The following is a 70,344-nucleotide window of genomic DNA, read 5'->3' on the forward strand; positions in this document are numbered from 1 at the left end:
CTTTGAAACTAACACATCAGTTCAGCTCAATGGTAGTACTTGCAATTCTCTGTGAGGTCTCAAAGTGTTTCTCAGTGATTTTTGATGAAATTTCATTTTTCCTGTGCTTCATCCTTGAAAACAGTTTTTCACAAATATACACACAACCAAAAATGATCATATGAATAAGGCATGACTGTGAAGCAAGGAATATTTTTCTCTGTTAAGATAGGGCTTATGAACATCCAGAAATGAGATATGAAAATTTTTAATTGAATGTCTGATTGCAACTGTATACATTCCATGTGAAAAATTGTAGGTAATGTATTTATGTCATCTGAAAACAGTCAAAAATATACACACAAAAAAATAGTATTTTTGTAATCTTGAAATTTGTTCTCAAATTTATTTGTCACAATGGAAAGCACAGATGTATATTTTTTTGTTGTTTGAGGAGATGGTTCTTAGCCAGTCTTTTAAAATACATAAAATTATTTGCCATAACTTGAGTTAGCACTGTACTGTTCCCTCTCCTTGTCCTGGTTTTAGCCCACTTATGATTAATAGCTCACCGATATTTGAGCGACGGCTGCACACTGACAACTGCAAACATAGCACAGAGCAGGGGACAGGCTGCATTGCAAATGAGAAACAACTTTCTCTCTTCTAAGTTTAAAGGACAACAAAGGACTTGTTTTGCTATATACTGCTGAAAGCAAGGATAATGGGGGTATTTCAGTGAAGCTGAGAAAGTAAAATATAAAGGGTTTAACCTGTCTGCAGGCAGCAGCTGACATCCTTAATGGCGTACACAGCAATGTGTTACAAACTGACAGCACAACATTATACTGATGGACATTTGTACCCTGGTGTGAACTACCAAGCGTAGCACCACTGCTTCCAACAACATAAAAATTGCAATTCAAAAAAAGCTATAGCAGAGCTATGTTGCTCTCTGTCCCTCTTTTATATCCAAACCTTTTTATCTCTGGCAAATCTTTAAAGGAAGGCTGCTCTGAAAGTAATGCCTGCTATTTTACTATGTTGATACATAATCAACATGTTCCATGTCAGAGGAAGTTGGTGGTAAAGCAGGCGTTGAATCTTCCCACCAATATTGCATTACATTTTGTTGCCATGTGGAAGATGGCAGCAGAGAGGCAATCTGACAAAATGGCACCTGACATGGAAATTCGTATGAAACAAAAGATGCAGCAAACTGCAGACAAGCAGTAGCTAGGCTTCACGTCCTTCCAGGCAATTTCGGAGTCTTCCTGCAATTAGTTTTTTTGGGATATTTTACTGCCCAGGCTGTTCTCTGCTATCGTAGACACTCATTTTACTAGCCTTTTGGCAACAACCTGAAAGCTATTGTCAAAATTTTCATTTTTACCTTTCCCGCTTTAACCCATCAAATTCTGAAATATTTCTTTCATCTTTCACCCCATCTTGCTTTCAAAATTGTCTCTACTGTATATCTTCTTGAAAACAGGTCTGTCATGACTTTGAGGTTCTTTTCCTTTCCTTTGAGGAACTATAAACATATCTTAAAAGGCTTAAAAAGGGAAAACTCAGACTTTTTGTCTATCTTGTGATTTGCTTTCCATTCTTACATACCTAGTGTTGTTATGCCATTAACATAACTTATAACACCCACTACCTTTTTTTATTTTTAAGTCACCTGTGCCGCTTTTCCATAAAGCCCTCCACATATACCTCATTTTCAACTTTTGTCTATTGAACCTTAATGGAGGCCCTTAGACAGTATTTCAGCACTCTTTGAAAAGCTAATAAGGGACACAGCCTATTGCACTGGGTTTATATTACTTACAGAAGAGTCCAGCAAACATGATTTACACACAGGTGCTAAGCTATTATCTACTGCCATACACCTGAAAAATAAGTCTGTTTAACTAGATCCTTGTGACTGAAACTCCTCTCAGCTTTAGACTGCTTTGCAGGGACCTCCTATCCTTCCTTTGTTCTTCCCAAGCTCTATTTTGCAAGGACACCTTCTTGCTTTTCCTTCAATTTCATTACCTAATGAAAAGCAGATGACAAGCAAAGGTTAGTTTAACTCAATGTACAGTGTGGTAATATAAAATCTACACAAATAAGAGAAGCCAGGAGCTGGATGACTAGAGAGAGCAGTGACTTGGGTATTAGTGCTCACCACAGAATGTGCATATAGTACTGCAAAAATTCATTAAATGCCTCCATATTTTTGCTGCTTACAGTACTAAGTCCCACTGGGCCAGAAACAGCTTATATACTTCTCTCTATGCACCTCAGCAGATCAAGTCCAGGTTATGACAGCCTATTACAGGACCACCAGGTCAGCAAGCAGAGACGCCCGCACTCCACAGGCACACTACTCACGCTCAATGCACTGTTTCCGAGCCTACTGGTACAACTTCGTCTATAAACCACCTACCAGCGCACGAGAGGACAAGCCACGACACCCATACATTTGGGAACACTACAGCAAGGCTTAGGGGAATCACCCGAAGCCCAGCGGCTACTACTCTCTACAGACCCAGGCACCCCCATCACGCAGGAAAAACTGAGCACATCGCCTGCTAAATACTCTTTCAGCCCAGTGCAGCTCAACTGCCTTTTCTAAGCTCCTCCACATCCCCGTCGGCGACGGTCTCTCCGCCCCAAGGGACGACGCGCACTTTAATCCGCCCCTACCACGGGCGGACGCTTTGCGGCAGCCCGGCCGCCTCTCTAGAAACTTCTCGGCCCCTCCCTCTCCCCCTCCCCTTCCTCCTCCTCACTGACCCCGGATCGCGCTGCAGTGGAGGTAGGAGAGAAAGTGTGCGCGGTGCTTGATCTCTCGCTGTTTGGAGCCAGAGGTGCAGCGAGGCATCAGCCCAGCGCCGCGGCCGGTGCCGACTCCACTGGGCAGCCCTTTCCTAGCGCAGCAGTGGCAGCGACAGACGGAATGACGGCGGAGGAGATGAAAGCGGACGGGGCTCCCTTGGAGGGGGTGGACATCACCCCTAAGCAGGATGAAGGCGTTTTGAAGGTACCGAGTGGCTGCGGCGGCCGCAGTCTACTACTTGGGGGCGGTGGGGTATCAGCTTTGTGCAGGGCCCTCCGGAGCGGCCTGCGAGCGGGCGCTTCTTTCGGCTTCCTTCCAACACGCTCGGGTAGGGCTGTTACCGGGCCGCTCGGCGCGGAATGCTCGCGCAGCCCTCATGGTTACACATAAGCCGCAGCGCTGAAAGCGGCTGTCTGGGCCTACGCAGGCGCTGCCTGTGTACGGGGCTACCCGTGGGAGCTGGGGACGAGGAGCCCGCGCTTTCCGTGAGGAGGTCCCAAGGGAGAGGTGGAGGGAAAAAGAAGGGGCGTCAGTCCCTGCCCCGCGTAGGTATGGGAAAGCCGGGATGAGTTCTCGGCTCGCTAGGTTGGGGGGGCAAGGGGGGAGGAGAGGGACAGATCCGTCCCACCCCCAGCACGTGGTCGGACGCTGGAATTAAAGATGGTGCCTTGGCAGAGTGTATGCATCTCTTCTATCTGTGTGGATAGATGGTTGTGATTAGTACTGATTTATGCAGGCTGAAGTGACTACTTCTCACAGCCTGAAAATGGGGGCACTCCATCTTAATATCAGCATCTCTTGGAGCTTGAGATGGTGCGTTTTACGCTTGGGCCTAATATAGATGTGCTTGGTGTCAAGAGCTGGTAGTAGTAGTTGCAGGAGTGCAGGTTACATCTATTGAAAAGATCCAACTGAACATACATAAACCAATTCTCTACTACTATCATTGCACTGATTACAGGAAAGATCCTTTCATTAGCTTTGTATCAGAATAGCAGAATAGTAACCAGAGGATTTTACAGCTGGCAGCAGAGCCACCTTTATGTTCTTCCTGCATTTGAAATGCTACTTATCTCTAGATAGACTAGTTGTAACATTTCTAGATAACCGAAGCAAACTTACAGATCTGTTGTTGACTGGAGATGGTAAGGCACACACCTTAAGTGAATAGAACTGAAGTTCAATAAGCAAATGTAGTTTTGATCATCTTAGTGTTGCTTGCTGTTTTTCTCAGGTTGTCAAGAGGGAAGGCACTGGTACTGAGTCTCCGATGATAGGTGATAAAGTGACTGTCCATTATACAGGATGGCTTCTTGATGGCACAAAATTTGACTCCAGTCTGGACAGGAGAGACAAGTTTTCGTTTGACCTGGGGAAAGGTAATACCTTATGTTTGCTTTTGATCAATCTTAGTAATACTGAGATGGAGCTTCCTTGCACACGTGGCTCTTCCACTTATTAAAACTGCGATTTAAACTAGTTTTCAGAGCTTAAGGTTTGTTCACATAGATTAAATCAGAAATGCTTTGAGATCTTTCTGAGTGGGCATGCTGTATATCTGCCTCCGAATTCTCAGGACCTCAGATACAACACTCCAGGGGAAGTAGGCTCACCTCAGTGGGAATTTACTGTGAGGTACAGCGATTAAAAAGCATTTAAATAGCATGTATTGGTTTTGTATTTTGTTGCCTCAAATTCAAGAAGAGTTAAGTGTGGCTGGGTACTGGGACAAGGGTGCATAACTACTGGGACAGAGTGCACAGGGGCAGCCATCAGCTGCAACTGAAGGAAAGAGGAAATGTGCACTCTCTTTCTCTAAGCTCCCTTTAACTGTTGGAGTCTCTTCATTATCAAAAACTTTTTTTTTTTTTTTTTTTGTACAAAAATCCAAACATTCTACTTGCAGCGAATTTTAATATTCAATTGGTGTTTTTCACTAGGAGTTCTCCATCTACTGGCTTTTTATTTGGGAGATAAATTGTACGAAGTCCTGAAATTTGGAATGATAGGAATTTTACCGAATGGTAGAAGTCAAATAATAAAAGGCAACCTGATTGAACTGAAAGGAACCATGAGTAGGAGCACTTGAGTGAGAGGTTTTTGTTACTTTGGCTTTAGAAGGGATACTTGTTCTGCTTTCCTTCCCCTTTTGGTTATAAACAGGCACAACTTTCAGTTACCACTTCTGTTGGTCTTTGCATCTGATAAAGTACAGAGAGAAAAGGCTATTGTGAATTGTTTTCAAAATACAAGCAGACAATCTCTTATCCTAAGATCTTCCTTTTTGAAGAATATTCCCACTTGCTCACACCTGATGTTGTGCCAGGTGCTTCAGGGATGATCCGTGTCCAGATTACCTATGTTTTCTATGGGTGAAAAAGTGAGGGGAGAAGAAGAATCACTATAGAATGAAAAAAAATCAGCTGATTTTGGGTGTCCAAGTAACTTCATAACTTGATTACAGTTAAAACTGATGCATGTAAACCTGAATGAGTTTAAGTCAGTATTTCTGAGCTTTTTATACTGACAGAGCTGATTATGTCTTTCATGTATACCTAGGAATCATTATAAAAATTTGCTTTTTACAGGTGAGGTGATCAAAGCATGGGACATTGCTGTTGCAACTATGAAGGTTGGTGAAATCTGTCAGATTACGTGTAAACCAGAATATGCCTATGGCTTGGCTGGCAGCCCACCAAAGATACCTCCCAATGCTACGCTGATTTTTGAGGTAAGTGAGATACAGTCACTAAAACTATGACTGAAGAGCAAACGAAGAACATGATATTTCACAGTGGAAATTATGTGATATAATTTATTTTTGGTCAGGGATGTTAGATGAATATCTATGAAGCTTCTACTTTCTTTAGTCTACCTCCTACATTTTCTTTCTAGTTTAAAATAAGCTTTTAAATTTGTCTTATAAACAAACAAAAGCAAACAAAAAAACAACCAATGCCAGCATGGTTCCTTTGCAAATGGCTGTCACCACACCAGAATTTTGTACTCTTGTATTGTAAGAGTCTTGAATTGTAAGTTCTCTTTCAAATAAAACTCTTTCTTTTTGTATATGTTCTCATGTTAGGACTCTCAAAAACTGTTCTTCGAAGATTTAGTAGGTCTTACTCATCATCACATCAGCATCCAAATGTCTCTATATATTTTCTTTATTCCTCGTGATCCTTCCGTAAAATATGTTGGGGAGTGAGTGTGTAAAAAGAAGTGGAGAAACCTGTATTGTCATCAGTAGAACATTTTGGGACATCTGTCTTAGGTAAACTAAATTAGACCAGGATTATATTTGGTGATAGACATCCATCAAAATGTCAAGTAGAAATAATCTTTGTGCAAATGCATACTCAATTCCTTTTGTATTCCGTGTAGGTTTAGTTCAGTTCATGAATCTCTGGAGTGATGGCTTTGAACTTTTTTAAAATAAGACACTTCATTGTAAACCATAGGCGTGAAAACTTCTGATTTGCCTGCACAGCAGCGAGTGAAGAGGAAATTTCTTGGGCTGAATATGTAGTATGTTTAATATAAGTAACAAAACTTTTACTTTTTTAGTATTTTTAAATAAAATATTTTTTTAAAGAGCAAAAAAAATATGCGACTAGTGGTATATTTGATCCTGTCTTTGTGAAACTGATGCACTGTTTCGATGGAAGTGGTTGCATTCTTGAGCTCTCAAGGTGTTCATCAGAGATTTTTGGTGAAATTTCACTCTTCCGATGCTTCATCCTTGACAATAATTGTTCACAAATGTACACGCTACAAAAAAAAGAAATGAATAAGACACGATTGTGAAATGAGGGATATTTTTCTCCGTTAAGACAGGTCCCACAAAAGTCTCATAAACAGATGCGATCAGATACTTGAGTTGGATATCTGATTGTAATTCTATACATTGAAAATGCACAGGTAATGTATTTAGAAGAACTGAAAACAGAACTGCACATACAACAAAATAGGGTGTTTTCTTAATACTTAAACCTATTCTCAAGTTTCTTTTTCAAAACGAAAAGCAAGGCTGCATATTTTTCACTGTTCGCAGCACAGTGTTTAGCTGGTGTGTCAAAATGCATGAAATTATGTGACATTACTTGAACTTGCTGTAATTTAAAGTTTAATTTCAAACACTGTTATGTTTGAATCATAGCAGATGATTTGAAGCTTCATGTTTAATTCATTGAATGGAGTGGTCACATCCACCAGAAATGCTAAATCTGTGAGCCATTTTTAATCTTCATGTTCTGGCACAAATTTTCATTTTGATTCCAGAAAGGACTTGATTTCATTTCTCAAATCATATATTTTTAGTGTTCAACCTTTACTTATTTACCAGGTTCAGAAATGTAAATGATGTCCCCCTGATCAGCATCCATACATTTAAGGAACTCCTGGAATTGGTGATGATCTGATAAACTTGAACTTCATGAAATTGAAAACTTTGAATTGCATTATATATTGGCAATTGCGTTGTCTTCCATTAATTTCCTCTTTTTTAGCAACTTGTCTTCAGTGCACTGATGGCTATACCAGATATGATGAAAAAGTTTAAATAAAACCACTTCATTGTAATTTTGACTGTCTCATACAAGAGATGTATTTGTGTCTTTTAAAGGCACCAGAGAAGCCATTTCTTCAGTGATGTTGTATTCATTTTCAGTACCTCTAATAAAAATGGCAAGTACAGCTGTATTTAGAGTGTCATACTTTAATCTGTTGCCAAAGCAGAAAATTTGAAATCAGCAGCTTTACTTTCCAAATTTGTTTTGATAGATTTTCCTATTTCTTCAGTTTGCCTGTTTATAATCTGGTGAAACAAATTGATTTTAGAAATTTCTTTTTTATTTTTTTTTTAGTCAGGACAAAATATGTTTGATATGCTTTCCATATGTTGCTTAATAAATTGTCATTATTATTATTTTTTTTCAGTCAAGTTTGCTACCACATATCAAGTTTTTATAATGAAGTCTATTTGAGTTCTAACTTTATTTAAAATATTTTGTTGAGATGGCAGGCTTTTCTTCAGTTCCACTATTTTGTGTTTACAAAGCATTCAGTGAAACGCTGTGGGTTTGGCAGCATGTTTTTGCTTAGGGTGTCTTCTCAAATTCTAATCTTTGAAACTGACACTATTTTCTTAGAAGTTAACCACGGTGCTCATAATTTGTCCTCATCTGCCTGTTTCTGTTTGAGCATTCTTCCTTCATCCACAGTTTTCTTTTTGGGGGGTTCCGCTCTATTTTGAGAGGATTGGGTAGATTGAAGTACTATTGGCAATCGCTGTGCTTTGTTCACTAGGCAGCACATGAGCATGTCATGTCCATTAGACATAGGTTTCAGTTCAACAGAATGTGAGTGGCAGACTTAACACTGCACTGTGCCCTCCTCTGGTCCTTGTTTCAGCTGAGACAACCTTAGTGGCATACTGATTGATGTTTTGTTGTTGCTGAGTGATGGTTGCATGCCTGGGACTGGGTTGGGCCGTAGTGGGGAAGAACCACTACTATAATGGTGTGGGGCAAGGGTTGGGCCATATGTGGCCCTCGGGTTGGACCAGATTATGGTTTTGTTGTGTTTTTGCAGATACTTTATTTACACTTCTTTCTCAGCGATTGAAACTAAGATGACTAAATTATTTTTCTGTCTACATTTTTCTGAAATGCTCCCACAATACAGAAAGATAAGCATAAGTAGAGGGGGGAATGTAAGAACAGTATCTCGTTCCTGAATTTGTTTTGTTGCTGGACAAAGATTTAGAATATTTTGGGCTCTTTTATAAGCCCTTTAAAGTTTATTTGAATTTGACAATAGATTAAATTAAGGATGTGATCAGAACTTAAGGGAAGGATTAGATCTTTTGTATTTAACTTTCCTGCTCCTTCTCTCCTTGCATTACTTATAACTCAGTCTTACCTTAGGATATTCTTTTATGTTTTTGTGGGGAAAGGATGCTGCTTAATAAACCAGTAGAAGCTTTTTTTGTGTGTTCTGTAGTAGTCCTTAAGTATTGTGGCTCATGTAAGCTTTACTCAGAAGTCAGTCTTCACAGTCCTTTCAATTAAAGGGTCTTATTTGTAGTATTGGAAGACCAAAGTTGCTGGAAGGAAAAAAAGCCTAAATAATCATTAGAAACTGCTCAGTAGGTTTCCATTTAGTATGTGCTAAATATGGCATCTTTGTAGTCTTGGCTGTCTAATATCTTACAGGGTATGAAGACAGTGACTGTCTTAATAGCTATAGTTTCAAAGAATTCAAGTACAAATTCTGTAAGTTGCTGGCTTAAAGTGATAGAAGGAAATGCAATATTTTTCTTCCCTTCATAGATAGAGCTGTTTGAGTTTAAGGGGGAAGACCTCACTGAGGATGAAGATGGTGGCATCATCCGAAGAATCCGTAAGAAAGGCGAAGGCTACTCGAAGCCCAATGAGGGTGCTCTGGTAGAAAGTATGTATATTATACAAATAGTAAATGGGTTTACTGTGATGGAAAGTGTATTTTTCCCTACCTGCGATTTGTTTGTTCTGGAAGAGAATAATATCTGTCTTCTTTCCATTAGCAAGTAACATAACAACTAAAAGTAAGCTTTCTTTCTCTTTATTCTAGAAAAGGTTAGATTTTCCAGCAGCAGTTGTGTTCTTCAGAAATACCAGATCTGGTACAGTGCTTATCACAAAAGTTAAAGGAGTCTAATAAAGTATATCCATTTGTTGAAGTGGGGAAAAAAAAAGCCACACAATGCAACAGCTTGAAAGCAAAAGCATTTATTAACTAAAGAAGCAGAAGTGGAATTTGTTGCCAATAGCTGATATGCATATGTAACCCTTAAAAGGAGAAAAGACTGGTTGGGAGGGGAAGCTTTGTTCCTTGTATTGTCTGTGCTGCCTACCCCTTATCACACATAGACACCTGATTTGTATCTGGATTCTCTCTTTTTTTTTTTTTTTTTTTTTTTTTTTCTTTTAACCAGTCCAGTTTGAAGGCCGATACAAAGATCGTGCTTTTGATAGGCGTGAGCTGCGGTTTGAGATTGGCGAAGGTGATAACTATGATCTTCCTCATGGTCTGGAAAAAGCAATCCAGAAAATGGAGAAATCTGAGGAATCCATTTTCTATCTCAAACCCAAGTAAGCTGTTTGTCATCTTCTGATACTTGAGAGGGCTTATTGTAAGCATCTGGTAAGAATGATATGTTTATTTGTGCTGTTTTTCAACTCTTTTTTAAGTGCTACTGTAAACACATAATCAGACCTGAAACTTTGATTTATGGAAGATAAGAAGTTAAGATTACTTAGCCACTGATATTAGCATTGAAAAAGAAGTTGGTGTAAGTCTCTATAGTGTTGATCCTCGTGAATATTACAGCAAATACCGTTGCTGTTTTTAACATACATTCATGTGGATGCTTCATAATGAAAGTACGCTTAAATACACAGCAGTGGTTTATAAAGACACCTGGATTAAGTAACAGAACAGTAAAAGTTCCAGTAAGCCTTCTGAGTAGCCTTTTGATAAGATATATACTGTTCAGATGAAATGTGGTTAAGAGTATCTGAAATCCTTTGCCACTAGGAAGTGTTTGCTTGAATTTTATAGCAGTTTGGAAGAAGACATTCAGGTTTTCTGTGGGAAATAAGGTGGTGTTTTGTCTAAATCTTGGATCTAACATTTCAGAATTCTGAGACCAAGAACCACCAACTCAAAGATAGGAATGGACTTTAAATGCCTTTAAAGGCAAGCAGAATTTTCCCCTTACAGTGTGAACAAATATAAAAGAAGTGGAGTTTGCACTTTTATCCACTTTATGCACTTTATTTTATATTTATTGCTTTTATCCAATTTGAATGTGTTTGTTTTAAAGTTATTTTAAGCTGGAACTGAATTTGGTAGAACAAAGGAAAAGTAGACCTATGTTCAGTGCTTTTCTGCTAGTATGCAGTTTCTTACTGGAGTCTCAGGGCAGAACCTTTGTACTGACATTTAGTGTTAATTAGTGGATTGGCAGTATCTTGTGCACAGCTGTTCACTTACTGCTGTCTCTTTCTGGAAATAGTTAGAATACAGACATTATAAAGGAAGTAGCCTGTCTTGGCTGACAATAAAAAGCAATATATATGCCGTTTCAAAGGTTTTTTTGTTGTTTTTTGGTGTTTTTACTTTCTTACGCTTCATAGAAAAAGCAGCAACCAAACAAGTAAAACTTCAGAAATAAAAACACAAAACTAAACCAAAAAAAAAAAAAAAAAAGGTAATGTGGAAATCAGCAAAATTAATCCTAGGTTTTTCTCTTTTGTCTTGTGCATGCAGATTCTGGAAAATTATCTGCAGTTCTCCAAGAGTTTGTCTTGCAGTAATATAGGCAGATTTGTGTGGTTTTTACCTCCAGCTTCCTGTGTAGAGGTTTGTCCTGAATATCCGGTTTTGTAACTTTCTTCCCCCCCGCTTTCCCCCTCACCTTCCCTATCTTACAGCTACGGTTTTGGAAGTACTGGGAAGGAGAAATTTCAGATCCCTCCGGATGCAGAACTACAATATGAAGTGAAACTCAAAGGCTTTGAGAAGGTGGGAATGAGGGCATACAAATTGGGAGGTATGGGAATTGTTGATGCAGCTTAAACAAGGACAAACTGAATCCTTAAAATTTTGACCTGAAAAGGAAGATGTTACTGTAGGTGATGATTACATTCTGGGAGCTTTTGATTGAAATTGTCCTTACTGGTCTCCTGTCTGTTGCTGTCAAGTTGCTGTCTTGTTCTAGCTCAGTTTCCAGAAGCTGTGCGAAACTGTTCCTTCCAAGTCTGTCTCTTGTGTGCTGTTACTGAGAAACAGCACAGTCGTATGATTTCCCTGTCACTGTCTTGAACTATTCCTGTTTGGATAGGCTAAGGAGTCTTGGGAAATGAATACAGAAGAGAAATTGGAACAAAGCTGCATGGTGAAGGAGAGAGGCACTCAGTACTTCAAGGTAAATGATAATACCCAAGAAATAATAACATTTCTTATCCATGTTATGAACTGATGATAATGATCTAAGCTTTGATCATTTCAGAGTGGTGTTCATGGTTTTATCCGTGTCATTTTGTGGAAAGGACTACGGAGAAAGGTGTCTGAAAAGGAAAAAGAAAAAAAAAAAAAAAAAGTCTTACAGTTGCAATGTCCAAATAGATTTTCTAATCCACTACCATAGTCGTACACTATGATGATAGTGTATTTTTGGTAATGGAAGTTTTCTGATTACTCTGATTAATTTTTTTTCTTTTTTCAGATCTATCATTCTAGGTAAGATGAATGGGCAGGGGGAAGTTTCAGTAAAAATTACTATGGTGAGCTGTGTGAAAATGTAATTGCCTTGTTTACAGGAAGGGAAATACAAACGAGCAGCATTACAGTACAAGAAGATTGTATCGTGGCTGGAGCATGAATCAGGACTCTCTGATGAGGAAGATACAAAAGCCAAGAGCTTGAGGCTTGCTGCTCACCTTAATCTAGCTATGTGCCATCTCAAGTTGAAGGAGTACTCTCAGGCTTTGGAGAACTGCAACAAGGTAGCAGGGTTTATTCACTCTTAAGCTGCTCTAGCAATCTGACTGTTTATCTCTTGCTTTAGTGACTTGAGGAATACACGGCTGTGTGGTGTTCAGACTTTCTGATCAGCTGATAGTTGGGCATGAGGAAATAAAACGAACATAAGGTGCTGGATATGGCTTCTTGTATCTTTCTTTACCTATTTTTGCTGTATTTAATTTAGCTTTTTACTAAGCCCTGTCAACCATGAAAATAAGAGTGGTCATTTTCTAGCAGTTGCTGACACTCTGACTTGCATATTAGTTTTAAAAAAGCAAATTAAACAGAAAAAACCCAAACACTACATTGTTCTCAAATGCTGTTTTGGGTTTTTTCTTTCTTTCTTACTCTATTTTAAATGCAGGCACTTGAACTGGATAGCAGCAATGAAAAAGGCCTCTTCCGGCGTGGAGAAGCCCACTTGGCTGTCAATGACTTTGAATTGGCCCGAGGAGATTTTCAGAAGGTGATACAACTCTATCCAAGTAACAAAGCTGCTAAAGTGCAACTAGTAACTTGTCAGCAAAAAATACGGGAGCAGCATGAGAAAGAGAAGAAGATGTATGCCAATATGTTCCAAAGGCTTGCAGACAAAGACTTAAAGGTAAGTAGCACTACGTCAGAAGATCATATGGTCTAATGTCACGTGTTAGACAAGGGATAGAATTTTGAGTATTTGGCTTACTTCTCATACAGTCAGACAGCATTCAGGTAGCTAATTGCTTTTGGGGGAGAAATAATGGGGATAGGCAACACTCAACATGATGAAACCATTTTGTTTGAACAAGACAGCTCTCAGTACTAAGGATGTTGCATAAAATCCTTCTAGTTATTTAAACTGATACTGCAACAGAGCAGTATTAATAAGAAAGTAGTGATGAGGTGTAAACACAACATTCAAGAATTTTAAAAGTGCCTTTTGTCCTTGAACTGATTATTCTGAGAACAGTTGATTCTGGTAGCTGAGTGACTCTGATGTGTGTCCTGGGCCTATTGTCCTTAAATGAAATGAGCGTACCTGGCAATTAAAACAACTAAGGCATCTCAGGCTGTGTCAGCTGACAGCTTCTTACATCACAAATTATTTTCCTTTCCCTGCCCCTTCCCTCTGCTCCCCCCCCCCCCATCATTCTTTCAAAATAAGGTGCATAGGAAATCAGAAATCAAATTTTCTCCCAGAGATAATCGTAGATGAATTTTATGCTTCAGCCCTGCTAACGTCATATAGTAAGGATGGGTGGGAAAGGGGAGATAATTCGTAATTCTGTGGTTAGATGGGCAAGCTGCTCTGAAGAGTTTGTTTGCTTTTCTTTTTAAAGTGTAGCAGTAGTTTTGTGCATTTAGTTCTCCTTCTCGTGAAGAAGTATAAACAAATACACAAAAGTTCCCTGCTGATTCTGCAAGGAAAGCAGCATTATCAATGAGTAGGGTGGTTTTGTACCTGGCTAAAGCAGTCCTTGCATACTGGATCATGGGAGAAAATATTCTGTCCTTCTAGACACTGTCATATAGACTTATCCAGAGTCTTAATTGTTATTTTGTTTTTAATGAAGAGTCTTAGCAATAATTAAGGTGCAACAACCAAACTAGAATTTTTTGCATCTTGACATGTAAAATTTCAGGGTTTAATTGGGAGCTGCACTAGATGATCTCCAGAGGTCCCCTCTGACCTGTGATTCTGTGAACTGCTCATTATTTGGCTGTGCTGTGCAGGTTCCTTCAGGCAGCACAGCTGCTGGGAGTCTGGTGTATCTAGGTGCAGCACATTGCAAGATGTGCTGCTAATGGAAGAGTGGATTGCTGAAACAAGCTGTAGCCATGAAAAGTGCAAAAGGACCATGTTAACACTACTGAAATGTATGCCTCTGCCCCTAAGAAAGACGTTGGAGTCCTGTTCTTTGCAGAAGGTAGATTCATGCACTGCAAACTACTAGAGACACTGAGAAGATAGAACACTGATTTTTGCCATCTACTTTTGCAATATACTTTAATACTTTGGTTATTGTTTTTTTGGGTTTTTGGGTTTTTTTTCAGTATATTGTTAGATGATGTTGAGAATTAGTAGTTCTAGTGATGAGCTTAAAATGGCATTTCTGGTATTGTTTCAAATTTTGGCAATTCCTTATAATAAATGAAGACATTTGTTTTATATGTCTCTGTTTAGCCAGCTACTACTCTTCAGACCAGCCACACTGAAGATGCAGAAATGAAAGATGAGCAGAATGGAGTTGAAGATAAATAAGTTGACACAGAAGCTTAAAGAAACCAGATTCCATTAGTTTTGTAAATGAAAGAATTTCCAGTGAATTAGACCTTTATTTTTCTACCTGGTTGGACAGTGGCTTCAGAGGAGCAGAGGCTGAGCCGCCATGCCACAGTCAAGAACAGCTCTGTATGTCTGTGAAATAAGCTGAGTGGCAGCACAAATCTGATTTAATCTAGGGACTTTATTTATTCATACAGCTTCTGTTACTGTTTGGGTTCTGTCTGGATTTACTCTGCTTGGTTTATCTGCATTTTGCCTTTAGTGTTTGTGTCTCTCTTGTTCCAGCTCACTTAAATATAGGAAACAATCTGGGATTAATTTCCTTGATTTCATTTTTTTTTTTTTTTTTAAGCAGTTGGCCTTTTTCAACAGTCCTCATGTGAGATTTGAGAACAAATCAGTGCTCAATGTTCTACTGCCTTGGCATTGTCCCCTTTCCCTTCTTCCATTAAGTGTTGTAACCTTTATATGCTTCCTTTTTGCGTATTGCTGAAAGTGAAGACTGTGAAGTCACAGCTTAAGTAATAAAGCTCCAATTAAGCTCAAGGAAATTGAACTTTTTGTATTTTTTATTGGCATTTGCAAAGAATTATGAGTCTGTCTTGTCATTCAGTGTTTTCTTATCCACATAGTGTTACTGTAACCACAATATCTACTTTTTTTCTGGTAATGTTGATTCATTGCCATTTAAAAGAGTGTACGCAATTGATCGATCTATTTGCAAATGAAGAAAATGTTGCTTAAAACTGTACACGAGTCTGTAACCTGTTAGTTATTATCTGTTAGTATTTCTCTTTCCCCTTTGTGTTGTGAAACTGGAGCAGAAGAGTACTGATTGATACCTGAAAGTAACTGGCTTTGAAGATAAAATAAGTGCTAATAGTAAAACACCTTGAAAGTGCTTATAATTCCTAATGAAATGCTAATGTCTGAATGATTTCAGTCTTTATTATCCTTACCTCACAAGAAAACTACTTAATATTCTCCTACTTTTTTTCTGTGGTGTTTCTTGTGTTGGCTTGGAGAATGCTGTGTGTAGAGGGGAAGTGTTATGCTTGTATTTCTCTCTATAGGTATGAGGTAGAATATTCACACATATCCATGCTCTTCATGCTGTTCTGTAGTGTTAAACTCAGCATCTCAACTGTCCTTTCCTGAAACTTTCTAGCAGCAGGGACAAATTTATTGCTTTTCAAAAGGAACATAGTTTTATCTGTTTCAGAGGAGAGAGATATTGGGCCATGGAGATGTATGTCTAAACTGTCACCAAAGTGGTAAGTCCTGCATGACATGCTTTCCTTACCCCAGGCCCAAGATGGTAAGTCCAGCCAGTTGCTGGGTTGGAGGTAGCTTATGGATCTGTGAACTGCGCTGCTTTCTGCGAGATTAGCAGTGCCCTAAGGGCCTTCAGGTTGGGAAGGGGTAGAGGAAAAGGCAATATAGTCTCTGTTAGGTTATTACAGGAAAGAAAATGCTGTAACTTTGAAGGACCAGTTTCATTTGCTTAAATATCAACAGTTAGTGCAGGTGCTTTTCATAAGTTTTGGTTAAGTATTATCAGTCCTATATATTGGAAAGCTGTTTTACATTGTACTTGAGCACAAATAACTCTAAATGGAACATTTAATATGGCTCAAGTGAGGAAAATTCTACTGGTGAAACACTAATAGTTGTCCATCCTTTTAGCTTGGTCTGGGCTGCATTGAGCAAACAGGAATTGCCATGGGTTGCATACTAATTGTATGAATTCAGTGTATTTAACAACCAATTTTGGAATGCATTTTTATTAAAACATAAAAAAAGACAACAAAAGCATAAGGCTGCTGGGATATTTGCCCTTGTTTTTGTTAAACTAATGCACTAATCAGGCTGGTTCATTGGGCCTAGTGAGTTTTCCAAGTGTTCATCGGAGATTTTTGATGAAATGCTACTCTTCCTGTATTTCATCCTTGACAATAAATGTATGTACTGCCACAAATGATGAATAAGGTATAATTGTGAAGCAAAGGATTTCTTTGGTAAGTGAGGGCTTATGACAGTTTAGTAAAGAGACTAAATTTTTTTTTTTTTTAGTTGAATGCCTGATTACAACTCTATACATTCCTTGTGAAAATTTACAAGTACTGTGTTTGTCGGCTGAAAATGGAGTTGCAAATGTACGAAAAAGTGATTTATTTTTTTTTTTTTCTTTTTTCAAGTCATGAAACCTATTTTCAGATTCCTTTATTAAAACAACACTTTTGCTGTTCACAGGACTGTGCTTAGCATATAAAAATGCATGAGATTATTTGCCATAATTTGAATTTGCCATAATTTGATTTCCATCACTGTCGTTGTCTGAAATACAGCAAGGGTACGGTGATTTTCACCTTGAAGATGCATGATTTAATGGATCAGATAGAAAATTACGTACTGTATACTTGCTTTGATTGGAAGCAGAGGTGTGCATTCCCTTTTAATTCATTTGAATATGAAATAAAGCTATCAGTTAATACACATAGACCTGATCATTTCCCAAGTGAATGGAGGGATTGGGAGAATACATAAGTGGTGGACTGAGAATTAAGATCGACCTAGTGAGGGATGTGGAACACAAGTCTTAGGAGGAGCACCTGAGGGAACTGAGATTGCTTAGTCTGGAGAAGAGTTTCTGGGGAGACCTGTACAACAGCCTGAAAAAAAGGAGGTTGTGATGAGGTGGAGGTTGGCCTCTTCTCCCACATAGCTAGTGATAGGACTAAAGGGAACAGCTCGAAAATGCGCTGGGGAAGGTTCAGGTTGGGTATTAGGAAAAATTTATTCTCTAGAAGATCGGTCAGGAACTGGATTGGGCTGTTTTGGGAGGTTGTGGAGTCACCACCTCTGGAGATGTTAGAGTATTTAGAGAGATGCTTCAGTGCAGTAATATTGGTAGGTGGACGGTTGGACTAAGTGATCTTGAAGTTCTTTTCCAACCTCAGTGATTGTATGATTCGATATTTAGCTCATTTAAATGAACTGTCAAATCCACCAAAATACTAAATATATGGAGATTAAAAATGGCTCACAATCCAGAACAAATTCTCCTTTTGATTCCAGGAAGTGTTTTTTAGCATTTTACCTTGAATCACCTTAAATGATGACCCCATAATCAGTATCCATACTTTTGAGGAACTGCTAGAACTGGTGATGATTCAGGCTCTTGAGCTTTATGATATTCGTGGCTTTTATGATTTGCATGACAACCATTTTTAAAGCTTTTACACACACATTTTCTTGATGCCTGATGCAGTGACATGTTATCAAAGGTGAGTTAGAGGTAATTGCATCATTATCTATGAATCTTGCAAGTCCCTCCTTTTTACCAACAACAGCTGGGGCACCATCAGTAGCTGTATCAGGTATGTTGACAAAGGTTAAAGAAAACTTCTTTAACTTTTTTCTACTGCTTCATAAAAGATTGTATTGACTGGTAAATTACACTTATCTGTCTCTCTGAATGTATAAGACTTTCATCCCACGCTGTTTTCTTACAGTATCTTTAAGGTATGGTTTACTATCGTAAGTAAAAATGTAAATGAGTGATGTAATTCAGCCTACAACGTAAGGGAGCGAAAACCACTCCAGGCAGTCAATGGCATACTTTCCCACTGAGCTGGAGCAAGAATCTCAAACCTGGTCTACATAACAGTAGGGCTTTTCTCAAGTTTTTACGTTTTCTCACTGCGAAGGAGAGCTCGGTCGCGGAGCACGGAACTCCGCCTCGCGAGGTCGCAGCGTCGAGAAGAGCTCAGCCCCGCCCCGCCCCTTCTCAATGCTGACGTCATCACCCCTCGCTCGAACCCGCGGAGCCGCCATCGCCTTCCCGTCGTCCCAGGCTGGAGGCCGGCGGCGGAGCGAGTGGCGGTATGCGGTCTGTCAGCTACGTGCAGCGCGTGGCACTCGAGTTCTGTGGCAGCCTCTTTCCGCACGCCATCTGCCTGGGGGACGCCGACAACGACACGGTGCGACCGTGACGCGGTAGCGGCGGGATCTGTTCCAGGCTTTGAGCCGGCGGGTGGCGCAGGGCTGCGTGGCGGGCACACTTGGCGAGCCTAGCGTGACTACGCAGGGGGCTGCAGTGCGGGGCGGGCGGAGAAAGTCGCTCGTAAACGGGATGTTAGCGTCACTGGATTACAGCCAATCAATGTTTGCGTTACCATTGGACGTCGTAGGCACTACTTGCTGTGAAGCTCTTAGGGAAAGAAACTTTTGGTCCCAGGGAGAGACGTTGCTACCGTTGCACGACTGGAAGTGCAAAGCTGTGGAGTTTGTTGCCGTGCATTGGAGTACTAATGGAATAAAGTCGAGGATAACTGTCTCTTGATGTGTGTGTTGGATGGATGTGCATCAGCACTATTAGCGTCAGCTCCACAAATGGTTGTTCTTGGAATGTCTGATTTTGCTGTAATTAGGAAGAGATTAGCTTGAACACATATACGAAGACTGTCTCAATAGACAAATCTTCTTAAGCTATCCTGGAAAGTGTCATAGCTAGCCATGTGAACTGATGTTACACAGGGTAATGTGCTAGGGGAGTTATGTAAAAAAGTGAAGTAGAGACGTAATGCAGAGGATGGCATATGTGGGCTCATTAGCAGGAGATGGTGACTATTCAGCAGTCATCTTTCAAGAAAGCCAGTTTGTTTAGCCAGTTTGTTAGTGAGGCTGAAGATCCAGAGTAAATGTGTTGTGTTCTTGCAGATTTTTTCTAGACAATTACTTTCTCCACATCTTCCTCAGATGAATGAAGAAAGCCCAAGTCAGCTGTTTAGTCTGATTGTGTAAAATGAGGACTCTTTTTTTTTTTTTTTTCTTAGACCTTTTCTACTGTTTCAAGCTTTTAACTCTTGATTTGCTGATTCTTACCCATTTCAGATATGAGATCTGTAATTCACACTATGCTGGGAGTACTACGTTACTGCAATTGTGAGCTTCTTACTAACCTAATTCTCTTGTACAGCTGAACGAGTTAGTGGTAGGAGACACCAATGGGAAACTCTATGTGTACAAAAATGATGACAGCAAACCCTGGACAGTACGATCCTGCCAAGGAATGGTCAGTTCTTTACAAAGCTTTTAACTGATTGGGCCTTTTAATGTATGTACATATTATTGTCCTTGATCACTCTTAGGAACATGAAAGCTAGAGAGGAGTGGCAGTCAGAATGGCTTCTGATGCTTTTCATCTAGTGATGTAAGACCCGCTTGCTTACAGCAAGCCCTTTGGACTAGAAATTATGAGTGAAGAACTAAACAAACACAGTAATTCTGTTGGGGCTTCTCCCACCTTGAACCTATTCCTGTGCACTTTGAATTTTGGTCCAGAGCTCTGGACAGTTGTGTTGCTTATGTGTTTCTGTCCTGGGCAGTTCTTTTTGTCGTTAAAAAGGCTGTTCGAGTTCAAGAGACTACAGTCTCTTGAGGAGGAGAAGAGAGGGTATGGCAGGGGTTTATCTAAAAGTGCTTCTTTGGGTTGCCTTCTCTCATAGATGGACTCTTAAGGTCTTCTTTTCTCTTGCAGCTTACATGTGTTGGTGTGGGAGATGTATGCAATAAAGGAAAGGTGAGAGCATTCAAACTCCCCCCATCTTTGTCTGTAGGACAAATGGGAAGTGCTTAGGAGATTTAGCTCATGTCTGTCAAAGAGTGTGGACGAGAACAGATGGTAAGTGTTTTCTCTCCAGGATCTGACCTCATGCACAGAATTTTAATGCTTCTATTTTAAAATTGTTTTTGGGTTTATATGTAACCTGAATCTCATCTGTCTGTGAACACCATACAAGTCTTAGTGAGCAAAGTGATCTTATCTTTAGGAAGCTTTACTGATAAGCACATCCTTCTGTGTGAATGCCATGAGGCTCCAGGGGTTTAAGGATTACTCCCTTTCCTTGTTGGCTGTTATCCAGCTGTCCTGAGCCCTATTGCAGGTCATGGCTCTTCTGCTGCTTGACTATATGTGTTTCAGGTCACCTAAACAAGACAGACATAGAATAGTTTCAACTTCCAAGCAAATTCTAGTGGGTGTAGTGTGACTTCTTCTGGGGGCTTGCTATTTTTAAGAATTAAACAAATGACTAGGAGGTCAAAAATTCCACTTTAGGCATCCTGCCTAAAATATTGTGCTCCATAGGAGAGCAGAGCTGAAGTGAGGTTAGAGTAAGCCATGTATTGGAAATTGCATGCAGACATCAGCTTGATATCCTGTTCTGAAAATGATGAGCCTTTTGGACCGTTTGGACCCTTCAGGACCTGAGTGGTTTGTGAGTTTGTGATTTTTGTTATTGGTATTCCACATCATAATGTCATGTAAAGCAGTAGCAGTTAAAGAATTACTGTCCTGGTTCTGGGGACTGCCTTTTTTGGGCATTTTGGTTCTTGGAGAGGAGCAGCATTCCCCAGAGGAGTTCAGGCCCAGAGGAAGACAGGAGGAGCTCGTGGCTCACTTTCCTGGTCCAGGTGGCTGACAAGCATGTGGTCCCCGGCTGCTTTTGCCTGCCGTGATATCACAGAATCGCAGAGTGGCCTGGGTTGGAAAGGACTTCAAGGGTCATGAATCTCCAACCCCCCCTGCCACAGGTACAGCCACCAATCTCCCCATTTAACACTAGACCAGGCTGCCCAGGGCCCCATCCAACCTGGCTTTGAACATCTCCAGGGACAGGGTATCCAGAACCTTTCTGGGCAGCCTGTTCCAGCACCTCACCACTCATAATAAAGAACTTTCCCCTGACATCCAACCTACATTTTCCCTCTTTCAACTTAAAAACCATTTCCCCTTGTCCTGTTATTATCTACCGTTTCAAAGAGTTGACTCCCCTCCTGTTTAGGCTCCCTTTAGGTACTGGAATTCTGCAATGAGATCACCTCCCAGCCTTCTTTTCTCCATACTGAACAAGCCCAGCTCCCTCAGCCTTTGCAGGGGAGGTGCTCCAGTCCTCTGAACATCTTTGTGGCCCTCCTCTGGACTCTCTCCAACAGTTCTGTCTTTCTTGTACTGGGAGCTCCAGACCTGGACACAGTACTCCAGATGAGGCCTCACAAGGGCAGAGTAGAGAGGGACAATCACCTCTCTATCCCTGCTGGCCACCCCTCTCCTGATGGAGCCCAGGATGCCATTTGCTTTCTGAGCTGCAAGAGCACACTGCTGGATCATGTTCAGTTTTTCATCCACCAGGACCCCCCAGGTCCTTCTCTACAGGGCTACTCTCAAAGTTTGCTCCTTTTGGTCTGTATAAATGCCTGGGATTTCTCCGGCCCGAGTGCAGAACTTTGCAGTTTGTTGTGTTGAACCTCATTAGATTCACCCAGGCCCACCTTCTGAGTTTGTTGAGGTCCCTCTGAATGGCATCCCTTCCTTCCACCATGTCAACTGCACCACTCAGCTTGGTGTCATCAGAAAGCTTGCTGCACTCAATTCCACCATCTATGTCACTGATAATTATGTTAAAGAGCACTGGTCCCAAGACAGACCCCTGAGGGACACCACTCATTACTGGCTTCTAGTTTTGGACACTGTTTCTCTCATTTTCTCTCATTTTGTTTGATTTTGTTGGATGTAGTAAATTAATATTCCTCCTCAGATTGTTGCTGTTGCTCTGTTTTGGTTTTTTTTTTTAGACCCATCTACTATTTCCCTCCCCCCACTTTTCTCTCTCTCCTGAGGTGCTGGCCCGCATGTGCCATGCCTCATTAGTCACAGGGCTGGGCCAGACTAGCTGTAAACAGTTAATACTTTTTTTTCCTACCTCTCTCTTTTTGTTTTGTTTTGTTTTTGTTTTTGGGACTGTGACCCCTGTCACAGACACAGATCTGGAGATACCTCTGTGACAACTGGCCAGAAATAGCCTCTTTTTCCCTTGTAGCAGTCATTGATCTTCCCTTGCCCTGCTACAATTTCTAAAAGAAAAAAGTAATACGAAGACTGTTCTCTTTTTCTCTTAGAATCTTGTAGTGGCAGTGAGTGCAGAAGGTTGGTTTCATCTTTTTGATCTGACTTCCCCTTCAAAACACCCAGATGCTTCAGGCCACCATGAACTAGCAGAAGAGCAGAAGCTAGTGTTCAAGCAACATATTCCTGCCAACACCAAAGTCATGCTAATCAGTGACATAGGTGAGTGGGACAACAAGGATGGGAGTTCAGGGTGAGGGGATTTGGGGGCAAGAAGTGGTGATGGGGAGACAGAAAGTGTATGAGCATGTAGAAGAAAATGACTACCTAGCTGAAACAGTTGCTTTAACAAGACTGTCCAGTCCTTGAGGAGAAGAGCAAGAATTTACAAAAAAATTCCAAAGTGTGAGTTCTTGTAATAGGGTTGGGATCCTCAAGGATGATGCTTAATGGATGTTGGGGTTTTTGCAGTTATGAAGGCCTAAGAGAGCCCTTCTGTCTCCTGGTTTCCCTGCAGATGGAGATGGGAAGTGTGAGCTGGTGGTAGGTTACACTGATAGAGTGGTGCGTGCCTTCCGCTGGGAGGACTTGTCGGAGAATTCAGACCATCTCTGTGGGCAGCTGATCCTGCTGAAGAAATGGTTGCTGGAAGGTCAGGTAAGGATATGGGAAGAGGCACGAGTTCTCAGTTCTATCTACAAAGTAATTGTCATCTTGATGGCTTGAAAGGAGATTTGCCTAGCAGTTGCCCTGTGCACGCAGGGACGCTGGTGTGATGTTCATTAGCTTCTCTGACTTGACTAGAGAATGTTTTCCACTAAGGGTGTTCCTAAGTGGCTTTTGCTAGGTGAAGATCCGTTTTACTTGTATATTTTGCCTGTAGCTGGCTTTGTTCAGTTTATGCTCAGCTTCTATGAAAAAATCTGCTGTAGTCAGATTTAGGTGCAAGTTGCACAGTGGAAACTTCTAGGTTATGTAAGGTTTTCAGTTCAACTCTATCTTTGTTTATCCTGTGTCAGTACAGGTGGATAGCCTTTCTGTGAACCCAGGCCCTGATGGCTTACCAGAGATGATGGTGTCCCAGCCAGGCTGCGGTTATGCCATTCTGCTGTGCACCTGGGACTCCGAGCAGCAACCCATGATTGAGGGAAGAGACAGCTCTTCCCCTAGCAGGTGAACAGTGATTGCGTGGAGTAGATGAGGAGATTCTACTGTAGATGCCTGTCACAAGAGGGCACCACGACCACTGCCTTTCTGAGGGATAATGCTGTCATCCTAGTGAAGCCAGTATCTGCAATGAACTACCTGCTGGGAGTTCATGACTTAAGCTTGTTGACACCCAAGTGCCCATGAATTCAGGTCTCTATGCTAGAGAAGAATATTGTTTTTGTTGTGTCCTGCTCTTCTTCTCGAGTTGGCCAAGGAGTGAGTGACCTAGATCTCTATAAGGAGAAGGAGTCAGGGGAGCTGTCTAAATGTGGGACGGGTGGCATCTGTAAGGCTGAGCCAAGGCCAATTAATCTGAAGCCCAGGAAAGACACTACTGGTTTCCTCCAGATAGGGCAGGATTTCCTAATAAGAACCTGGCAGCCAGTGCTGTAAATTACAAGCAGAGAAATCAAGATGGGCAGTGAGGTTATTTTCCCTGTCCCTAGAGGCACCACTGTGAGAAAATCAGGCATTCCTATGCTGTTCTTTGGGACAGTAAGGCAGACCCAGAAAATGTGCAGGATGGAAGCTGGGCAAGTCTTGGTGTCTTAGAGACCTTAATGAAATGTAAGTATCTTCCTGGACAGAACTCAGGCCCAGACATGATCTCTGACTCACTTGGACAACCATAGACAGAAAGTTTTCCTGAATGAATAGCATTCAGGCACATGTGACAGAAAATAACTTTAAAAAAAAATAAACAAACACCAATCTCCTTGTTCAGAATAGATGTTTTATTGACCTACTTGAGTTCTTTCCACTTTTCTGATGCTACAAATCACTAGGTCTTGTTTTTTAATCATTACCAAATTTCTATCATTCCTGAGATGGTGTGCTTTCTTTTCATTGCTTTTTGTCAGCAAATAATCCTTTTACTGGTGATTGAGATGTCCCCTGCTTAGAGCAATCTGTCATTTTTTGCTTTGGGAATAGCATATTGTTCTTGAGTATTTCATTAAGGGCCTGCGCACAGACTCTGTCCATCTGTAGACTTGGAGAGTTCTGGAGTATTCTGCTCTTCAGATTGTCCTGACACAGGACCAGGCATGATCTCATAACCTTTCCTGATGCCTGCCTCTTTTCTCTCTAGAGAGGCCCCTGTTCGAGATGTTATTCTCCACCAAACATCTGGTCGGATTCACAATAAGAATGTTTCCACTCATCTGATTGGTAGTATTGGCCAAGGTGAGAAATTAAGAGCTTGCGGCCTCTGCCTCAACAGTTGCCTGTGATATTTTTTCAATGTCAGTCCAGTGTGAAATTAGATTTCCAGAGGCTGAAAATTAAAAACTTCAGGAGTTATATGCTAGAACAGAAGGATTTCATCTCCTGTTGGTCTGCCTCCAAAGAACAGCTAAACGTTTGTTTTTGAACTTTTTACAGACTTTAGACCTTCCCTTGTTATTCATCACCCAGCACAAGTTTCCCTGCATCCTCTGCTTGCTAACATTTACTTATCTTGAACGTCTATGAAGCCCTTCTCCTGCAGATATACTAGATCCTTCCTTTTGCATGACTGCAGCTTCTGCCCTCTTCTTAATTACCTAGATGCATCTCTTCCTTTCCACAGCATCATTTTTAATTTCTTGCATTTGAGCACTTGATTCCTCTAACAGCTATATCCTGCCTTCTTTTGCCTGTGGATCCCAACCCCTCCAAAGCTGCTTCCACATTTCATTTTTATTGCTGTCCTTTGTCTCCTTTCAGTTTATACTGTTCAACTGTTATCTATAGCTGCTGGCTTCTCTCAGCCCTAACCTACTGCTTTTGTATCCAAGCATTTCTTACGTGCTGCCAGTGCTTCCCCCATGAAACTGGCTGAATATGCTGAATGCTGTACATACAGAGCATGCAAGTTTCACACTCCCTTATTTATATGCTCCATAGCGCAAGGAAGAAGAAGATTCAAAGCAACCCATGCTTTTTCCCTCCATGTCTGCAACTGGCTGGAATTGATGTGCATTTGAATTATCATCTGCAGTGCTGTCTGCGGAGGAATTAGGCTGTGTAGTGTGATTAGAGTTGAGGGAGAAGGACAACTGACCAAACGCTCCCCCCATCCCTTTCCCTGCTCCGCAAAGTACAGCTCCTACCCAGTTGCTAAGCTTGTCATATTTTCAGCATTTCAGCTGCTGTGAGTACCATGATCACTGGAGCATGAAATCACTTATTTCACTGCATACAAAACCTGCTGAATAAGGGATGAGAAGTTTGTAAAAAGCCCCTTGGTGCTGGAACAGCAGTAGTGAGACAGCTAAAGTATGTCATGCTGATCAGTTTGTAGAGGACACAGCAGATCATTTAGAACAGAGTGCGTCTAGATGAATGTCAGCTACAGGCAGTATAGCACCCAACCAGCTAACTGTTTGCTATAAATGATCCTATAGAAATAGGGTACTCTGTGTTCTGGAGTGTTGTAGCCTGGAGCTGTGCATGGTGGCGAAAGTAGGCTTGCAGTACAGTGTCATTTTGGGAAAGCTGTCTGGGAAGACCATGAAAGTCCTTTCAGTTCTGCTGTCTTGCCACTGATTGCCACGTTTCCTGGGTTGCTGCAGACCTCAAGGAGACTGTGCCTCCTTCAACATTGTCAGTGCAAACACAAAATGCAGCTGTAGTTGAAAACAGCTCTAGCCTTCTGCCACCAAGTGTGATATCACTTCCAAAACTTTTATCTTGCATGTCTCTTCTGACTAGTGGACAGGTAAAGAGTTTACTGAAGTGGTGGTCAGGAAAGTCATGTCTTTGGGTTTAGCTAGTCCTGTGCACAATTATGTGATACGCAGGCTTTGGAGAGGAACTGTTTGTTTGCAGGAAGTTCACAGCTGTGGGAACTAATAAAGCCAGGGCTGGGTGCACGAGCATTGAGACAGATGTCTAATCTACCCTCAAAGCAAGAGCTCTGTAGCATCTGAGCAGCGTTTGCTGAGTGGGAACCTCAGTTTCTGTTCAGTTTTCATCTAGTGGAAATAATAATATTGGTAGCATGATCTCGGCAGACTCATTCAGGAGCTGACATGAAGGTGCTTTTGTGCCGCTTTGGCTGAAATGTAGTCCTTCTAGTGGGATCTGCTTTTTCTTCTTGTTTCTTGAACAACTGAAGGCAACATTCCTATCCCTGAGGGAAGCAGTGAGGGTATAGTTTTGATATTCATTTAGCTTAGGCTATTATCCACATTGTCCCTTTGTGATTATTGTGCCTGTGTTTGTGCATTTTTGGAGCGTAAAGAGGGTTTGATGATGTTAACTGCAACCAGAACTGCTGAAGGTCTGCATACATTTGGCATAAACAAATTCCTGGAAGCAGTCAGCAGAGCCAGACATGCCCATATCAATGCAAACTAAAGATGCTGGATTCTTGGGTTTACACTGACAGTTGTGCTCTACTAATAAAAGCTGGCATGAGGTAGGATTGGTTGCAAGACTGCAGATACTTGTTACGCAAAGTTGTAAGACTGGATGAAAAAGGAGGCAATATGGGTCAGCTTGTTGTTTTGCATCTTTTTTTTTTTCAGAAGAGGGAAGGAACAATGCTCATAAGTAGGTTTCAACTGTAATTCTCTTCTGCATTTACAGGGTACTCCAGTGTGGGTAATGGCTCGGGTCTCTTTGCCCTTTGTACGCTTGATGGTAAGTTCTGCCACTGTCCCGGAAGAAGGGCCTGTGAGAAAGCCCAAGGTTTGTCCTTAATTAAAAGTAGGGAACAAGTGTGCAGTGCTTTTGATTTTGAAACAAGAGGGAACTGGGCTTCAGAAATGTTTCCTGATGCACACAAAAGAATTTGACTAGCTTCTTCTTCTGATGTTTGTTTTCTTCTTTTTTCAGTGTCTTATTAGTATCTCCCTTTTTTGCTATTACAATCTCTTCATCTGTGGATTTCAAAGCATTTTACAAACATTTATTACTCATATGGCACCGTGGCCTATGGGGATAGAACTGTTAAAGCTTGGCCCAAAACGGAAAGCTTGAAACTAGAATTAGCATCTGCTTACTCCTAAGCTGCATGCTTACCCAATACTTAAACTACTGTTTGAGATGCCAATTTGGCAGTGCAGTGCATGTAAACAAGAGCCTGTAAACCATAGCAGAGATATGCCTTTGTATTTGAAGGGATTTGTGTTGTTTCTAAAAGTATTAAAGGAAATGGATGCTGAAACTCAAGTATTGTTAGTGAAGAGCTTGCCTCACACTGGCCTGGAGCCATATTTTTCTGCTCCATTGCAGACTGAGAAGTGATAGGACAGACTAATTAACTGAATGGAGGGATTCTGTTCAAAAAGCAGCTGTGTGGAGACAAGGTGCTGTGTGTCCCTGTTTCCAGGTAGGCAACTTGGCCTATATGGGCTAGATGTCCATCTGCTCTATGATGTTCTGCTAGGGAGTTTCTGATTCTTGTTTGGGCCTTAACTGTGAAGCTGCCTCAATGGGCAAGGCTTCCAGTCACACAATGATTCCTTCATGAGCCGTACTGAGATTGGAGGGCATAGTGAGGATAGGTTCATGTTTACGTTATATGACCTTCTGTCTCAGGTCTGCATCTCCCACTAGCCTCCATGGTATTTTCACAATACCTCTGGAAAATAGGAAAATGGTATGAGGTAAGTGTTTAGAATGATTTTAGCATCCAGGAGGCCACTTCTATACTACTAGCCAGTAACTTTTCAGCTGATACCAGTTCTCTTGAGATTGTATGATCCATGGGACATGATGAGAGGATTCTAGTTTACGTGGTCTCATGCGAGACATGTTGATGTATTGTATCCAGGAATCGTGTTTTGAACACTTTCTTCTTAGGGTGCAAGCCAATTAGTAGAGCTGCTGCCATTTCTTCCTGTTTCCTTTTACTTGGCTGAAAATGCAATCAACTACTATCCCTCCCAGAAATGAGATTCCTGTCAGCTACAGTCTGTACTATGCTCTTCCCTCCATTAGCAGACCATGAGGGCTGAAGAAGTACACAGGGCCGAATGTTAGCAGATATTTAATATTTAAGCCTTTTAATATTTTCAGGACAATCTTTTTTTTCCTCTTCAGGGACACTGAAACTCATGGAAGGGGCAGACAAGCTGCTCTGGTCTGTGCAGGTTGATCACCAGCTATTTGCGCTGGAAAAGCTGGATGTTACTGTGAGTACTATGTGAATAGGTCTGAGAGTGAAGGAGTGAAGACAAAAGTTCAACATAACTTTTCTATGTTTAAATTTTGGAAGGGCAGAGATAGTATTGCAGCAGCTGAGGCACGAACTTGGAATGATGCAAATTGTTTATTGCAGGTTCTAACATCCCTTGTATACATTCACAAGTTTTCTCTTTTAACTTTCCCACCACCTTTACATGTCAACAAAACATTCCACAAACACTCCTTAACTGCACACAGGCAGTTATCCAGTCAGAGCCATGAGTTGTCTCTGGTAACACGCTCTTCCTCCAATCAAGGCCATCATCACGAGGCCATCACACAGCTTACTTGACTTTGCTTTTTTCTTCTTCTGGAGATGTCCTTGGTTCTCAGTGTTGCTTTCTCTTGATGTTTATTTTGTACCACAGCTGCTGCTCTGAATAGTCTTTCTTGTATTCCCACAGAGTATGACTCAGCTGAAAAAATGCTGGGATTATTGCAGGATGATACACTGAAAGCTCTGACTGTGCCAGCACATTCTACACTCGTGTCAGTCTGCCTTCCTCCAAGAGTTTGAGTTGTGTCTGCCTATTTGACCTAGTGAGCACAGTGCCTTGCTATGAATTTTTCCATCCCTGAACTGCTCTTTTATCTCATTGCAAAATCGAAAAGTTTTGCAAATTGTCAATACTCCAAGTGATAGCCTATGGGCTCATAGGATACATAAGGATTGTAATAGAGAAGGAAGAGTTGATTTCCAAGTTAATGAGTGTTATCTTGTTCATTTAATAGTGCTCTACCTCTTGAATAAGCAGAAAGATTATTGACTGCCTCTGGGAGTAGCTGATGTCTGTGCTAATCCTATGGTTCCTGCAGGGCAATGGACGTGAGGAGGTAATTGCCTGTGCATGGGATGGCCAGACATATATCATCGACCACAATCGCACAGTTGCCAGATTTCAAGCAGATGAGAATGTCAGTGCATTCTGTGCAGGTGAGGATTTTGACTGCTAAGCCAGCCCTCACAACATTTCTCCATAAAAGTTACTGCTCTCCTCTGGGGAACCTGTGATCTTTTGTCTGTCTGCAGTGGGGAATAATTTTCCTGGGGTGTATATTCTGCAGGAAGAGGCACAGTTAGTCTTCCCACTGATGGAATCTGGGAAAAGCAGAATGAGTGGGGGTGATGCTGGGGTATGGGTGTGATTGGTTTAGTTTATTTTTGGTTTGTTTTTTTTTTTCCTTTCTGTTCTGTCCAATCTGAGAGTGCTATCAGTGTTTTCTTCTCCATTGCTTTTTAAATTTGCAGTCTTCTAAGCTGTTCTCACTTGAGATACAGACCGCCATGGAGCCAGCCTGAGTCTTGACTTTGCTAATTTGTTTCTCTTAGACTTGTAAAAAGCAGCTTGCAAATCCACAAGCTGCATACATTAAAGACAGTTTAGAGACAACTGAAATGTCTCAGAGGGGCTTAACATAGCCAAGTCCATCTCTGTTCTTTCCATGAAGGTGCTTACTGCTCTCTGCTAACGTCTTTGTTGTCTCATCCTGAGAAGTTACCTATTTGCCTTCTCTGTATTTTGAGAAGTAGACAAATTTTCCATATTTCTGTTCTTTGTAGGCCTATATGCATGCAAACAAGGAAGCAACAGTCCCTGCCTGGTTTATGTCAGCTTCAATCAGAAGATCTACATCTACTGGGATGTGCAGCTGGAGAGAATGGAGTCCACCAACCTTTTAAAAATCCTGGAGAATGACCCAGAGTTTGACAGTCTACTGCAGGAGCTGGGTGTAGGTGAGTGCACAGAATGAGGGATGTACAAGAAAAAAGAGAGGAAGAGCTGCTGGTGCTAGAGAACTGGAGGGTACTTCTTCAGGAGAAGGGCTACTTAATCTTTTGAGAATCCCTGCCAATTGTCTTTTTCTTTTTCTATAGAAAAAAGTGATGTTTCTGCAATCCAAGATCTGATTTACAAAACATTGTATTTTCCTGAGAAACTACAGCCTAACAGCTCTTTGCAGTGTCAGAATCCTGGAACAGACTCCTCTGCCCACCACACTGTCATCCAGAATCCCTTACAAGATTCAAGGTGAACATCTGCCATCCCATTGGAAACTCTCTTCTGACTGGAACTGAGCATTCACCCTGCATGATAGTATTCTCAGCTTGTCTCTTCTCTCTCAGCTGAATTTGGATGGGAGTAATAGACTCACCTGCTGTATTACATCCGTATCTTCTCGCATTTGTATAATGTTTTATTGGGCATGCGTGGAGCAGTCCCTTCACCATTATGGCAGCCTGAGAGGATTGTGTATGAGATCAAATATTATTAATTTGGTGCTTTTGTGTTAGCAAATGATAACATTTAAAGATCTTGCAAGCTGCTTTTTGAAAGCTTTCTGTGCTATGCTCTGCAAAATATCCAAGAGCTGTTCCTAACAGGGAGAATGAATTTTGTGTGGAGGAAAAGGATATCTTGCCATTGGGTCAAAAAATCTGTTGCTCTTGTGTGGGAGAACAGGACTTTTTACATAATATTGCAGCTTGTTTTTTGTTTTGCAATTTCCATTTATAAATTAATGAAATATTTATAGAGAACAGCATCAGTCCTCTGTATCTTATGGCTGTGAAAATTGAAGCACAAAGCAATAAACTGATACAACCTGCTTTGTCACAGTGAGCACTCCTGTTACTTCTCAGCATTCTTGCATCTCTGACTACTCTGTAACTACACTGGAAGTTTTTCTCCATTTTAATGACCTCTCAGAAGTATTTTTGCATGCTCCCATATAATACTAAGTGCTTGTGTATAACTGGACTAATGAGGCAAGAGCTCTGAAGTTGCAGTAGTGCTTTGGTACCAGTGTTGCTCAAACTAGTGGAAGTTTTGAGCAGCATGGCTTGAATTTGTTATCTGTGGAGAGTTGACAGTGTAGGAACCACATATTATGTAGAGGTGGGATGAACAGGCTGGTTTCTTTGTACTCTGAGATACGTTCCTAACCCTATTGCTACTTGATTTTAATCTTCAGAATTAGTGGACCTGACACAGGGACCACAGTGGAGCAGAGTTCTGCAACGCAGGTTGCTGAAAACATGTAATAAAACAACAGGCACGTGTGTCTTAGCATGTGCTGTTCTATCCCTAAAGCAAACTGCTGCTCTTCATCTATGATGGGTTGTGTATTTCCTCCTCATACATCCTTAATTCTGTGGCCTCTGCCTCCTACACTGGGGACATAAACAGGATAATTATAAATAACACCAATGTCTGAGTTCTCACTCATGGTTTGCACAATCTGGCATGTGTACAGCTTTGTAGGTAATGGACTCTTATTGTATGTGCTTGTTGAAAATGGAGCACTACCACAACTTGTGCCTACCGTGGCCCCACTTAACATCTTGTTTGTCTTTAGTAAGGCATGCTGTTTCCACAGAAGTACTCTTCTTGATCCCATGTTGGGATCTCAGATGTTCCTGCAACAATTGCCTGGAACATTTCATTTGTGACTAGTTGAGCTAATATGTTAGCTGGTCCTACAGGCTATTACTGCGCTATTGCATTAAAACTTCCCAACCCATAACAGCAAAAGAAGATTGTCTATGCTCATTAACAGAGAACAACTCTGTACTGGCAGTTTATGCCAAATAGGTATCTTTCTTAGCAGCACAAGCACGAGGAGGGTACAAATGGTTGTATGACTGAAACTGATTTATGCAAAACAATTTTGCTATACAGGTCAAATGAACAGATAGTTCAAATTGATCTACTGTTGAGATACTGATTTTATTTTAGTCAAAACAGGAAAGCATTAATGTAGATGAATGACATTTTTCTAGGAACCATCTTAAAAAGAAAATATGACAAAACACGTAAATGTTGCAACTTGTGAAGCTTAGGGCTTTTCTCCTGTTGGATATCATTGCTTTGTGCAGTGCAAGCTCAAGAATGCTTCTTTGTGGAGAACAGAGGTCAGAAGGTATGGACGCTGTGTATCGTGGGTGTCCAACTTTTTTGCTTGCCTGGGCCATTCTGCGTGAATGGGAATCATCTTGTGCCACATGTAAAATATGTAATAATGTATAAAGTTTCATAATCAGACATGATAAAATTTTTGAGCTGAATATTAGATTGCAATTGCATACAAAATTCACAGGTAGTGTATTTAGATTGATTGAAATGGAATCCCAAATACAAAAATAAAAAAAGTTTGTTTTTCTTTAATCTCAAAGCCTATTCTCAAATTCTTTTTTCAGAAATGAAAGCAAGGCTGCATATTTCTCACTGCTCACAGGACTGTGTTTAAGCCAGCATATTAAAATGCATGAAATTATTTGATGTAGCTTGAGCTTGCCATAATTTAAATTTTATTTCAAACACAGTCATGTTGGAAACACAGCAGATGAGATCATTTTCATCTTGAAGCTGCATGTTTAACTCATTTAAGTGAGTGGCCAAATCTGTCAAAAATGCTAAATCTGTAAGCCATTTTTAATCTTCACATTCTGACACAAATTTTCCTTCTGACTCCACAAAGGACTTAATTTCATTTCTCAAATCATATAATATTTTTAGTGTTCTACCTTTACTTAGCCACCTGGCTTCAGAAAAGTTAATGGTGTCCCTATAATCAGCATTCTTACTTTTAAGGATTTCCTGGAATTGACGATGATTCAATCCCGTATTATGAAATACAGAGCTTTGATGATGTTTTTGAATTATATTATCAATTTTTAAAGCTTTCTCACATACATTTTCTTAATGTTTGATGCAACAGTATTTCATTGTGTGATTTTTCTTCTGGCAACTGCATTATTTTCTCTTAATTTTGTAAGTCTCTTTTTTTTTTTACCAGCCATTGGTAGGGTGCTATCAGTAGCTTTAACAAATATGTTGACAAAGGTTAAAGAAAATTACTTGAATGTATTTTTTACTGTTTCATACAAATGGGGAGATGTAGTTGTGTCTTTTAAAGACACCAAATTTTCTTATATTCACTTGGCTGTAGTCTGGCAAGACAAACTAATTTCAGAAAAACCTGCTTTGGACATATTATGTGTGCCGTGCTTTCCATGCATTGCTTAATAAACTCTTCAGTAAATGGTTTTAATTTTTTTGCAGTCAGATTTGCTTTCTTAAGTTTATACCAAAATGAACTTTACAATTAGTTATATCAGAATTGTCACTAATGACACTAATAATGGATGAATTAACACTTAACAGCATTCGCCCTGACGTCTGTTTATGGGAACTGCTGAGTCACAGCCTGAACCTCTGACTGATCACCTGAGGCGAGCAATGAGTCAGCCAGAGGAGCACAGGTGAAGGCAATTCACCCGTGCTGGTGGAAGGGGTGGAGCCTGGCTGCACCTCTCCTAGATCCCATTTAAGTGCTGACTGCCACTCAGGATGGATCTTCTTCTGGAGATAGCTCCTTGTGGTGTTTACTGCGAGCCTATGACACTGATGAGTATTTCCATTGATTTTTATTATTTTTCCACTGTGATAATCTTACTAAGCGTAACCTCTGTATACCTATTGATTGTACACCTATTGATTGTACAATTGTACACCCATTGATTGTACACCTACATTACACAATCTGTGCACAAGAGCAATAAGGTGCACAGGTCATCAGGAGAGCAGAAAATTTCTGTATTTGGTAGATATAATTTCAATGATGGCCGAACTGTCAAGAGAGATGTAATAAAAATGTTTAAACCATGCTTCTGTAAACTTGACCAGAGATCAGTTTTATATTGTTCATGAAAGTGTTAGAATGGTTAAGTTATGATGGCTGTGGGAATGAAGGCAGATTCAAGATGTTGCTGAGGACACCTTCTATTGCTGCAGTTCTGTTTTATGGCTTGTTCTACACCTAGGTCCAGCCCCTAAACTGCACCCCTGACATGCCTCTTTCAGATACCAGCATCCCTTGCCCAGTGGAAATCACCACAGGCAGCCAACCCAAGAGTCACCATGTTCTCAATAACAGATACCAGCCATGATTTCCTTGCAGAGAGCACTTCTTCAGTGCTAGCCAGATCTTAGCTACTTGCCAACATTCCACCCAGCCCAACTGCCTGGATTCCAGCTTGTCCCTGGAGAAGATGGACAAGACCAAGGACTACCAGAAGCCCTGCAGTGAAGGGGTTCAGCAGCAGGTGGTATCACGTTGTTATAGGTTAAACTGAACATGCATTCCTTAGTCACACTTGTTAACAATCCAGACATGCTTGCAGGCAGGCTAGAAGAAACAGGGAGCACTGCACTCTCTTACATTCTGAAAGCACAAGGCTCAGTAAAAAGGCCACAAAATACAAACAATGAATTTATTCAGTGAATGTCTCTTCAGACCGCTTCAAGGATTAAAAATCCTGTCTCTTAGGAAAGCCAGCTGCTTCCACCACGTCATGCATTACTGCTGCCATCCTATAATGCCTGGGAAAGAAAAGGCAAGCTATTGCATGTTATTTTGTTAGCCTGCCCCAGACACAAGTGATATAGACCTCAGTCACAAATGGATAAACATAGTTACACACTCAAGTGCTACAGTCACAGACTGCTGACAGATCTTCCTGTGCTCAGAGACAACTTCAGTGAATTTTCAGGGGCTGAAGCCTGGATATGGACACACAGCTAGCTATAGATAACAGCAGTTTGAAAATAAAGCTGACTTTCAATAACTACTACATCCTACAGTGTGATTTTCTTGATTATTAACATGAACGTAATTATTACCTTGTGTATTGGACTTGCTAGTTCACAGTCTGAACCAATGATTGAGCACCAGGTGAGAAGGTGTGGCTAACCAAGGGAGCAAGCAGTGCACCTGAATGACCAGAAGTCATGGACCAGGTCCACACCTCCTCATTTTCACGTAAGAGTTAGCAGCTAAGGAATGGCATGTCTATTTGGAAACTGCCCTCCTCAAGACTCCATGAGCCTTTGGAAAGGGTGAGCCACTTCTTTCTGCATCACTTTCTAAACTAAATCTTACTGAATGCAAGTGTGCTCCTTATTCTAGTAGAAGGCTCTATCACCTCCTTCTATTGATGCATACACTGGAAGTGATCTAAAACTGTCTCTAGACTGAGAATCTATTGTTCGTATAACATAACAAGTACCAACATATTTCATAAGCCTTGAGCCATTGTCTCTGGAGGTGCTTAAGAAATATTTAAATGTGGTACTAAGGAACATAGTTTAGTGGGAAAATATGGGTGGTAGGTGGATGGTTAGACTGGATGATCTCAGAGGTCTTTTCCAACCCTGGTGATTCTATCATTCATTAAAACATGTTAGCACCCTTTTAGAGCTCAGCAGTTTTATGCTGTTTTAAAAGGATGAATCACCTCAAGTTCAGATTCCATTCCCCCATCAATAAAGCTCATACTGATTTTATTTCGTATACATGTCTGTGTGTTCTGTTTGCTTATGGTTTGTGTCTTCTAATGGATGTCTTCATCTCTATTTCTTCAGGAGTCTATACACAGCAAGAAAATTCTATTATAGCTTGAAAGTCCATGCTTGCAATATATATAGTGTGGCTGTAGTAGGAGTAGTTACTGCACAGCTGTGAGTGGGGTCTTTAAATCACAGAATGCAGAATTGATGGATGAGAAGCTGGACATGAGCCCAGAAGGCCAACTGTGTTCTGGGCTACATTAAAAAAGAGGTGGCCAGCAGGGAGAGGGAGGTGATTGTCCTCCTCTACTCAGCTCTTGTGAGGCCCCATCTGGAGTACTGTGCCCAGGCCTGAGGCCCCCAGTACAGGAAGGATGTGGAGCTCTCGGAGCTGGTTCACAGGAGGGCCACTAAGAGGGTCAGAGGGCTGGAGTACCTCTCCTACAAAGGAAGGTTGAGGGAACTGAGCTTGTTTAGCTTAGAAAAGAGAAGGCTCCAGGAAGCTTCTGCTGCTAGAATGCATGCCTCTAACCGGACTCTGCACTGCCAATCACAACCCTCTGAACTCAGCCAGTTCTCAACCCACCTCACTGTCCATTCACCTGTCACGCACTTCCTCAGCTGCTCTATAAGGATGCTGTGGGAGACAGTATCAAACGCCTTGCTAAAATCAAGGTAGACTACATCCACTGTTCTCCCCACATCCACCCCACCAGTGAAGGCCTGGAGTATGCCCAGAGAAGGGCAACAAAGCTGGCACAGGGTCAGGATTACAAATCTTTTGAGGAGTGGCTGAGTCAACTGGATTGTTTAGCCTGGAGGAGGCTCAGGGAGACCTTATAGCTCTCTACAACTACCTGAAAGGAGGCTGGGGCAGGGTGGGGATCAGTCTCTTCTCCAGTACAACTAGCAGTAGAAATAGAGTGAAGGATCTCAAGCTGGACCACGGGAGGGTGGTGGTCAAGAAACATTTAGATGTTATACTAAGGGACATGGTTTAGCAGGAAAATACTGGTGATAGGTGGATGGTTGGACTGGATATCTTGAAGTCTTTTCCAAACCTTGGTGATTCTATGATTCTAAGCTGTAAGGCATTCCCTCAGCAGTCTTTTCTCTAGACTGTCACAGATAACTTCTCTGTCCTGTAGAACCAGGTGAAAGGAAAGACTGTTCCTGGTGAGTCCAGAAAGGAAGAAAGGATTTACATTGTACATAGAGCTATGCAACAATGTAACACGCTACCACTAGCAGGCCCCACTGTGAGGAAGGGCATGAGGATGTGAAGAGCTCCAGGGAGGACAAAGGTCTCTTCCTCACGAACTGTTTTCCAATTATTTGTGCTTCTGGGCTGCACAAGGAAGAATATAAGCCAGCACCTTCCATCGCTATACCTCACCTGAAACTTCTCTTAATCCAAAGAAACTGGTCAACTCTTTTTGCTTAAAGTAACTACTAGAAAGTTAGTCAAGCTTTACCACAAGACATGACCCTTCATTTTCTGCCTGCCAGGACCTACCCAGTAAATCCACCACATTCATCAAAAAACAATAACAACTTCGCTCCTAGATCTAAAGAAAGTAAGAACATTTTTCTAGGCCATTGTTGGCAATCAAATACCTGGATTAAGGTAAGACTTCTCATCTTTACCCAGACCACAACAACATTTCCATGATACCTTCAAAACTACTAGAATTTTGTTGTCTGGCAAACACTGAGCAAACGCAGCTGTGCAAAAACAGATGACAGTGAGTAGTCTTGATCAGGCTACAACTACAAAAGTGTCAGGGCCCCAAGCATACGTTCCTAGAATCATAAATGCATAGGGTTTGAAGGGACATTAATGATCATCCAATTACAACTCTGCACAGGCAGAGTTGCTATCCCCTAGATCAGGCTGGCCAGAGCCCCATCCAACCTGGTCTTGAACACTTTCAGGGATGGAGCAGCCATAACTTCTCTAGGCAATCTGTTTCAGTGCCTTACCAACTTTTTTGTAAAGAACTTCTTCCTAACAACTAACCTAAACTAGAAGAGGGGAGATTTAAAATTGCTTCCCCTTATCCTATCACTACATGGTAAAATGCCAGTCTCCATCTTGTTTATAGGCTCCCTTTAAATACTGAAAGGCTGCAATGAGGCTTTCCCAGAGCCCTTTTTACTCCAGGCTGAAGAGACTGTGAGAACCCTTCTTTGTTTTTTGGTTCAAAGCTTGCTACCCAAAGTATTTCTTGTGATAAGACTGAAATATCTAGGAGATGAGAGGTGGGTGTAGGCATGTGGCAATCAACATCACCATATGGACAATTTCACATTTGAAAGCATGTCTTTGGAGCTGTTTACCTTTGGAAGGGAGTGCTCAGGACTGGAGAACTGGCAGAAGATCCAGCCAGTAAATAACACCAGCTTGCTATGGGAGACTGGGAGATGATACCACTGCATCCTGTGAAGGCAAGATTCAAGTTGATGCCTCCATACTCCCTCTTATCAGCTGGTAAGGCCAGGGAGATGGGAACTAAAGGAGTTCCTGCTGAGATCCAAAAGCCAGAAGCTGTCCCTCCAAGAAGAGCTGACTCAACCACTTTGGACTTAAGTTTGTACTGCCAGTGGAAGTTAGCACCATGGTCACTGTCACCATCAATGGAACAACGCCTGACAACCCACCACTGCTGAAGGTCAACAACTGAACTATGAACCACACTGGACCCACGGTGGTGATTACCTCCCTCTTGTTTCCTACAAGAACTCCTTGCTTCCATTTCCTATATTTTTTATTGTCCTTCTTCCCTTTTCCATCTCCCTGAACAACTACAATTTGTAATAAACTGGTCAGACCAACATTTGAACCATTGTTTCTTAATCTCACATCAGGCATACATATATCAAAGAACCTCCTCTCCCTCCCATAAATTGGAGTGAGACAGGCCCAGCTCCTTCAGCCTCTCTTCATAGCAGAGCTGCTTTAGCCCTCTGATCATCTTACTGGCCCTCTTCTGAACACACTTCAGAACTTCCACCTTTCACACTTCCATCTTTCTTGCACTGGGGGCCCCAAGTTCAGATGCAGTACTCTAAATAGTGCTTGATGAGGGCTGAGGGAGACAATCACCTCCCTTGCCCTGCTGGCCACTCTTTTGATCCAGCCCAGCCTTCCAGGTTGCAAGCACACACTGTTGACTTGCATCAAGGTTTTTATCCACCAGAAGCCCCATGTCTTTTTTCACAGAGCTGCTCTAAATGATTTGTCCCTATCTATGCCCATGTCTGAGATTGCCCCAGTAAAGACGCAGCACCATGCACTTATTATGCCTTCTGGGGAACTGGCAGCCTAGACTGAAGTCCAGCACAAAAAACACATCCAGCTTGGAGACACCTCAGCAACACCTGTTACAATCAAAAAGATTAACGCAGTGGAAGGGCGATACAGGGGTATAACAGCAAAGGGACTAAGACAGATGGGATGGTATTACAAAGGGAAAGAAAAGGTGCTCGCCCATCTCTGATGATCTAGGCTCAGAGGAAAGCCTCCACAAGAGAGGGATCTCCAACCAGATATCTTTCCACAGTGGCAGTCAGCCTTAAATAAGGTTTAAGAGGTGGAGCCAGGTACCACCCCTTCCAATTACACAGGTGAGTTGCCTTCACCTGTGCTCTCAGGGCTGACTGGGCCCTTTCCCCAGGTGCTCAATCAGTGGTTCAGGCCATGACTCAACAGTTATATCTGCTCAGATGTTCAGGATACCATCACCAGGTTCCTTGGTTATGACCATCCATACACCTCACAGTTCTGCCCATTGGCTACTCTGACCATCCCCCTCTTAGAAGCAGATTGTTTCAGTTAAGGGACGGTATGATACTGCTCTCCATTTGCTCAGATTGCCCTTGCTGGATCAATTAATGTACCAAGCATCTTCAAGAATGGGATATTTCCCCTCCTGAATGAAACTCTTCTCTGGTGGAGCAACCAATGTTTCTTTCAGCACATCACTGCAAGACATCACTGGGCCTAAGATCTTTTGAAGCTCTTCTTTCACTGGTGATGGAGACAGACTACTCCTCTGGCTATCCCTCATGCCACCACTGTGCTTGGGCCACCCCTCTCTTAGGAAGGTGGGTCAGATCTGAGACCAGAACCCAATGAGGGTGCAAACAGAACCCTGGCCTTGCCACAGGCCCCTGCCAAACCCATCCTGAGTGACATGAACATTCAATTCAGCTGGGAGGGTAGAGTTAAATACACCCAATGCCTGGGCTTGTTTAACAGCCAGTTTTGCCTGTTAGAAAGCCTTATGTTCTGTTCTCCCCAAGTCTCACAGTTGCCCCTTTTGTTTTTTAATGAATTTTTATAATTATCTTAGCAGCTGCACCAAATACGGTATAAAGGAACACCAATATTGCAATATACTTCAGTACTCCTGCAGCTGCTTTGATGTTGCAGAGACTAGGAATGCCTGAACCTTATTTATTACAGCACCAGGTAGGACTTCGGCCTTTCCTGACCAAACCACCTCAGGCTCAGACCTTGCACTCTTCTGAGGATTCGTAGCCCATCTTCTTTCTTGCAGATGGTAGTTAATGAATCTACCACCTGTCCTACCGCCTCCAGTGAATCAGATGTCAACAGATCACCAATATAATGGTGCAAGTTAACATTATTAGGTTTTTCCTAATTTGCCAGGTCACGTGCCACTAGGTTATGGCAATATGTTGGTGAATGTACATACCCTTGTGGCAGGACCTGAAAGATCCACCGCCCACCTCCCCACATGAATGCAAACTGGCCTTGCAATTCTTCAGCAACTAGAATACTGAAAAATGCACTTGTCAAATCTAGGACACAGTGATAGGTTTTTATCTCCCTACTGAATGTGTCCATTAAGGAGGCAATATCAGCTACAGCTGCAAGAACAGGGATGGTATTATAAAGAGAAAGAAGAGGTGCTCACCTGTCTCTGAAGATCTAGGCTCAGAGGAAAGTCTCCACAAGGGAGGGATCTCCAACCAGATATCCTTCCACAGTGGCAGTCAGCCCTTAAATGAAGTCTAAGAGAGGTGGAGCCAGGCTCCATCCCTTCCAATTACACAGGTGAACTGTTCTCACCCGTGCTCCCACAGCTGACTGGGTCCTTTCCCTAGGTGCTCAATCAGTGGTTCAGGCCATGAACATCAACAGTTACCAAACACCCTTTGCCCACAAGCTATAGCTATATCCAAGCCTAAGGCTCTCACCCTTGATCCCTATCTGATCTACAGTACAGCCACAACTATGCCTGGCAATATACCCTGTTGATCTGAATCCTCATCCTCACCTGTTCTACCTTTGTGTTTAGGTTCCACAGGACTTTCCTTTTTTGGAGAAGACACTGTCCCTGCGTACACTGCTGACTAAGCTCCCAGCTTGCTTTCCTTTTACAGCATTATGTCTTCGCCTTCTCCTGACAAAGGGCCCACTCAGCTCATCTCTGCAGTCAGCAAAGACTGCTTCCCATTCACAAGCACCACAGAAATTAATTCTGACAAACACCTGCAGGATGTAAAACCTCTAATGGCTGAAATATTAGTTGGCAAGGCTATCAGAAGTTCTCTCATTTGCTAGTTTTATCCACATTCTTACCTAGAAACAAATATCCCTTTAGTCAAGTCTGTTTTCCACATTACTTCCCTCCCTCCCCCCATCACCACTTTGAACAGCCATAGGTCATGATTACATCCTTCTTCCACACTCATACTTCCTTGCCCAGAGGCTGAACTCAGTTTGTTTCTAGAGCTGCTTTTGCCCAGTTTGTAGGTAGTAATGTGTTTGCAGAAGAACAAGTGGGATCTTGTTTGAGACAAAGATCTTCACTCTACAGTGCTTCCAAAACAACAATCTGACAACTTAGACTCACGATACTCTTTTCCCCAAGGTTACTTATTTAATAACGATTTCACCAATACATTTTATGCTTAATATACGTATCTTTAATTTTTGCCTTTTTATTTTTCAAATACATCATATATTATCTCCAGAATACTAAGACAACATGGAAGAGGCTCCTAATTAGTTTTAACTGGTGCTGTGAAGTCCTTGATTTGGAGAACTTATACGTCGTTGAAATGACAGGACCTGCCAATGCTGTGAGAGAGGGGGGGAAGAAAAGCCAACCAGTGGAGTCCATGGCTTAGCTAGCATATTACAGCCACCCACAGATTCTGAGCAGGCAAGGAGCTTAAGTATAATAAGACTGCAGGAATGACTGGGGGGGGTGGAAGGAAGGGAGAAACGGGGGGACACCAAGAAAGTCAGGTCATCAGGACTGAATCAGTGCTTAAAATACATCTAAGAGCAGTCTTGCCCCCATTACCACAAGAAGTGCAGAGCTATTTTCAAAAATAGTTTTACTTCCAAGCGAAACATAGTCCCCAGAATGCCCTCAACGTAGTAAAAAGGATAAAACAGACCTCAGAGCTTTGCAAATGCAAGGTACATACAACTAACTACTCTCTCTTTTAACATCCTCACCAGGCAATCTTAATTCCAAAGGGCACTATTTAGTTGTGTATCCTAATTACGGAACTGTTGACACTGAGCTGGTTTGTTGTTGAAAATGGGAAGAAGCCTTCTAGTGAATTACCAAAGCGCTAGTGTTCTAGTCATTGTGACCATCATCCTGGCTAGTGTTTTGGCTCAACAGCATGGAGGGGCTTGGGAGATTTTCAACCTGCCAGCAGGCTTTCCCAAATTTATCAGCAGACTTACACCCCAGATCACATCCATAGTTGCTGAAGATGAAATAGTGTACAAAGGGCCTTCAGAAACTTTTCTTTGAAGAAAATCACCAAGGAACCCAGAAGGGATAACTTGGCTGTCACAGTTCAAGATGAGGCCTACCATACATGTCTTGCCCAAATGATACGAGCTGAAAGCATATGTGACTGTCCCTTCACCAGAAATTAACCCCATCCCACTATGGTCCTTACTGTGGCCTGAATATGCAATACTTGTTAACTTCTCATTGTAATAAGTATTGCTTGACAAATAAAGGTAAGGGCTCAGCAGAGTGTCACAGGAACATGAAATGCTAAGCAGCGGGATAACTAAATTGACATCTAGTGCAAGTAACTACCTAATTACAAAACCAGGCTTTTTCTCCCCCAAAGCTATTTCCATTTAAACAGCTCACTGACAATGAGTTTGGATGAGGGAAAAAGGAAGAAGTGAGAAATTCCTCCAGAGACTCTGCAAGCTAAGCAAGGAGCCTCACGATGGGGTGACCAGCTGCAGCTAAATCAGGGGCAGCAAGTCTACTCGAGGGCTTGCACAATTCCTCCCATAGGAGCACAGGAACATCCAGTACTATCAAGAAATGCACCAAAGAAAGGAAGTGCACTACATGCACAGTAAGATTCACTCCTCACCACAGACAGGATTAATCAAATGGCATTTTGTGTTATGACTCAGGAGAAACATGATAGCTTACAGCTTCCATTTAAAATTGCAGCTTTCAGCTCTGAAGGCCAAGCCACAGCAACTCAAGTTGCTATTGAAAGCGAATGTAGAAAGCAGTCTGCAGCCAAAAAATTTAAAGGACGAAGAACCCAGAGACATCTACCCAAACTCCTCCTGTATGAACTCACTTCAGGATTCTTGCTTTTCTTATGTGCAAAAATAGAGTAGAGCTAGGATGTACCATGCAACAGCCGAGTGAGTAGAAGAGATCAGGCTCTCTTCCTTTTGCTCACCTTGTGAGGAGTCAGGATATTCTCTTCAGGTTCAGTGGGTTTCACTGTGGGAATCAAAAATATTAAGTTTTGACTGAAGTAAAGATCTGGCTTTAAAAAAAAAAAAATTGTCCAACTTGTTCTTGATTGCAGATTGGAGAGGTTTGTGCCCCCTGTGACTATTTGTGCCTCTAGACTCTTGGTCATCAGTTTATTCCATTCCACTGCTTTAACCATTCAGAACTGGACCCAGTTGGACTGCTGAGGAGCCTGATTAGGAACACCACTGAAAGAAAGAAAGGACAGTCAAAGGTGTACCCCTAACAATGCCTGTTAACTCACTGCTCCTTCAGCACATATTAGAATGTCACCCTTCCTGTGTGCAGTCCCCTTCATCACAGTTTACCTGGATGCAGTGTTGAAGTCACCCCAGACATCTGTGGTAGTTGATGTTGGTGTCTTGGATGCACATGCAGGAGCATCTAAGTCTAACAGAATATCTAAGACAGAAGAAGAGGAAAAAAAATCTGAAATCTGTCAAGGTAGTAGAAAAAACAAAAATGATGTGCAGGTATTTAAACTGTCATGTTATACAAACTACTGGATGCAGTGGCACAATCTTTGAATGGACTCCAGCTCTTCAGAAGAAGAAAGTGACAATTTTTAAGGGCCTAGTCTGCTTTAACAGTAGCCCTTTTTGTCAAGCATGCACTGAGGCTGCAGTTCCTGCTATAGAGTTATTTTCTCTTCAAGAATCATTAGGTCTCTATCTAGCACATCAACTGGCAGCTTTACAACATATTATCCCCTCCAAGGAAATCTAAGGTCTCAGCACAAGCACAGCAACCTTAACAGTTGCTATCAGCATAAATCACAAGCTGCAGCCCAGCCCTATTCAGAAGCTTGTGGTTTCTTCTTATCACTCAGGTCAGTATGTCTGTGAATTCAGGAACAGTGCTATATCATTAGCATTCATCCTGTGGTCATGCATTTAATTCAGCATCCAAAAGACTCAGAAACCTCTTTGTTACAGCCCAATCTCACTATGTTTTGCACCTTCTGGTCTTCATACTAAAAGCTAGCTCCTTTCTTATTTAAAGCCTCTCCAGAAGTGCTTTATACCTACACCTTTCAACAATCATGGGCTATCTGTACGTCCCTAAGAAAAGCAAGCAACTCAGCACTTCTTTTCTGAACATTCCGCACAGCTCTGCCAGCGTCCCTCAAGCACATATAAGTTTAGAAGAATCCAACTAATTAAATACCATATCTATCTGCCCAGGTCATTTTGGCCACATCATTTGTTTTCTCCTTTTGCAAGGAGAACAGCTACAGTGCTATTTAATGGGCTAGCATTATTAAACAAACACAGAGATCTCAGGTCAAAGACAGAAAAGATCTCAGGGTACATCATGTTACATAGTTCTTTTTAAACTGCTCTGTTGATGTTACTGTGAGCTTGAATGCCACTTCCCTCCACCTTCTCTACGTACCTACTAATGTTTGATAGATCGTTTGCTCTGTGCTAACATTTACCTGCACTGCTCATGTTGCTGGATTTCAGCGTGGGTGGTGGTGAGACATGGTTGGCAATGGATGTGGAAGAAGCAGGAGGGATTGAAGGGACTGCAATTTTGCCTCCTGGCGGGGGTGGCAGCAGACTTAGGCCCCCTGATCCAGACACACGAGGCTTGGCTGCTCCTCCTTTCTTAGTTGTCATGTTCTGTACAAAAATGAAAGGACTAGTGAGAAAGATTATCCACTGGAATATCCAGAAAAAGAGGTAGGGTCAACTGGGCTCCTTACCCCAATGTTTAGTTTGATGGTCTGCCCCTCCTTGAACCCTAAATCCAATTTAGGACGTGTGTCAGCTTCCAGGGTCTCCTTGGAGATCTCAGTTTCCTGCTTCACCCACCTAAAAAAATGACAGGGAAAAGATAAGAGACTGTGGCAGATAGGAGCGGAGTTTTGGTTTTTTTAAAAAGAAAAAAAAAAAAAACCACAACACAACAACACGATTCTTTTCCACAACCTGACAAATAACTATCTTGCCTTTTCAAACCAACTCCCTCACTACTCTCAGTGTAGTACAACAAAAAAGCTCAAAACACCACAAAACCAAGAGACTGTCTGTAGTGTCATAGGATTTAAGAATAAGACTACAGAGCCAGCAGGAAAGCTGAAAAGGACACGTAGGAAAGAAGGGCACGTAGCAACGGAATGAGGAAAAGGGTAGTTTCAGATTAGATGTTAGGAAGAAATTCCTTCCTGTGAGTATAGTGAGACACTGCAACAGGCTGCCAAGAGGTTGTGGATGATCCCTCCTTGGAGGCATTCAAGGCCAGGTTGGATGGGGCCTTACACAACCTGGTCTAGTGGGAAGTGCCCCTACCTACAGCAGGGGGGTTGGAGCTAGATGATCATAAAAGTCCCTTGCAAACCAAATGAATCTATGGCTTACAGACTGGACCTTGAAGGACTCCCAGCTTACAAGACAGTTGGCAATACATTCAAGCATTCCTAATCGTGACAGAGCAGGGCTTCATGACCTTCCCAAGAAAACCTCTGCTATGCAAATGAGCACCACCACCCAATACATTCCAGGGGCCAGAGGGAAAACAGCATTCCAGAAAAGCACAACTCACTTGAAGTGATCCTGCAAAGACACATTGAAGTCAAAGGCATCACCACGATCTGTGAAACCAATGCCTATAAAAGCACTTCGTCCTATCAAGGAGACAGAAGGAGTCACTGGAGGTGCCTTGTGAATGGGCCTGTGTTCATTCACTCCAAAAACCATTCTGTGCTACCCCTTTGCAACTGATCTACCACTGAAACCAGCATCTCACAGAATTTCACTGTTCCTAGCTTAGAGGATGCTAGGAACATGTGATACTCTCAGAAGCCGAATGCTCCTCCCCAGCCCCTGGACTACATGCAACACAGAGAATCCCTCTCAGCAAGCTTCCCTTCCCACCCTTCCAGACATCCTACCCAGCCTTTTCAGTATTCCCATCACTATCTCAATCCACCACATATACACACAGCTTCATCAGGTTGAGTGTCCTCAACCCCAGCACTTGGCATACTCAACTCACCAGTCCCATCCTGAATCCGAATCACAAAATAACGGCTCGAATCCGTCACAGTCTCCACAGCAATGCCAGGATATTGGTCTATGGGAGCCTGGGCAAAAAGCTCCCCTACAAATAAAGAATTAAGTACTGAGGAAAGCAACTGTTTTTCTAAAGCATGTCCAGGACTGTCACACACAGCTATGAGCAGGCTCAGGAGCACAGGCTCACAATTAGCAACCACAGTTATAATTTCAGCAAGCCACCTTACTCCCCTTACCTGAGACCTTATCCTCTAGTTTCACATATGCAGTTTTTCCTTTGGAAGTGACACGAAGTCTCCCTGTCCAGTCCGGATGGTCCAGTTTCCAGTCAGATGCCCTGAAAAGAAAAGCAGCTGTTCATTGACTATATCTCAACCCTTCAGCCCAATCAGCTCAGCTAACGTCTCTGTTCCCAAACCTTCAACACATGAGGCTGTCTTCTCTCTTCAAACATCACGCCAGATCTCAGCTCTCCTCTACTGCTGCTAATCTACAAACATCACTCCAACTGGTCTGTCCTTCTTCCACATAAAGGGAAATAGACAACAACCAAAGAACGTCAGCTCACCTCTACCTTTATAAGCTTGCAGAAGAGGAAGACTGAAGCCCAAAAACTCACTTGGAACAGTAAATCCAAAAGGGACTAAGTAACAATTTATGAGTATTTTCTAGGAAGAGCTAGCATAAAGAAAAGCCAATCCACTATTTTACCCCATTGTTGTAAAATAATATCAAGTATCTCTGAATCTAGAGGCTTCTAGGTTACATGGATCAAGTGAAACATCATACATGCAACCATACTGATTAGCCCATCAAATAGACTGCTGTGAAAAGGGAAGAAAACATCAAAATACACACAAAAACAGGCCAACCAACAGGAGTTAACAAATATGTTTTAAGAAATGTGAACTTCTGAGTTACTCCCCGACACTGCCAGAGCCAACAGGTAAAGTTCAACATTTGATTATCCCATCCAGAAGGACCCACATAGGCTTGAGCAGTGGACCCAGGAGAACCTCGTGAGGTTCAACAAAGCTAAGTACAAGACCTTGCATCTGAAGTGAGGCAACTCTCACTACCAATACAAGCTGGGGAATAAAAGGATTGAGCATAGCACTGCCAAAATTACCTGGGGGTACTGGTGAATGGCAAGCTGGACAAGAGCCAGCAACGTGCCCTTGTAGCTCAGAAAGCCAGCTGTATCTTAGGGTGCATCAAAAGAAGCACGGCCAGCAGGTCAAGGAAGGTGATCCTGTCCCCTCTACTCCACAATGGGGAAGCCTCACCTGGAGTACTGCATCCAGATGTGGAGTCCTCAGTACAAGAGAGACAAACCTGCTGGAGCCTGTCCAGAGGAGGGCCACAAAAACAATCCAATGGATGGAATACCTCTCCTGTGAGGACAAGCTGAGAGAGCTGGGGCTCTTCAGCCTGGACAAGACTCAGAGGTGACCTGATAGCAGCCTTTCAATATCTAAAGGGGAACTACAGAAAAGAATGGGACAGACTCTTAAGCAGTGTCTGTGGCGATAGAACAATGGGAAGTGGCTTCAAGCTCAGAGAGGATAGATTTAGGCTGAGTATAAGGAAAAAGTCTTTCACAATGAAAACGGTGTGGCACTGGAACATGCTGTCTAGAGATGTGGTAGATGCTCTGCTCCTGGAGACTCTCAAGGCAAGGCTGGATCAGGCCCTGGGCAACCTGATTTAGCTGCGCATGTTCCTGTTCACTGTGAGGGACCTGAATCGAAGGATTGTTCCTGGGCTAAGGCACAGGCAGCACGAGATGATTAAAATCTATCAGAAGAATTTAGTATGTCATCTGTAGCTGAAGTCAGCAGAACTAGAAGTGTTATGGCCTCAGAAAGTACTTCTGATCTGCTTGCAACCAGAGAGCAGCTAAGCAGGCACTAGTGCCTATGAAAACCTGCTTCCCAAGTCCCTGCTTATTCACACAGAAGGGATCATGCCAGCTGATCACTTATGTGAACACCAGAGCCACATGCTGCATTAGCTGTGCCAGGTTTGCAGAGACGACAAAAGGAGGGGGTGGGGAAGGATGCACAGGACAGCAGTTATGGTATGACCACAAGCACATGCATAAAAATGGCTTTTTACTCTGCAGACCTGCTTATGGCTTCCCACCCTCCTCTGTCTCATCTAAGCAATTATGAAATCCGATAGGCCTGATGCTGCAACACGGTCTCGGTTAGGAGGCGAACAGTAACGACAGCTGCTGCACCCTGCTTCCAGTGGGGCACTAAGCACCGGCTCCGTCCCGACCACCCACCTTGCTCCCTCACCGGCAGCGGCACTGCCTGCAGCTGAACCCTGCAGCACAGACGCCACCACCTTGACGCGATCACTGACCCCGGGCAAAAATGCCTCCTCTCTTCTCTCGCCAGCCCAGCGAGCGGACAATAAGGGCTGGGCCAGATCAGGCAAAGGCAGTCAGGGGGCGACCCTTGGAGCCGCGCACAGCCCCGCGCCGAGCATCGGCCCGCTAGGCGCAGTTCGGCCCCAGTCGCCGGCACCCTCTGACCTGTATCCGCGGTTGGAGGTTCGCGGCGGGATGCGGTACACACTGACATCAGGCTTCACGCAAAGGACAGACTCGTACTCCAGCTCAGCTGCCGCCATCTCAGAGGCGAACCCCAGCACCCCAGTGAGGACTGAAGGATAAGAGCCTAATAAAACGGGGCACTTCCAACAGCCATCTTTGATGAGGTCAGACACCATCTGGAGGGCGCTGGTGAGGCCTTAATGGAATCAGGCCATGCCGAAGGCGGGGGGAAGACATCTTGGATCCTGGCAGCAAAACGCTCCGCAGGGGGCGGCCATCTTGGAATCGGTTCTAACAATACAATAGGAGCCGGCGCCATCTTGGGTCTTGGCAGTGCCGTCGCTCCCCCTACCCCCCTCTCGCAGCTGATGAAGTCGTGCGGGCGCTCTACGGAATACAAATTTCTTCCGATTAGCTCAGGTTCCGGACTGGCGCAGAAGGTAGTCTTGTCGGGATTGGGAAGAGCCAGGCAGGGCTCTAGAGCGATGGTGGGTGCCGGTAAGGACCCGTGGGCTGTCTCGGGGCCATATCTGTTGGCTGCGGGGCTGAAGCGCTGCGGGAGCAGAGGTTGCCATGAAGCGACAGTAGCGTCAGGAGGAGTGGACGGGCTTCCCGACGGGGCGCCTGGGAAAGCCCCAGACCCACACCCATCGCTCAGGAAAAACTAAACCGTCAGCCTACTATTAACGCTGTTTAAGCTCTCACCAGAAGGATGCAGTGCAGTGCCAACTGAAGCTATGATAAATAACTTCCTGCGTTTTGATACATTAACTAAATAGAGCCCCGTGAACAGCAAAAAAATATGCAGCCACACTTTGTTTTGATAAAAGGAATGTGAGAATAGGTTTCAAATTACAGAAAAAAAATACATTTCTTTGGTATATTTGCAACTCCATTTGACATAAGCACATTTTTCAAATGGAATGTATAGAGTTGCGATCAGATATTTAAAAGTCTGATTATTGCTCTTCAGACTGTTATAAGAAAAATATCCTTTGCTTCACAGTCATGCCTTATTCATGTCATCACTTCCAGCAGTACACACTTCTGTATACACATATCCTACTATCAAGAATGAAGAACAAAATGAGAAAAAACTTTGTAAAAATACTCTGAGCACCGAGAATTACCACCACTACCATCAAACCAAATTGGTGCTTTAGTTTTACAAAAACAAGGTCTAAGATCCCACTAGTTCTGTGGTTTTGTTTCTCTCTTTTTTCTAACCATCTTAATAAAAATATTAAATATTAAAATGTCTTGTTACTTGCATACATTAACTACTGTAACATGACAGAAAGCACAACAATGCTTTCCAAATAATTTCCAGAACACAGCAGAGCAGCAAGGTCCCACACCACAGCAAGTGAGGATTTGCTCAAACACAATAGCAGTGGACACAGAAATAAGAGAAAGAAGCTGCTTACCTCCAGAAAGCCTCAAACATAGAGGGATCTTCAGATAAGATACCCTCACTTCCTCTGCCAACCCTTAAATGAGTTCTGAGAAGGGGTGGATCATTGCATGCACCTGAGCTCCCACTCCCCTGGGTTGGCCCTGCTTTCCTACCAGGTGCTTAATCACTGGTTCAAGCTGTCACTTAGCATTTCCACTACACTCCACGCCTCCATAGCATGAACCAATAATTGATCAGATTAAAGGTAAACCCTTTATTTTATGGTAATCCAGTGCAAAGTAATGCTCGTACAACTGTCCATCATTATGTAGATTGACAAAGTATGAGATGATGATTGGTTTATGTTTATGTTGATGTTCCTTCATCAGCCAGTACTTGATAGTTCTCCGCAAGACACAAAGTTGCTTGGACTAAGGGAAGGTTTGGCTTGTGTTCCATCAGTCCCATGTAGTTCATCACCAGCTGTCATGCAGATCTTACAGTGACACTGGAATATGCTGATACCACTTTACTCCTGGTGATCTTGTGGACTCAAGCTCATGAAGGGTAGTACAGATGTTGCAGAGATACAAGAAGGGGTAGGTCCACCCTCCACAGCAAGATAGAGGCCATGTTCCTGCCCTGGATCAACACTTACGCTTGTGCTGTGGAACGTCCTGCCCATATGTACCATCCTCTTTGTCCCAATATCCGAGACTGCATAGCTATATTAGGTATCAAAGGGGGAGTCCTGATTTGCCAGAGGGACATGATTAAGGTCCCCATAGTGATGAAAACCAGAATGTTGACCCAGTGTCTGCAAACCGTGTACACACTGCTGGGGGGATTAGAAATCCCTCAACCACCACCAGTCTCCCTTAGGGTAGCAAATAGGCCACACCATTTTGGTCCTTCTTGCAACCTTCAAGGCCATTCTGTTCTATGGGTACCCGGTTCTAAGTTTTCAGAGGCAGGAAGAAGATTATTTTCATTGCCAATTTGGGGTCTTACCTGGTTATTGATGCACATAATTTGAATCCTAAGCAGGGAGGCTCGTGTCATCTGCAATATCTTCACGGCACTGTGTCTGCCATCTTTAGGCATGAAAATTCATGTCCTGCAGAGTTTCATAGAGCCTCTTTGTCCACCTCTGCAGGGACTGAGAGTCTGTCTTCAAGACAGCCTTAAGACTGCTGTTATAGCATTCAATAAGGCCTGGCCCTGTCAGATTATGTGGCAGATGGAATCTCCAGTCGATGTTGTTTTCTTCTGCCCAGCATAGTACCACTGCACCAGTGAAATGAGTCCCTTGGTCACTTTCGATGACTTGAGGTGCCTCCTAGGCAGCCATCAACTTGATGAGAGCCCTGATGGTATATGCCTGGTTTGCTCTTGGCACTGGATAGGCCTGTATTAGCCTGCTTGCTGTGTCAGCACAGGTCAGGGCATATCTCACCTCCCTCAGACCGAGGAAGGGGCCCAATGTAATCAACCTGCCACCATTGGAGAGGATTGTGTCCTCCAGCAAGATGGGCTGTTGTTTTGGGCAACAATCTGTCTCACCCTAGAGCAAGCATTGTAATCTCAGCATATCTGACAAAATCAGACAGTTGTATGGGCAGCCCCCCATGCTTTAGCAGCTGCCCACATTGTCCTTTGTCCTGCATGCTGCATCTTTTGTTGTAACCAGCGAGCGATGTTCTCAGAGGGTGAATTTTCAGACTATTGTACTCAAGCCTGTATGTCAGCTTCACTGTTTCCTTGTGACCATGAAGATTGGTGACCAGAAACATGGTAGACATGTATGGTCCATATGTCTAACGACATATCTCTACCCCATATTTGTCAGATATAAATAGTCCATTCATGGATGGCCCACTGTGCAATCCAAAGAGTGAGTCCCCAGTACACTACCTAATTATCTGTGCAGATATTCAGGACATCATCACCAGGTTCCTTGGTTATAACCGTCCACACACCTCACAGTTCTGCCCATTGGCTACTCTGATTATTTCCCTGTTCAAACCAGATTGTTTGGAGGGATGGTATGCTACTGCTCCATACTTGGAGCTTGGATTATCCTTGCTAAACCCATCTGTATACCATACATCTTCAGGAGTGGGATATTTCCCTTCCTGAAGACTCTTCTCTGATGGAGCAACCACTGTCTCTTCTGGTGCATCACTGTGGTACATCACCAGGCCTAGTATCTTCTGGGGCTCTTCTTTCAACAGTGATGAAGACAGACTTCTCCTCCAGCTGAGATAGGCAACCCATTGTGCCACTGTCTGTGCTTGGGCCACCCTGTCTTAGGAAGGTGGGTCAGATCTGTCACCCATCCCTGAGTTGGCAAGGTCATCTTAACTATAACTTCAGCTGTTTGTGTTACTGGCTGTACTGCCTGTAAGGCAGAGTAGGTGGCCAGTTTTTCAATCATACTATACCTCACTTCTCCATGCCAGTCCTGAAACCAGAACCCAACTGGGGTTCAAATGGAATTCTGGCACTGCCATACTTCAACTGAACCCAGTCTGAATCACATGGAGATCTAGTTTGGCTCGAAGGGTAGGACAGAATACACCCAGTGCCTGGGACTGTTTAAAAGCTAGTTTTGCTTGCTTGTAGGCCTCTTCTTCCTTTCCATGTTCTCATTTGTACTCATTCAATTATATGTACTCTTGCTTTTTAGGGGGTGTTTTGAAATTTTTAATTTTCCTCGAGCTGCTTCTGTAGCTGGAGGAGGGTACAATTGACTGGAAATCAGTTTTTGCAACTTGAATACCAGCCTGGATTAAATTTTGCACATCTGTTTCTAGGATACTTGTATAGGCCCCTATCAAGATGCCTGCAGGGCAGGTCTCCTAGTTTTAGTTACAGGGAGGACCTCTGCCCTTCCATTGTTCAGACACTGTGCCTGATCTATACGTGCTCCATTTCCCCTAGATCAGCCATCAAATGGACTGGATGATGGCCTCTGAGGCCACTAAAGGGCTTAAGTACAGACACCAGTAGGCCATATGGTGGGGAGGTGCCTGTTGTAAGATGAGGTCTCTCATTCCTGCTAAAAACTTAGCCAGGTCCAGACTCTGAAAAGCGGCATCATAAATCACCTTCTTCATTCCAAGTCCTCTAATATGATTTTGAAGTTCCTCCATCGAAGCCCATGGACCAGTATTTAATGGGACATTGCTTTAATTAGGCCATGTGATTCTACATGCAGCCATTATCCATTGAATTAGAGAATGATTCTCATCATTATGCAATATAGTAATGTGTAATCTTTGTCTGAGGACTGAATATGTGGTGATGGATGCATGTCCAGAAATCACTGAACCACACTGTCAGCTCCCATGTCCTACAGTCTTAAGAGCCAAGCCACTACAGTCCCTTGTGTATTCTGTTTAAATCATTGTAATAAATCTGTGAGTTCTACAGTCATGTACAGACACACTACCACACATAGTGTGGGTGTGGGGAGGGGGGCCACTCCTGTGGTGGCAACCTCATCTCAGGCTGAGATGTTGAGTAGTTACATCTGAGGTTCTCAAAGTTGGACTTCAGTTTTCTTGACTTTCCTATTATTTTTAGATCCAACCAGAATTCAAGAATCCTGTTAGCCTCAGTCCTTTTTTCCTTCAAAGGATATAGTTCTAAACTTCAGAGGAGTATAACATAATGGAAAGCACAGAAATGACAGCAGAACAGCAAGATCCCAGGCTACAGTGAGTAAAGATTCACTCATACACGACAGTGAACACAGAAATAAAGGAAAAGGAACTACATACCTTCAGAAAATCTCACATATGAAGGAATAACCAGAGATACTTCGCTCCCCTTCCCCCTCCTGCTCCACTCCTTATCACTCAGGTGCAATACACCTGAGCTCCCCTGGGTTGGCCCTGCCTTCCCACCAGATGCTTAATTACTGGTTCAAGCTGTGTCTCAGCATTTCCTCTACAACTATATTATACATTTTACAGGGGCAGCTCTGAAAGTTATTCCTCCTGTTTTACTATATTGGCCCATGATGTCAGAACTGGATGTTGGTGTTACAGCAGGAGAGGTTGAACCTTCCTGCTAATATCATTACATTTTGTTGCCATGTGACAGATGGCAGTAGGGGAGCAATCTAACAAAATAGCATCTGACATGCAAGTACATATGAAGCAAAGGTGTGTCATTGAATTCCTTCATGTGGAAAAAAAGGCACCCATTGACATTCATCAAAGCTTGATGAACATTTATGGAGACTAACAGTGAACGTGAGCACAGTGAGGTGGTAGATGCTGTATTTCAGTGACAGTGGGTCATCTCCTCTGGTGCAGGTTTTGGAGAGCATGGCCTGTTGGCTCTTGTTCACTGGTGGTGAAAATGCATAGCTAATGGTGGTTAGAATGTTGACAAATACTGTTTCATAGCTGAGAATTTTCTCTATCAAGCAGAGTTACTATGCTTATTTTATCTGTTGTGGTTTCCACAGAAATAAGTAGGAGGCACTACTTTTGGAACAATCTATGTATATGTGAAATTTCCTTTAGACATTAATAAGAACAAAACAGCAAACTTCTGGTTTAACTGGCAGATCTAAAAGTAACTTGCCATTTTTAAAATAAAAAATGTGAACAGCTATATGAGTAAATACATAGAAGCAATGACAATGCATGCCTGGTGTGAGCTAAGTACCAAACTGACAGTGGAATACGCAAACGTGAAAATTCTGTTTTCATCTCTGCCAGCTAGTTCTGCCTCTCTGAAGTGGGAGAGAGGGGCTGACACACATTACTTTATGTTGAATCTTGATGCCCAAGAAGCAGAGGTCCATGCCCTGCTGAGTGGATGAAGAAAGTCTGCCCTACAAGGCTGCACACTGGGGCAGGCAGATACCTGCCTAAGAGAGTGTTGAGCACTTTTGTGCAGCTCGCACAAGAATGAGCAGGAATATTTGGAGCCGATTCTTAATGGAGATGTATGCCACAATGTAAAGTAAAGCTCTGCCTCCCTGCTTACAGAATGCCAGTTTTATATTGCTTGCCTGATTGCTAGATTTAAGGCAGAGAGGTTAATGAGAGGCAAACCTTGGAGAACAGAGCAGAACTGCTTAAAGGCAGTATATAAGATCTTTTCCAACTCAAACCCTTTTATGATTCTGTGATGGTGTAACTAGTAACTGGCAGACTGCTGCAGTTTCATAATGGCAAATCTGAAATAAATAATGTCAATTGTAAATTGCAGTAAGGTTTTAGTCAATTGATTATGATCACCACTTGAGGTTTACCATCAATGTTAATTTCAACACAATCATCCTCATAGACACATTGGCAGAAAATGGGCTAAATAAATGGGCAGTGAGGTGGATTGAAGCACTGGACTCAGAGTGTTGAACAGAAGAGCTAAATCCAATTAGGTGCAAGTGAGTAGTAGTATTCAGCAGCAGAATACTACTGAATACTACTACTTTCTGGTACTGTTTAACTCTTTAAGAACCTGGATGATGAAGCAGAGTGCACCCTTAACAAGTTTGCAGATGATACAAAACTGGCTGACATACCAGATGGTTTTTCTGGAACTCAGGGAAACATCAACAGGCTGACTGGTCGGACAGGAACATAATGAAGTTCAAGGTAGGGAAGCACAAAGTCGAACATCTGAGAAGGAATAACCCCAGACATTTATACATTCTTAGAGCCAACTGACTAGTAAGCAGCTTTGGAGAGAACGATGATCTTGTGGTCCTGGTGAACATGAGCCAGTACTACCACATCACAGTAATTAAGGCTAACAGCACTCAAAGCTGCATTAGGAGAAGTGCTGCCAGTTGGTGTAGGGAAAGGCTCCTCCCCTTCCTCACTACTGCTGAGGTCACATCTGAAGTGCTGGATGCTGTTCTGAGCATTTCAGTACTAGAGAGATATGGGACATAGCAGAGTGAGGCTTGTGAAGAGCCACTTAGATGATTATGTGACTGGAATACCTTTCATGCAGAAATGGCAGTATGATTGGTGTGTGTAAAGGAGATGAAATCAGGCTCAGTGGTGTCTGATGACAGGCAGTTGGGGCAGACTGAAGCATGGGAAATTGTGTCCAAGAGACACAAGAGAACACTTTTTTACTCTGAGGGCAGTTGAACATTGGAACAGATTTTCCACAGAGTATTATCGTGTATTTCATCAACTGAATTTTTTCAGGCTGGAAAAGCAGCTGATGTGGAGTGATAAAAAGCCAGAATGGTAAGAAATTGGATGGGCAAGATGAATGTGCAGATCTCATAACAGATGAAGGAGCTACAGAACAAAAAGATTGGACATTGACACCTAACGGTATCACGTTAGAATTTGTATTTATGAACTAAATTCAGTGTTATGCCAATAGGCAAGATATCTGATTTGGCACTGTGATCTTGTTTTTTCTTAAGGAAACTTTAAAGTATGTATCTATGCTTATAATTCCTTACCTTCCTGATATTCTTTGGCTCAGGAGTGTTTTGTTATCATTTTATTCTGATTTTCTTGTTTTCTTATTTTAACAGCAGTTGCCTCTAAAGCTTTAACAATGAGTTTTTGTAAGCCTACCCCTCAGGGCGGGAAGGTTACTTTGCACATACGTGCACACTAGGGGAGGGAGGGGGAAACAATCCGTTCCTATAATGTTATGAGTTAATTTTTTTCAGTCACTCTGGAGACAAGACTGATGGTTCTTGCTCCCTGACACACTGAAATAACTGCTTCACTGGGGTAGGTATAATAAACTGAATGCTGCTTTCCTCTTCAGTTTCTTGCAGTTTCTTATTGTTCACTCCTGAAAACCTTGGTGCCCCTTCCAGTTCCTTCTTTCATCTATGTAACTACGCAGCAGCCCTTTTAACACTCTTGAAAACAAAGTGTGGACAGTATTTTCTTATTTATTCATTCTTTTTGTATTAATATGTTCAAAGCATTCCGATTCCCTAGTCTCACACCATCTTCAGTAGGTACATGGGAGACAGTAAGGTTCAGCTCTTGCAGCACTTTTTTCCAATTCCTCCTTAAAAAGTTGCTTCTGCATGTAAAATCACAATAAATCGAACAAACATGTTAGAATTTGAAGTTCCTAGCTGCTTTCAGGGACTTATTTTATAGCTTTCCTTATGGGTCACACTTGCCTAAAAAGATTGTGAGCAATTGTTACCAAAAAATGATAATTACAGTGCCTGTTGCATTCTCTTTGTGATAAAACTTATCATTGAATCATAGAATTGCCAGGGCTGGAAAAGGCCTCTAAGATCATCCAGTCCAACCGTCCATCTATCTAGTACAACTTCTAAACATTTCTTGAACACCTCCTGGGATGGTGAGTCCACCACGTCCCTGAATAGACTGCCTGACCACTGTTCTGAAGAATAAATTTTTCCTAATCTCTAACCTGAACCTCCCATGGTGCAACCTGAGGCCATTTTCTCTAGTCCTATCACTAGGTATGATGGAGAAGAGGCTGTCACCCACCTCGCTGCAACCTCCTTTCAGGTAGCTGTGGAGAGCTAAAAGGTCTCTCTGAGCCTTCTCCAGACTAAACAACCCCAGTTCTCTCAGCCACTCCTCATAACACCTGTGCTCCAGACCTTTTGCCAGCTTTGTTGCCCTTCTCTGGACACGCTTTAGGGCCTCGATGTCTTTCTTGTAGGGACAGGCCCAAAACTGAACACAGTACCTGAGGTGCAGCTTCACCAGAGCAGAGTACAGGGGGGATGATCACTTCCCTGTTCCTGCTGGAAGCACTATTTCTGATACCAGAACTTGAGCAGTTGCCATCACTGATGGAACAAAATTGGATGGTTGCTGGACGATTATCCAGTTTGTAAAGCCTTGGAACTGAGAAGTGATAAACTGTAGTATGACCCCATGGCAGGTGTACAACTGGTCTATTTCAGCTCAGTCATTTCTTGGTCTCCAGAATGAAGATGTGCTTTATAGCAGAAAAAAAAAAAAATCTTTCAGTGACACTTATTAGGTATGTTTCCAAAGGTTGAATATTCTCTACTCCTAAAAAACAGGAGTATATTTATTAAGTACTCTAACAAAGTGTTTTAAGGAGCAAGGTCAATAAATGCTATGAAAAACAGCTAGTAAGTTGCGGTGTAGTTCTCAGAGCCTTTCTGGCCAAAATGCAAGTTGAAAGGTGCACTGATCTCAGTGTTGACAAAACACAGCCATAAGGACTTCCGAATCTCTGCTGACAACCTAAAAAGTCTCACTTGCAATGTACACATAGGTGGAGGCTGTTAATTAGTAATGTCCACACCCAAATTTTCTTTTCAAGGTAACTGGTAAGTAGGAATTAAGCCCACCTGTTAGACGCAGCCAAAAGAAATGCAATACTGGCACCAAAGGAGTTAAACCATTAAACATTCACTTTTTCTTTTTATTAAGAAAGCATGCACAAAAATAAACTTGTGAGACCACGCCCCTCTCTCCTTGACCCTTGACACAAAGCACTGTGGGCAATGCCACTGTGGAAGGGCCTGCAAGAACTTCCATGGCACGTTTGCATCCCTTCACTCCCTGCAGCTAGTACCAGTGTGGAGCTCCACATAGCCAACCCGATGCCTTCCCACGCATTGACAATGCACATGTATTTCAGAGGCAGAGGAACGAGGTTAATTTGCACACTGACCGGCGTGTATTTACATATGCAAACAAGGAGCAAATCAATATGCAGATGAGATAAATATGCAAATTGTGGGGACTTTCATATGCTGAAGGAGCTATCTTTCTTTTTTTCTTCCAGTGGTTTCAGATTTCCGCAGGGCTGGCTCTGTGTTATGCTCTGCAAAGCACTAACTGGCACCAACCATTGGCTGTACCTGGTGCCACATTCCACAGAAACCCAATCAGACACGCTTCCAAGTTGTATCATTACCATCCTGAGGCAGCACAGGTAATGGCTAATTCCATGCTGAAGTTGGCTATGGGATTCCCCATTTCTCTTGGAGATGCCCACTGATGAACTCCCCCTCAATACACACATTTAAAAAAAAAAAAAAAAAAAAAAAAGAACATCCCACCGCCCCCCCTCCCCAATACAATGAGACTGTCCACTTCCCTGACAGAGATCCAATTGATTTATCCCTACAACAAATTTAAGAAGCAATTTTAATTCCCCATCTTCCTTCAGTCAGAGCAGACATTTTTACCTCCTCTTCCCCAGATATGTCAAAGCCACCATGACATTTTATTTCTGTCTTGTTCCTTTCCCTGATAAACAGGGAATAAGGGTTGGGGTAGGCTTTACAAAATACTAAAATGAAACAAGAAGTCTGACAGAACAGAGCCATATCAGGAAAAAAAAAAAAAAAAGGTAACTCAGGACACAGTTTAGGGGAGGAGGAATTTCAATACTAGCTCCTGCATCTGTTTTGCTTTCCTCATTTGCTGACAGAAACCATTAACTGGGATTTACATTCTATGCCATCATCTTCCTCAGCTGAACTGCAAGGAGTCTGACCTACTCGTCCCCCTTCTTCTATACAATACTCTTTGGCTGTTCAGCTCTACTTCATCCCCTCTTCTAATGCGTATCTTACAAAAATCACTTCTAAGAGGCTCTTTCTTACTCAACCAGAGGGTTTGAACTTCTTGACCAGAAGTCTCCTGATTGACCTCCATTCTGAGCAGCAGCTTCCTCTTTCCACCATTAACCCAATCACAAAGTGGGGACCACTGACTGAGAATTTACACCAAGGCAGCAAGGTTCCCGTTGCCACAGACAGTCTCCAAAAAGGTACAAGGGTCAGAGGGCTAAGTAACAATTGAGCAAATACTGACGGTGTGAGAAAACTTTTAAGTTTGCATATGCAAGTAAGAGCCTCACTGCATACTTTGAAGAAAGGCTTGAAGGGGCAGGGGTGAAATTAAAAGCTCTGGGAAACAGAAATTTCCTGGATCACAACACCCTCGACTGTTTCTTTTACCTGATGAGTATGTAGGCTTCACTTCCTTGGAGACTGCAAAACACAGAGCAGTCAGGATCCTCTCAAAATCACTCTTCGTCCTCACCAAGAGGCACTGCATTCTGAAACCCAATCTTTCTGCTGAAACATCATTTTTCTACATTCCCCTCTCTCCAAACTCATGTTTTCCCTCCCAGTTCAGCTTAGCTCTAACTTAAGAGATTATCCTATTTGCACTTGAGATCTCTATTTCTTTTCCTGCTTTTCCTGCTGGTGTGGAACTGAGCTGAAATCACCTCTCCACAGTGTCCCTTTAGCCTCCTGACCTTTACAACATTTAAGAAATAACATGACTACAGACTCCCGGGGTCTACTAGACTCTCACTCAGTATCCAATACAACAGATTTACTGTCCGCTTTGAAGGGAAAGAGGGATTGCTAAATGCAAAATGACAGAGGCAGAGAAAGATGCACACAAGGATTCAGCCTTCTGAAGTCTTTTTGTGGCAGCAAGGACCTATCTTTCTGCCCTATACCAGGGCACCACACAACAAGGTTTGATCTGATGCATCCGAGGCCACCAGAGGAGGGGAAGGGCTGTGCTCAATTATTGATAATAATAATAACAACAACAACAACAATAATAATAAACAAAAGAAAAAAGATAAAACAGGACGCAATGAAAGATTATCTTCGGCAGCATCTTGCGGTGGCTTCTCTGGCGGAGATAGAGAATATATATCTATATACAGGCAAGATAGGAAGGCTGGAGACGGTGGTGTGGCACCATTCACCCCATGTCCCCCTCCCCTCCCACGTCCTTCACAAAGGACGGGCTCTTAAGTCTGTAACTCGCTAGGTGATCAAGTCCCAGTCGAAATCATCAGGGATTTCCTCATTGGTGCCTGGAGGAGGCCCTGAAGGCCGAGGGACCAGATGATGAGCTGAGTAAAAAAACAGTTAAAAAAAAAAAAAAAAAAAAAAAAAAAGAACAGTTAGAAGAAAAAAAATGTCATACTTTTTCACAGTGGGCATTTGGTCAAAAGAAAGCATTAAGGGCACTGTGGACTTCTCTGTTTCAACAGTATATGCAATAACACTACTGGCATGAATTTCTCCCTGTCTGTTGGTAGTGTGCTGTAAAATTCTCCAGAGCAGCTTCTACCAAGGTTAAAGCCTCAGCTTCTTTAACTTTTCTCAGATGATTGCTGGTAAAATACAAAGGAACTTCAGCAACAGAAGCTTCTAATGTAATTTTGCCTTTGTCCAACACAGGGATGGTGACACAGGGCTAGAAGACCATTTATGTGAAGTGAAAGACATCATGTCACTGAAATTCTAAAATCTATTAGAGCTACGGCACAGCCCTAAAGAAGAGTCTAACTCTAAAGAAGAGTCCTTAGCAGTCCAAGCACTTTCTCTACCCCTGAGCACTTCATTGGATTAGTGAGTGTTTTGGGAGAAATGCAGAGGGCTTGAGAACCAGTTCTTAAATGTTCAGGGATATAATATGCCTTACTATCACTTCTTACCTGGGCGATTATATCCTGGAGAGTCCTGGGTAGAAATCTGATACATCGGAGATGGACCGGAGAAGAGATGGGGAGGCTGGGGCTGACCATAGGAGTTCACTGTGAAATGAAATGAAACAAACTGTAAATGGTCTGGTCAGCTGTCCTAGCCCTGATTGGGTTGCATCTCCAGCCACAGAGCAACTCACTCAAAAATGCAGTATACTGAGATGTTCAGTTATTTGGTCAAAAACAAAAGCTACAGCTTGGTCTACTCCTTGGCAGGAGTTTCACTTACTATTTTAAAATAAACTTTTAATCTAGAAATGCCAGAAAATGGTTATTTATTTTTCACTGTTTACTACAAAGTCATTTAGTAAAAACAGTGATGACACACATCATCACAGTTGCACCAAGATCATCTCTTCACTCTCCTTGGAGCATATTCTTCTATTCCTTGCCCAGACAGTCTTTCTCTACAGGCACAAAACCTTTCTCCTTTACCGCTACTGCCACCTAGAACAGCGAGCTTTCTACCTTGCCATTCTTTACTGTTAATTTTGTACCAAAACCCGTTCCTTCCCTTTTCCTTTTTCAGGTTGACCATTTAAATGCAATTCTTCCTGAAGAAGATTCTTTTTGGTAGTATGCGTCACATAATGGCACACATAGGCCACAGACACAGAACATCCTAATAATTTTTTACAGATAGAGGAGACTGATTTTATGGGATCATTGAATATCCTGAGTTGGAAGGGACCACAAGGATCACTGAGACTAACTCCTGGCTCCACACAGAACCACCCAAAAATCAGACCATATGACTGGAAGCACCATCTGCTTGAACTCCAGCAAGCTCAGTGCCATGACCACTTCCCTGGGGATCCTGTTCCAGTATATGATCACCTTCTTAGTTAAGAGGTTTTTCTTGACAACAAAACTGACTCTGCCCTGTCACAGCTTCAGGCTGGTTCCTTAGGTCCTATCGCTGGTCAACAGAGAGAAGAGATCAGCACCAGTCCCTCCACTCCATCTCATGAGGAAGCATGGCCATGATGACATCTCGCCTCAGCCTGGTCTTCTCTAGGCTGAACAAACCAAGGAACTGAATACAGTTTCTGATAGAGCAGCTTGGTGCTACACTAACTACAATGTAACAAGAAGTTCATGGTATGTAGAGAATTGGTCCCTCATTAATGTGGCATTTTAGTTTCCCTCTGAATTACCTTGATTCATGGATTGCTCCTGTTTGCCACTGTTCAGGGCACAAGAATCAGAGATTCGAGGGGGCTGCTGAGGGCCGATCAGATGAGGGAGCTGACCAGTCTGGGTAAGGAAGTGATTAAGAGAGTCACAAAGATTGGCAATATGGTGTTGATCCAGTGTCCAGTTCTTCCGCTCGGCCTGGCGCAGACTCTCCATCAACTCTGCAAAGGATAAGAACAATGTCAAAGATAGCAACTAAACTGCAGTCACTCCTGTTAAATTTTTTGTCTTCTGCTCCTAAGTCTCACTTTCTCCCCACAAATTCAACTTCATTATTTATGATCAGACACCGAAATAATGGCGAGCTTCTTTTTTAAGGTACTGTCTCACTGACTTGGGTAAAAAAAGGAGAAGCAGGGGGGAAAAATTCTCATTCACCTTCTGACATACTTTTATGAATTAATTCCTCTTGCCCCAAATCCCTACAGTGTTCAAGTGCTTTAGGGTCTTTAACAGGATCCATGAAGTAGGTTGCATGGAACAGCTGAGTCAATGAGAAAAATGAGACTTGCCAAAGTTTAGTTGAAAAAAAAAAAAAAAAAAAAAAAAAAAAAAAAAAAAAAAAAAAGAGCTGCACTCCCAAATTCTAGATACTACAGTCCCCAGTCACTGAGTCACTAGACCTCAGCACTAGGCCAATACTAACCTGAGAATTGGGAGTGCTCAATGCTAGACCAGTTCAGCCGGTTTACCATCTTGAAGCTCTCCTTCAGGGAATCAATGCTGGAGCACCAATCAGGGGGAAATGCTGTAATGAAATGGAAAAAATGTTATTCCAACAGAACACCCTTTTCCTCCATCCCTTAATATAAGATAACTGGCCACTTCAAAGATATTAATTCTGTAGTAGATAGAAATCTTTTTGCCCTTGGAATATCAAGGGTAGTGCCTCCCTTTTCATTTAGCTCCTGAACTTTTCCTGCATCCCTGAACAGAATCTGCAACTAAGTATGACTGTATCCCTAATAAGAAGGCAATTTCCTTCTCAGATTTCAACCATAGCTGGCTATCATCCTTTTCTGCTCACTATATAGGCAATTCTTAGGGGAATCTCACTTGTGGAATTTCTGTCTGAGGATCCCCACTGCTCCATTTCTCCCAGCTGTTCTTTCCATCAGCCCTGACTCACCAAAGCCAGCATTGTTGACTGAAGCCTGTGACTGCTGCTGCTGCTGGTGCTGATGAGGCTGCTGCTGTGGGTGGGAGTGTGGGTGATGCTGATGCTGGTGGTAGCCTCCATGCTGCATTTGGGGAGGGTGCATGGACATCACTGGTGGAGGGCCATAACTTTCACCACCCTGCTGCTTTCCCCCTTGGGATGGGCAACCCTCTGGAGTTGGAGTGTGGAGGGGTGGAGCAGCACCCACTGCTGAGGGGCCCTGCTGTTGCTGCTGGTACATGTAGTAGTTGTGGTTGGAGGGCTGCATGTCACCAAGGAGAGAAGAGAAACCTGTAGGATGAAAGAGAGAGGAGGAAACTTTAAGAGCTGCCTGGATCAGACCTCTACTTAAATTAACCATCCCTAATGTCACACTGAGGATGAGCAGTGTTATGTTATTTAAGAAGCTTTTGAAGTGCCCTCTAGAGGCTGTCAATAATTAGCACCTGCACAGTTAAGCTCTTAATGTGTTCCAGGTTCTATCAACAACAAAGGGCTCTACAAAGTCCCAGCAGAATTTAAATCCTTAGTGTTAATTTAAGTGTTTAAATACTTCTATGCCTCCATGGACTTCATCTATATCTAGCAAGTAATGCATGCTTTCTGGAAATTTCATGCACATGTTATTTTCCTGGAAATGACCACTAAGCAAACCACTTAAGCAACAAAACATTTAGAATATGGAGGTTGATAAATCTGATTTGTTGTTTCCAAAAGCTCCCTTCATAGTCTATCTTACAAGCAGTTTCATCCGAAACCTTCACAATTTTTCTCACACAGATCATTAGTGGCCATGCTTCCTACTGCTTCTATACACAGAGCACATATCAGGGCTCCCTTATTACTTTAATTCTTCCTGACTTTTTAGGTGTTATTATTTCTATTCTCTTCCATTACAGGTATCCCCTACATGCAAGAACATCATATGTTCTCCATTCTTCCCCATATCAGGAGCTCTGCATATCTCTTACATCTGCTTCCCTGGTTTATTTTCTCCTTATGTTAAGGAAATTCTAAGAAAAATAGCAGTGAAAGGCATTACTTGCCAGTAAACTCAGCTAACCATTCATCATCTGACCCTCTGTAAAAGCAAGCCTAAGTTTTTCAATAGAGCCAAAATCAACCTTCAGACCTACTAACTGCAGTGGAGCAAAAGGGTCAATATTATTCTGACTCCAATATCCAGACTCAAAGTTACCAACACAATTTCATCAAAAACTGCAAGTTTTCCTAGACGTTCTTACAGCTGCAGAAAAGCAGATCGTTGCTTAATTTTTAGAGACAGAGGCACAGAGTGTGTCAAGGTTCTTCTCTGCATTTGAGTAACCTTCTTATTCTACAGCACCTCACACAACAGATTCCTACTGGTAATATCAAGCGCCATTTGATGAAAGCTCGTTATTATTTCACTGAAGTTACAAAATCAGGAGGCTTCTCCTAGAGTAACAAACTGCCTGCACTATATCCTGGCTGAGAGCAAAGGTGAAAGTCTCATCTAATCACATATTCCTTCCTACACCAGACTAGTATTTAGAAGAATATTTAAAGATGAAGACAAAAATTGGAGACTCTCCAGAAGTGCTTTCTGTGGAAACACAGATCTCATCCCTACAGCAGTTATGCCTTAGCTGCTTCCTCAGTAACAGAAATGTCAGCTACGAATGAAGTTATAGGCTCCCTCTCCTCCTCAAAGTTCAGTTCTCCAAGACTCTGTACAATTCTGCTTTTAAAGGATCTTCGCAATGATGACTTCTCATTTTCCTTTTGGGGAAATTCCACTGCCTACATGAAAAAATCCTCCTCCTCTTACAGTTTCTAGCCCGACAGATTGTCAATACTTCTCAGACAAGCTATTCTTCAAGGTCTTCATTTTTCTATGCTTCTACCATTTAAATATTTGCTTTTGTATTAGGATACGGTATTTTTAAATCATTATTTTTTTCATTCTGAGCAAATTAGTGAGGCGCAATAAAGAAAGGACATGCAGATTTCTTATTTGCCTCTGGCAGAACCAATTACAGCACACCAAAAAGCCTCTGCTCCCAAAAGATGAAAGATCCAAGACATACCAAGGATAGCTGAGTGGACAAGACTGTGTAAACAGGTATCTGCCCATTTCACATGGTCCTTATGATTACTCACCGTGCTGAGAGGAAGATGATTTCTCCAGCATGGATTTGTAGAGATTTCGGAAGGACCAGCTAAGATCCTGAAAGTTGATCTCAGAGTAGGAGAACTTGAAGTCGTGGTTGGCACTGTACAGTGGGGGGGGTACATCGGCCCCTTCACGGCCCTGTCCCCCTGCTACAGTAGAAGCAACATCCACAGGCCCTGCAGACTGCTAAAAGGACCACAGATGACAGAAATTAGGCCTTTATTTTATACTAGATTTTTAAACTTCTGACAGGGCCCAGAAACTACATACAGGTAGAACATACACTGCTAACTCATATCACTTTGCTCATCTTGCAGTAAGCAGGTCTTCCGCAAAAGCTATTTCCCTTGAGGACAGTTAACCTTCACCCTCACCCTGCAGCTTATTGGCTCCAGCGTATTCTTCAGCTCTCTAATACCATTATACCTTTACCCTTATCCCTATTCAGCCCTTTCTTAAATATCACTTCCTCCGCTATCTTCTGTCTAATCAATTTTAACTTCTTCCCTTTTTAATTTTTTCCCCTCTGCCTCACCATTTTTCACTATTCCCTCCTTTCTCACCACTCCACTTTTCCATTCAAGCACCCCTCGCTCTTTCCTTCTCCTTCTTTCACACTTCTTAAGGTTTCTGTTCTCCGCTGCTCACCTGACTGTAGTTGGCAATGGGGGCAGTGCTCTGGAGTGACAGCTGAGGGGTAGCCTCAGGTGGCAAAGAGGCTTCTGTGCTGACTGGAACAGCCCCTCGGGGGCTCTTACTTGCCTCTTGCTCTGGGGAGTCTTGTGGTATCTGTGGATGGGGAAGAGAGTAAGAACGCAAAAGAAATAACAGATGGAGAAGTGAAACTGCAGATCAGAAGCCAGTTCCCCTACTGTAGTTCATGGCTTAGAAAACAGGAGGACTAGGCCTTAGTCACTGAAGAGACAAGACAATGAACTACAAATATAGTTAATTTTGCTACTGAAAAGCAGTAACAATGGCCAATGAGCACAACATACACATTAATCCTCCTCGTCTATATATGCTGCTCCCCCTAGGAGTGCTGGAAGAACTCCTTTGAACAAGAATGGAACTCTCACTACTGCTCCATGCTGTCAGGAAACAGTAACACTCACATCATCATCAGGAGGATGCCGCCTCTTGCGAGATATATCTGGACACGTATCTATTGTCCAATAAGAGCCCTGGAAAAAAGACCCACTGGTGAATGAATGACTGTGTTATTAAATCAAAGAGCGAGCTTTCTATGGGTTACTGAGTCAAATAATGCAGCACCAACTAAATAACAGAACCACACCGAATATCAGACAACCAAGAATTGGAAGAGATTGCATTGTGTTGTGTTGAACAATGATGCTATCCACTTCTATCACTCCAAGAGCATAAGATGTCTTGATCCACGGTGGACCAACACTTTGGGGCCTGTAAGTTCCCCTCCAGTGTCTCCTCACAGCATCTTATTTTTATTGGACCAACTCAGTGTTCAGACTAGGCAAAAAGAACTACAAGGAACCCCCTTTTCCATACTTGTGAGACTCCACTTTGAGTACTGTGCCCACTTGGGTCTTTCCTGTGCAAGAAAGACATTAGCATATAAGATTGGAACCAAAGGAGGTCCACCATGATGATAGGAGACATCACATGATGTACACATGATGTAAACACATTTCACACAGAGAGATTTGTTTCAGTCAGAGAAGGGAAAGCTAAGGGAATCTAGCCGCTGTATTTACTACTGCTTCCCTTTCTGCCCACATTTCAGGTTTCAAATTCCACCAATCAGTTAGAAAGGGCAATTCTTGCTCATTCCATGCAGTTTAAAATGGTTTGGCCAGGAGCATCCAGATTTCTTACCTTCCCCGGATCATCCCTTGGTCGAGGCACTTTCCGAAAGCACTTATTCAGAGAGAGATTATGACGAATTGAGTTCTGAAAAGAGATTGAAAGACAAAGGTAAATGCCATAACAAAAATGTACAGCTTTCTGTGTATGTTCAGGAATGGGTAAAGAAAACAGAAGGATGGTGCATACTCAAATGCACTATATTTACCCACAGTAGAGCAGAACAGAAGCTGAGGAAATCAGAGGAATTTATAGAATTTAAGAGGCTGATAACATGCAGCCAAACCATCTACACATATATAGTAGGTACTACAAAAACACTATCAGTGTAATGCAGAAGTTGGTAGTGATGTGGGTTTTGTAGGTAGTGATTTTTGTCTTGCTGGGCTTTTTTCCCCAGGGTCCTACTTACAGGGCTGCCACACACATACAACAAAAATCTCAAAGAAAATGGGACTTCCATCTCAGTTCATTTCTTCTCTGGACATCTTATTTTCACATTTTCATTTTGCTCAGTGAGCAAAAATAAGAAAATAAAGTCCATTTATTAGATAGTAAGAGCACTTTAGATATTTAAGTCCTTACCTTCCAACCAATACCAGCATTTTTGTAGTAGGGAAAGTTGTCACAGATCCAACGGTAAATCTCACTAAGTGTCATCTTCTTGGCAGGGGATGAGTTGATTGCATACGTGATCAGAGTGGCATAGCTGTAACGTGGCTTGCCATCTTGATGCACTGCAGCCTCATCCTTACTGAGCGTAGCATTGGGATCTGTCGGTGAGCCTGGAGGACACTTTCGGGCAGTCCCTGGAGGTCCTGCTTGTGATGAACCCCCTAATTTTTCAATAGTAGCTCTTAAAGTAAGCTGTGGGAGCCAGTCTATGGAAGTGAGGCTGCTTTCCAGGTCAGAGGCCATGATACTGGAAGCAGCTATATCTGTGAGGAGACAGAAGGAGAAAAGGATCTCCAGAGACACAATCAAGATGAACCATAAGAACAGAAATATACATTTGCATTCCTCTTCTACTTCTTCCCATATTAAAAAACACCTGAGTGAAGACCATCCTACTTGATATGCCTTATTAACAGCAAAATATAATCATCGAAAAAGGCCTATCTCTGCATCCTCTGGAGGGCCACTCTTGCAAATAACAGCTAGGAAAGTGCTGATGATAACTGCTAGTACAGTCTTATCCAAAGCATCTCAACTGTTCTCAGGTGAATAACCAAGATTTATTTAAAGGAAGTAGACTATCTTCTGCAGCTGTATCGCATTCCCTCCTTTACTATCTAAGCAATATAACCTTGAGACCTTCAGCAAGATTACATTACAATCCAGCAGTTTTTTTGCATCAGGTAAGAGGAGAATCAAAGCTAAAAGGGAATACTCCTTCACACCATAACCAAACAATGGATTTAATGATCTAA

At 42.4% G+C, this 70,344-nt stretch overlaps 4 protein-coding genes across 6 annotated transcripts; 2 read left to right on the forward strand and 2 right to left on the reverse strand.

Annotated features, from left to right (window-relative positions):
* The first annotated feature begins 2,314 nt into the window (after positions 1-2,314).
* On the forward strand, positions 2,315-15,188 carry FKBP4 (FKBP prolyl isomerase 4). The gene is made up of 10 exons (XM_042809517.1): positions 2,315-3,010; positions 4,041-4,185; positions 5,395-5,537; positions 9,139-9,259; positions 9,783-9,939; positions 11,284-11,374; positions 11,694-11,777; positions 12,172-12,357; positions 12,741-12,980; positions 14,541-15,188. The coding sequence occupies exons 1-10, from the start codon at positions 2,927-2,929 to the stop codon at positions 14,616-14,618; spliced, it is 1,329 nt and encodes a 442-aa protein (XP_042665451.1). The 5' UTR covers positions 2,315-2,926; the 3' UTR covers positions 14,619-15,188.
* A 3,274-nt stretch (positions 15,189-18,462) lies between these two features.
* ITFG2 (integrin alpha FG-GAP repeat containing 2) lies at positions 18,463-33,987 on the forward strand. 2 transcript variants are annotated; one of them, XM_042809890.1, is made up of 12 exons: positions 18,463-18,625; positions 19,624-19,719; positions 20,185-20,226; positions 22,605-22,773; positions 23,069-23,208; positions 23,576-23,724; positions 24,851-24,945; positions 27,334-27,387; positions 28,792-28,883; positions 29,752-29,869; positions 30,497-30,670; positions 30,812-33,987. In XM_042809890.1, exons 1-12 carry the CDS (start codon positions 18,530-18,532, stop codon positions 30,967-30,969), a joined length of 1,383 nt encoding a protein of 460 aa, XP_042665824.1. In that variant the 5' UTR covers positions 18,463-18,529; the 3' UTR covers positions 30,970-33,987. The 2 variants fall into 2 exon arrangements, with proteins under 2 accessions (XP_042665824.1, XP_042665825.1); XM_042809891.1 differs by lacking the exon at positions 18,463-18,625 and having other exon boundaries at positions 18,684-19,719; positions 20,185-20,328.
* Positions 33,988-42,219: 8,232 nt separating this feature from the next.
* NECAP1 (NECAP endocytosis associated 1) lies at positions 42,220-49,939 on the reverse strand. The gene is made up of 8 exons (XM_042810755.1): positions 49,643-49,939; positions 47,337-47,437; positions 47,081-47,185; positions 46,628-46,709; positions 45,789-45,897; positions 45,519-45,705; positions 44,389-44,482; positions 42,220-44,268 (listed from the first exon to the last, which is right to left on the reverse strand). The coding sequence occupies exons 1-8, from the start codon at positions 49,837-49,839 to the stop codon at positions 44,220-44,222; spliced, it is 924 nt and encodes a 307-aa protein (XP_042666689.1). The 5' UTR covers positions 49,840-49,939; the 3' UTR covers positions 42,220-44,219.
* Positions 49,940-59,424: 9,485 nt separating this feature from the next.
* FOXJ2 (forkhead box J2) lies at positions 59,425-70,328 on the reverse strand. 2 transcript variants are annotated; one of them, XM_042810659.1, is made up of 10 exons: positions 69,500-70,328; positions 68,927-69,001; positions 68,188-68,256; positions 67,721-67,861; positions 67,060-67,255; positions 64,888-65,208; positions 64,405-64,506; positions 63,719-63,919; positions 62,514-62,612; positions 59,425-61,925 (listed from the first exon to the last, which is right to left on the reverse strand). In XM_042810659.1, exons 1-10 carry the CDS (start codon positions 69,830-69,832, stop codon positions 61,837-61,839), a joined length of 1,626 nt encoding a protein of 541 aa, XP_042666593.1. In that variant the 5' UTR covers positions 69,833-70,328; the 3' UTR covers positions 59,425-61,836. The 2 variants fall into 2 exon arrangements, with proteins under 2 accessions (XP_042666593.1, XP_042666592.1); XM_042810658.1 differs by having other exon boundaries at positions 67,060-67,258; positions 69,500-70,324.
* Between the last annotated feature and the right edge of the window lie 16 nt (positions 70,329-70,344).

The sequence above is a fragment of the Centrocercus urophasianus genome, unplaced genomic scaffold (genome assembly GCF_019232065.1).
Source record: "Centrocercus urophasianus isolate 14NV4802_14NV808 unplaced genomic scaffold, USGS_Curo_1.0 seq_12, whole genome shotgun sequence".
Lineage (NCBI taxonomy): Eukaryota > Metazoa > Chordata > Aves > Galliformes > Phasianidae > Centrocercus > Centrocercus urophasianus.

Coding starts and splice junctions, on each gene's coding strand:
- FKBP4 (XM_042809517.1), top strand. CDS start 2,927: ATGACGGCGGAGGAGATGAAAGCGGACGGGGCTCCCTTGGAGGGGGTG. Junction 9,260..9,782: donor TGAGGGTGCTCTGGTAGAAA/GTATGTATATTA, acceptor TCTTTTAACCAG/TCCAGTTTGAAGGCCGATAC. Junction 12,358..12,740: donor CTTTGGAGAACTGCAACAAG/GTAGCAGGGTTT, acceptor TTTTAAATGCAG/GCACTTGAACTGGATAGCAG.
- FOXJ2 (XM_042810658.1), bottom strand. CDS start 69,832: ATGGCCTCTGACCTGGAAAGCAGCCTCACTTCCATAGACTGGCTCCCA. Junction 67,259..67,720: donor CCATTGCCAACTACAGTCAG/GTGAGCAGCGGA, acceptor TGGTCCTTTTAG/CAGTCTGCAGGGCCTGTGGA. Junction 63,920..64,404: donor TGAGCACTCCCAATTCTCAG/GTTAGTATTGGC, acceptor TATCCTTTGCAG/AGTTGATGGAGAGTCTGCGC.
- NECAP1 (XM_042810755.1), bottom strand. CDS start 49,839: ATGGTGTCTGACCTCATCAAAGATGGCTGTTGGAAGTGCCCCGTTTTA. Junction 45,898..46,627: donor TCTTTGCAGGATCACTTCAA/GTGAGTTGTGCT, acceptor TCATTTTTTTAG/GTGGGTGAAGCAGGAAACTG. Junction 44,483..45,518: donor CAGCAACATGAGCAGTGCAG/GTAAATGTTAGC, acceptor CTTCTGTCTTAG/ATATTCTGTTAGACTTAGAT.
- ITFG2 (XM_042809890.1), top strand. CDS start 18,530: ATGCGGTCTGTCAGCTACGTGCAGCGCGTGGCACTCGAGTTCTGTGGC. Junction 23,209..23,575: donor AATGGTTGCTGGAAGGTCAG/GTAAGGATATGG, acceptor GTGTCAGTACAG/GTGGATAGCCTTTCTGTGAA. Junction 23,725..24,850: donor GACAGCTCTTCCCCTAGCAG/GTGAACAGTGAT, acceptor TTTTCTCTCTAG/AGAGGCCCCTGTTCGAGATG.